General features: G+C 29.3%; 5 protein-coding genes and 1 non-coding gene across 8 annotated transcripts; 3 read left to right on the plus strand and 3 right to left on the minus strand.

Moving 5' to 3' along the window:
* Positions 1-13,886: 13,886 nt before the first annotated feature.
* LOC133807375 (uncharacterized) lies at positions 13,887-18,196 on the plus strand. 3 transcript variants are annotated; one of them, XM_062245669.1, is made up of 10 exons: positions 13,887-14,326; positions 15,057-15,096; positions 15,204-15,282; positions 15,370-15,415; positions 15,504-15,602; positions 16,185-16,253; positions 16,344-16,677; positions 16,792-16,940; positions 17,239-17,455; positions 17,583-17,722. In XM_062245669.1, the coding sequence occupies exons 1-10, from the start codon at positions 13,982-13,984 to the stop codon at positions 17,585-17,587; spliced, it is 1,383 nt and encodes a 460-aa protein (XP_062101653.1). In that variant the 5' UTR covers positions 13,887-13,981; the 3' UTR covers positions 17,588-17,722. The 3 variants fall into 3 exon arrangements, with proteins under 3 accessions (XP_062101653.1, XP_062101651.1, XP_062101652.1); XM_062245667.1 differs by having other exon boundaries at positions 17,239-18,196; XM_062245668.1 differs by lacking the exon at positions 13,887-14,326 and adding an exon at positions 14,735-14,870 and having other exon boundaries at positions 17,239-18,196.
* Positions 18,197-18,287: 91 nt separating this feature from the next.
* Positions 18,288-18,360, minus strand: TRNAA-AGC (transfer RNA alanine (anticodon AGC)). Its single transcript has one exon. It is a non-coding gene; the product is annotated as a tRNA-Ala (tRNA).
* A 1,036-nt stretch (positions 18,361-19,396) lies between these two features.
* Positions 19,397-20,165, minus strand: LOC133806506 (L10-interacting MYB domain-containing protein-like). Its single transcript, XM_062244598.1, has 2 exons — positions 19,827-20,165; positions 19,397-19,735 (listed from the first exon to the last, which is right to left on the minus strand). The coding sequence occupies exons 1-2, from the start codon at positions 20,163-20,165 to the stop codon at positions 19,397-19,399; spliced, it is 678 nt and encodes a 225-aa protein (XP_062100582.1).
* A 1,598-nt stretch (positions 20,166-21,763) lies between these two features.
* Positions 21,764-23,985, minus strand: LOC133804531 (glycosyltransferase family 92 protein RCOM_0530710-like). Its single transcript, XM_062242686.1, has one exon. It carries the CDS (start codon positions 23,829-23,831, stop codon positions 22,098-22,100), a length of 1,734 nt encoding a protein of 577 aa, XP_062098670.1. The 5' UTR covers positions 23,832-23,985; the 3' UTR covers positions 21,764-22,097.
* An 8,919-nt stretch (positions 23,986-32,904) lies between these two features.
* Positions 32,905-36,734, plus strand: LOC133807039 (probable serine/threonine-protein kinase PBL21). The gene is made up of 8 exons (XM_062245168.1): positions 32,905-33,035; positions 33,148-33,373; positions 33,477-33,512; positions 33,631-33,782; positions 34,357-34,546; positions 34,952-35,343; positions 35,447-35,792; positions 36,365-36,734. Exons 2-7 carry the CDS (start codon positions 33,295-33,297, stop codon positions 35,756-35,758), a joined length of 1,161 nt encoding a protein of 386 aa, XP_062101152.1. The 5' UTR covers positions 32,905-33,035; positions 33,148-33,294; the 3' UTR covers positions 35,759-35,792; positions 36,365-36,734.
* An 8,594-nt stretch (positions 36,735-45,328) lies between these two features.
* Positions 45,329-49,511, plus strand: LOC133807220 (probable serine/threonine-protein kinase PBL11). The gene is made up of 6 exons (XM_062245405.1): positions 45,329-45,615; positions 45,709-46,076; positions 46,912-47,047; positions 47,396-47,532; positions 47,943-48,066; positions 48,805-49,511. The coding sequence occupies exons 1-6, from the start codon at positions 45,534-45,536 to the stop codon at positions 49,245-49,247; spliced, it is 1,290 nt and encodes a 429-aa protein (XP_062101389.1). The 5' UTR covers positions 45,329-45,533; the 3' UTR covers positions 49,248-49,511.
* The last annotated feature ends 22,578 nt before the right edge of the window (positions 49,512-72,089 follow it).

Here is a 72,089-nt window from a genome sequence, read left to right on the forward strand (position 1 = left end):
AGAAGAAGAAACAAAAGAAGTAAAATAATAAGATAAAAGCAAGAACAATAATATAAACAACTCTATCACTCACATCACCAATGTGAAGAGTATTGAGGATCACCAACTTTAACAAGGTTTACAACCTTTATCCAAAAACTTATTTTGCAATATCTCAAGCACCAAGGGAACTCTCACAATTAAAAATAACTCTTTGGAATAAGCAAGTCTCTAGGTGAATTTTTAGCCCAGTGCTATAGTGGATAGAGATTAGTGTGCCTTACAAGTGAGCAATATGTTCCTATTTATAGAGTTTTGAAATACCATTTGAATTTCAAATTCCACCAACCCCTATGACAATTACTAATGTTTAATTGAATGTTTATGGAATTAAAATAGAGATTTGGGAATGACTTGGTTGTTGGAAACGTTCAAAATTTGATAAAACCAAAGTAGGAAAAAGGTTGCCAGCAATCTAGGCCGCGCCCTGGGACAATCAGTGATCGTGGCCACAGTGCATTTCAGCCACCCAATTTTCCAAACTTTTTCAAAACCTTTCAAACTTATTCTCACTTGATTTTGTAACTTCCATATACATAATTATGGGAGTTAAAATCACATCTCCAACAACCATATCACTTAGGGGTCGTTTAGTATGAGAAGTTTGTAGTTTTCATATTACTGGGAAAGTTGAAGAGGGTAATTTGATAGTCTGGCAACTTACATCATTGTGTTTGGTTGTGCACTGTAATCTTATATATGATTCCTGAGAATATCACTTTCTGTGTTTGGTTGTGCATAGGAATCTGTTAAGTTTTCATATTTTCATAAAATTAATATAATAATATATTTCATCAAAATAATTTAAAAACAATTTTACTCATGAAATATTTTTTAACAGAATTAAAAAAATACATCTATTGAATACTAGAATCAAGTATAATTTTTAAAATTACAAAAATACCCTTATTTTATTTTTAATAATATTTTATTTGTTATTTTAAACTAAAGTAATGATATAAAGACTTTACAAATCAATTTCTTTAAATAAACAAATATTATTTATTATTTTATACTTTGATATATGTATATTTGTTTTTATATTATAAGCTTCAAAAATAAAATAAGTCATTAACTAAAAAATTATTGGTTTAAGATTTTTTTTTAAAAATAATAATAATAATTTTGAAGTGTTTCACATTCCTGGGTATCTGAAAACCACTTGTCAGATAAGTTTCACTTAAACCTAGAATCAGGAAAAGTTAAAACCCCTGGAGTACAGATTCTCAGGTTAGAAAAACTCAACCCAGTACCAAACATGGGAAAGTATTCAGATTCTCATTCCCGTGTCCAGATTCCTGCATACCAAACGACCCCTTATGGATTTGTTAAATTCAAACTCAAAATGTGTAACATATAATCTACACATTATTAGGTAATATTTGTGAATTACAAATTTGTAACTGATTTTGTAACCTCAAATATGTTACACATTTGGATATTCACACTATCAAAAAAAAAATGTAACTCTTATATATATATATATATTATGTTACAATAACTTCTTCTAATTTTTAACTATTTGCAGTAACACAATTCATCCATTCCCCTTTGTTTTTGGACGTATATCAATTCTTGGTTCAACCATGAAATTTTTTGTTGTTATTTGTCACACATTAAATAAAACAAAAATTGAGTGAATATTCATGATAATAAAATGGGATTTTCTTTCATTTATATATATATATATAACATAAATTAATTAAAAAATCACCTACAAGTTTTTGTTTACAAAAATATACTGCCATGTCGTCAAAAAATACTAGATTATAAAAATAATATATCTGAAATGGAAAAATTCACAGAATCTCGAATTTATTGTTTTTGTTTTTTTTTTCTGAGTTTTCAAAAGTAACATTTTGGATACTTACAATGCTAAAACTTATTTGTAGACAATTTATTATTATTCAAGATATATTTATGTTTCCTTCAAACTTATTTTAGAAACTAATGAATTACAATAAAGTATAACAAATATTTTTTTTAATTTTGTTGACAAAAATTAATGTTAAGAGAGCAAAATGTGTATTTTTTATTATAATTCGAAAGTAACTTTTAAGTTTTCTTTTTATCTTTGTTTAATTAATAAAAAAACTAATATTACTCACATGTAAATTATATGAGTGACCAAAAAATATATTGAAACTTTCCATTAAATAGTTACTATGTAGTATATTAAAAGTAAATTTTGCTAATAAGCTATATGCTAACTTGTTATATTTTATTGTAACTAATTAGTTTCATAAAAAATATTTTTTGTGAAAAAAGTAACGTATCAATATCTTGTCGCCATCATAAGTAATTTTTTAGGTTATTTTTGGAAACCCAAAAAAATGAGAAATCTGAGTTTCTGTATATTTTCTATTTCAGGTATATTATTTTTAAAAATTAGTATTTTTTTATAATGTGACCAGACATTTTTATAAATTAAAAATTGTAGATGATTTTTGGAATTAAAATGCAAAATCCCACATGAATTAAAAATTTCTCTAATAAAAATGTAAAAGTTGTTACCTAATTTAATTTTTTTTACCTCATTTGTTTACATTTGTAAAAATAATCCTATGTATAGTGAAAATAAAGAGAATACTTTATTACAAGTACTATATAACCGCAAAATTATTTGTAACTTCTGATTTGATTTGATTTTGGGTTGGAAGTTGGAACTTGAAAGGGTTGCTAATATGCCTAATAAAAAGATTTGTTTACAATTATATCACATTTATTTGAAATGAAATCTCATAATTATTAAAATTAAATTATATTAAAACTGTTATACGTACGGTTTCGATAGCATATGAAATTAATGGAAGATAATAGATATTTTTTTAAGGAAAAATACTAGTTTCGACTTTGTGTTTTTTTTTAATAAGAAATTGGCTTATTCGTTTTGTTAAATAACAATATGAATTTTGTGTTTTACAAAATTAATCAAAATAATTTATTTTTAGTTCATCAATTATATTCTTTGCTACTATAAATACATATTATATTCAACGACCCAAAAATCAATTTTATAATTAAAAATATTTTAACAAAAATCAGATTTAGAGGACTATTTTGATCTATTTTGTAAAACACATAGTTCGAATTGTCTTTTGATAAAACATAAAGAACGATCGCGTATTTGAGAAAAACATACTATTTTTAATTATATGATTTGGGGAGTGTGGGTGAGAAATTTAACACATCTTATTGTTATTATTCACTCCAATAAAAAAATAATTAAACTATGGGCTTCTTGGCAAAATGGCCTATTTTTTTAAGTCATTTTGCACTCTAGCATAGTTTTAATAATTATTTGTAAAATGACCTCTCATAATTTAGACAGGTAGTCGAAAATTTAGACAGGTGGTCGAAAAATTTAGACAGGTAGTCGAAAATTTTGACAGCTGGTCGAAAAATTTAGACAACTGGTCGAAAATTTTTGACAACTGGTCGAATTTTAGACAGATGCAATTTTGTAAAAAATTATCAAACGTAGGCCAGAGTGCAAAATCACTTAAAAAAAGAGGCTATTTTCACCAATTTCCCTTAAACTATCTACATTATAATTTATAAGTATAGCTTCTCCAAAATATGGGAATAATGAAATACTCATTCAAACTAACTAAAAAATTCTAATATATTAATCGTTTCATACAAAGAATAATATATTTGGGGATGAATTTGGATATATATTTTTTATTTTTATAATAATAATAATATATTACTTTACCCTAATGGGATGAATTTGCGGATGAAATATTTTTTAATAATATTATATTATATAGACATTTATATTTTTAAATAATATTACATAAAATATTAAAGAGTTCATAGTATAGTGGTCCTCAAATTTATTGCCATTGAACAAATGGTTCTTAAATTTTGTTTCGTGACAATCAAGTGCTTAAATTTAAAAATATTGATGATTAAATTGATACTGCATTGACTTTGTAACTATTTTCCTTAAATATATATATTTTATCATTTGAACTTGTCACGAATTTACAACGTATTTTTTTAAATTTGTCATTAATTAACAAATATATATTCTCCAAAAGGATACAATTGGTGATTTTTTTTTTTTTTTTATATTGGGGAGGGCGACCAAAAATATAATTTTATTGTCTGTCAATAATTAAATTTTATTTAATAACTTAATTGATAGAAAAAATAATTCAATAATTATTTTGCATATTCGTCAAAAATTCAAACACTCAAGCCTAATCCAACTTTGAAAAGATTCATTGTCTACTAAAATAAAAGTAAAAAAAAAAAAACTTTAGAAACTTAAATTATCTAATTTGTTAAATTAAACTAGATATTATTCTATCTACAACCCTACTAATCCTACTTCAACAAATACAAATAAAGGTGCACACGGGTCGGATTTTCGAGTTTTGGGTTCATCGGGTTCGGGTTTTACGGGTTTCGGGTTAATAAAAATGGTACCGAAACCGATCCAAAATTTTTGGATTTTTTCGAGTTCGGGTTTCATTTCGGGTTGGCTGGGCCATTTGTGTTTTGGGCCGAAAAGCCAAAATTTGCAAAAATATCATTTTTTTCAAAAATACCCCACAATAAACAAAGCATCTAAAATGGAATAAGAAACGTGATTCGAAGACAGTTCATTCGTCCAAGCAATAAGAGTTAACATTTCTATAGTACTTTGAATATTAGCAATTGATGACATATTTCTCATTAGGTGAACCCATAGTTATACCATTGTTTATGTCAGCTTTATCACTTGGGTGAGCTTGAAACGACAATACCCATTCAGCAACTACGTCCTTGTCGATCTAATAAATCATTAACAACATAAAAATCAAAATTTCAACTCTAAATTCTTGATAACTAGTTCATACAAAAAAAAAAAAAGAGAGCAACCACTGACTAGTCTAAGAGTTCCTAGACTCCAACTTTTCTCGTATGATCCTATGTATTGATCGGAGGCGAGCTGGCTGGCGAGGCAAGGCGTGCCGCTGCCGCGTGAGTGAGGGAGAGGGAGGGAGGGAGGCGATCTGGTGGTGCCGCTGCGTGAGTGCTAAGGGTGAGGGAGGCTCTCGGTGGATCGGCACTCGGCAGCCGTGCTTGAGGAGGCTGCTAAAGCCTGAATGAAAGAGAATAAGAAGAAAAAAAAAGGTCGGGTCGTGCTTGAGGAGGCTACTGAAGCTTGAATGAAAGAGAAGAAGAAAAAAAAGGGTTGGGGTCGGGCCGTGCGTGTTAGAGTTGTTTAGCTTTAGGGTTTAGTTTATGATTTTATTTAGTATTAGTTTTTTTTTTAAATTTTCGGTCGGGTTTCGGGTTACACCCAACCCGAAGGTGTACAATTTTTAAACTCGAACCCGACCCGATATGTTTCGGGTTCGGGTCGGGCTAAACCCAAATTTGACGAGTTTTTTGAAAAAACGGGTTTTCGGGGTTCGGGTTGGGCGGGTTTTGCAGGTTTTCGGGTTTTGCGGGTCCCGTGTGCACCCCTAAATACAAATACATAACCATAATTATTTATTAATTAACTATTGAGTGTAGTTATTGACATATCATTTTAATAACTCATCTATAACATGGTATAATTAAAATATATATATACATTATAAATTAAAATTTTGGAATGTAAATTTAATGTTTTCTATTTTCATAATTATTATTCAAGTATGAACAAGCTTTCATCTCACTATTAGATACTAATATACAAGTTATGACCTTTTTTTTTTAAGGAGAGAGCAGAGTCAATTTAGGAGATATTTATTTTATTTTGAGATATTTGTAGTGAAAATACTAACATTATTATATTTGCAGCACTTAAGTATTAAAATTATTTTTTTAGCGACGAAAATACATTAGGTTTATGTTTTTGTACAGTTTGGTACAATCGTTTATTCCCACCGTTAAGTTAGTTTGCAAAAATACAAAATTAAATGATCTTTACAGCGAAAGTACTCAATTTAATAAATATTTGCGACGAAAGTATCAAAGTTATAAGTAAATTCGACAACACGCAGGCATATTCATGGCAGAATAAACGACTATACCAAATTGTATCAAAATATAAACGAAATGTCATTTCGCCACAAAAAAAAATAATTTAGTTACTTAAGTGCTACAAAACGTTATAATCTAAGTATTTTTGCCTCAAATATTCCTATTATTTTTAATTCTAAAACAATTATTACAAAGCCAAAGTGGTACATAGTTTTACTAGGAAATATTGCCATAAAAACGTGTGGAAATTGAATTTACATTAATTTCACACCACGTTTTAATTTGTGCTTTTCCAAAATAATAATAATAATGAAAATATGAAAATTCATTTTTAAAATAAAAATTCATTTAACAAATTCTTTTCATTAAACACTAATTGATAGCAAAACTAATATTTTTGATTTATTTATTTTACATTTTATAACCTGTTAAGACTAAATTATAATGAATGTAAATTTTGGATATCTTAATTTTAACTAAATTTAACAAATTGTTCAAATTATGTTATTTAAAAATATTAATGTCACAAGTTTCATAGGAGTATTACCATGTTAATGGTATAATTTATAATACAAAATTACTCTAATATATTACTTTCTATCACGATTGAAGTTTATAGCATAATCCATGTGGTATTTTAATGTTTTATTATCAATAATAATTTGTGCACAATAAAAATGTTGAGAAGTGAAATGCAAATTAATTATCATAACTTTGAAGTTTGTAAAAATCAATACATGGATGAAACTTGTTTTCATGATTATGATACTATAGGATAAAACTTCATCATGAAACATTAATAAACATATCAAAACCTAAGCATGTATAAGACATTTAACATACATAACATGAGATAACACAATTACATTAACTAATTTTTTTTAGAGTAAATTGAGTAATTACATTAACTAAATCTAAAAAACACATGTAAACATTTATAAAATTAGTTGAAATTAAATTACCTCACAAAAAAATAAAAATAAAGATATAAATATATATGCCATGCATATTAGGCTGACTAACAAATATTGGGCTACAATAAAATTGTAATATTTGGGTTGTTGATTTTATAAATTTTGTTAAAATTATACAGTGTTAATATATATATTTTTATTATCATCATTAAGTTTGGGCCTGACCCACATTAACTACGAGAAAACGACTTAGATAATAACACGGCTCGAAACTTGCACGAAATAAACAGAATTAGGTCATTGTCGAGTTAACTTGCGTATCTTGTTTAATTATTTTATTTATTTTGTAATCACTATTATTTTCTTGTGTGTTCTTTCAAAACTATTTTAGAAATACTCATACTTTTGGAAGAAATTTATACCCATATTCTCTTACTCTCTTCAACCTTCAACCAAGTAAAAAAATTCATAATCAAACATGAACCAATCAAATCATGCTACACATCATGGTATTTTTCAAATCAATTTAAATTAATTAATTACTGAGGACAATTTAGTCACGTTAAAAAACTTATTGTCTAAATTTGAGTTTTGGGTACCATTTATACTAATTTTGTAAATACAAGGTACCTGATGATAATTATTGATAGGGTTTATACATTTTTAGACCCTGTATTTTGACAAATTATTTTTTGGATCCTGTGTTTTGTAAAATTGTTCAAATAGGCCCCTAAACGTGATTTTGATTAATAAAAAATTGAATATAATAACACAGTTCTTAGGCAGAATGATTATATTTTTGTTCTGAGCTGTTAGTTTTATGAATTATTTGTGAATTTAGTTAAAAAAACTTTGATCAAATCAGGTTTAGAGGTCTATTTGAACTATTTTAGAAAATACATGGTCCAAAAAGTAATTTGTCAAAACACAGGGTCCAAACAGGTAATGAGGCAAAACACATGGTCTAAAAATACATAACCCTTATTGATAATAGAAGGTACTAAAGTTATACTTTGCAAAAATACAACAAATGAGTATCTACCATTTATTTAATAGTGTTTCATATTTGTTTATTTTTATTTGTGTGATTTTGTAGTATATTAGTACTTTTTTATATATATAGATTTTAATTGTATTTGGGATAATAATTAGTATTTTAAATCTAAATAAATGAGTCTATGTGGTAATTCCCTGCCCCATTAGGGGATCCCCATTAGACAATAACACAGTTCGAAACTCGAACGAAATAAACAGAATTAGGTCATTTTCGGGTTAACTTGCCTATCTTGTTTAATTATTTCATTTATTTTGTAATCACTATTATTTTCTTATGTGTTCTTTCAAAACTATTTTAGAAATACTCATACTTTGGAAGAAATTTATAGAGTTTTATCGGGCGCGTTGGATGGGTTGTATATCCCACCTAACTCAAAAGTTAGGTTGGCATGTACCGACTTGCCACCCACTCAAATAGTAGTGCTCATCTGGATTGGCTGGTCCGACCAAATTAAAAAAAATAAGTGAGACTTTTTTTAGGATAAATAGATCAAGAATTCATCGTTGTAGGGTCATATGTGTAGCAATCTGCGGCGACGACAAAACGCAGTCGTCGCATTAGGGTTTTACTACAGCGACAATATGTCGGTCGCTGTAGAAAATATTTTTTTTCGGTTGGACTGAGATATTGCGACGACATGTCGTTGCTGTTGGTGGTGCAAAGATTTGAAATTTTGAATTTCAAAATACTTCTACAGCGGTGACATGTGGTCGCTGTAGGTATACAATTTAAAAAATATATATTTAATTATTTATATTGATTAAAACTTATTTAATAAATTATTAAATAAATAAATAAAACCAATTTATTAATTAAATAATAAATCCAATTTACAATATTCATAATCTCCAAAATGTAATATAACAAAACCTAAGTAGTATTGTCTCTAGTTGTTTCAATTAACTTATGATATCTTATTGAATTTTATGAATACATCAGTAAATTTTATGAATATATTATCAAATTTTAAAATTACTTTGTTAAAATTTTTATTACTTATTTTTAATTATATATTTATTAATTTACTATTTAATATTATTATTTTAATTTACACTTTATAATTTTTTAATTAATTAATTTAAAATTTACAATTATAAAAATTCTAATAACACTAATTTTAAAATTACATTGTTAAAATTTATACTTTTTATTTTTAATTATATATTTATAATTTCCTATTTAATATTATTATTTTTATTTACACTTTATAATTTTTTAATTAATTGATTTAAAATCATAAAAATTATAATAAACTAATTTTATAATTACATTGTTAAAATTTGTACTTTTTATTTTTTATTATATATTTATAATTTTCTATTTAGTATTATTAGTTTGATTTACACTTTATAATTTTTTAATTAATTGATTTAAAATTTACAATCGTAACAATTCTAATAACACTAATTTTAAAATTACATCGTTAAAATTTGTACTTTTTATTTTTAATTAATTATTTTAAAATTAATTAAAAATAAAATTGTAATGTTTAATATTTTTAAAACTACTAAAATTTCAGCAGCATAACGACTATAATCTAACCTATCCCAAAATTTAAAACCTGCATAAAAACTACAAAAACCAGTCCCATAACATACATATAATTGATTTTGTAGATTTATATCTCATATCACCAACATAAATCCTATTATAAACATTTAATTATATTTATTTAACATAATAATCTAATTTTTATTTAAATTCTAATATTGACATCCACAATAAATCATAAAAACATATTCACATTTTTTATACATGTATTCATATACACATAAAAAATAAACATACATATATTAATAAATAAAATTATATCATCTAATATCTAAACCTATCATATGCATTTTTTATAACATCTAATATTTTATATCATCTAATATTTAATTGAAAACAAAAAAATTATAATAAACATCTAATCATATTAATCTAACCTACCACACAATTTAAAAATATATTTCACATTCACATTTATATACATATAAACATATCCATATTTATATACATATATTTAACCTATCATACATTTTTTTATTACATAACATTTAATTAAATTAAATTAACACAAAACAAAATTAAAAATCACAAATTTAATTAAATTAACTCTACAAATTCCTAAAATGAAAAAAAAAATTCAACACTATCTAAAATAGCCAATTACACAATTAAAAACATAATTTAACCATTAATAAATCACAAAATATTTTTAAAAAAAATTACCCAAGGCTCGGGATAGGAGATTATCCAAAGACAAAGGCTCGGGATGATGATCCAATATCCAAATCTAAAAAAGAAAAAAAAAAAAAAAGTCAAAACTCATTTCCACCAAATACATAGTCACACATATATTAAGAAAAAAATACATATTAAGGGATATAATAGCAAGATAATGGGTTTAGACTACCGAAACTTGGGAGAAATTAGTCAAAACGGGGTTAGGCAGTGTTGGGCGGTGGAGAAAACCAAAGAAGCTTCTGTTTTTCTTTTAAAGAAAATAGAGCAGAATGAGGAAGAAGGCTTTGTCTGGGGGTTATATCACTTTGACCTGTCGTCGCTATAGGTCATCGTAAGTTGTCGCTGATATCAAATGCACCGTTTTACTCAAACGGTGAGACCCTACAGCAACGACATATCGTCGCTATAAGATAGTGAATAGTACATGAATCCCACCGTGTGCTCTTTGTACTCTATAGCGATGACATGTCGTTGCTGTAGGAAGTAAAATTTGACTTAAATTTTTTGGCGGTTCACGTCCCCATGTTTTATTTTGAACCCTATTGCGACGACATGTCGTCGCTGTAGATAACAAAATAATTGATTAGTGGATTATATTGGACTCTACAGCGACGACATGTCATCGCTATAGGGTGTGCAAAATAGGCAACCAACTCTGGACGGTTGAGTTCCCTGAGCATCCTATAGCGACGACATGAGACAAACACCCTACAGCGACGACATGTCGTGGCTTTATAGTCAGTTCCCGCCTCCTGTTCCCTCCAAATTCCTGGAAGTCATCGCTGTAGTATATCAAGAATTTTGAAGGCCAAATCGTGTGTTGTCGTCGCTGTAGCTTATTTTTTAATAAATTAAGAGAAAATAAAATTTCGAGGTTTTTGCCTACATCCAGCTGATAGAAGGCTGATTTAGAAGTTTGGGCACTCACGTCAGTGCCACGTGTAAATTAATTAAAAAATATAATTTTTCCTTTTTTTTCCTTTTTCTTATAAAAATATTATTTTACTTAGTTTTATTTAAATATTTAAATATTAAAAAATTAAAAAATCATATAAAATAATAACTTTAATAGTACTTTAGTTGTATTATTTGCTTTGGTTTTATTTGCATGCACAATAAATTTATTGTTTGATTAATTATGCTTCAATTTTTTTCCTCAACTAATAAAAGTCTCATATTCGAAGGAAATTTTTAACAACGTAAACAATTCGGAGGGCACGAATTGCAAGTGTTAATAGTTCAGAGGGAAAAAGTCTTATTTATTCTTGTTTTATTAGCTATTACAATTCAACATATTAAAATTTTAAAATTAAGCATTCAAAAAATAAAAATTAATATATAAATATTAAAAAATGTGTTAATCTTTTAATTGGGTGGTTCGTGTTGTACTGGGTGTGTTGGCATCGACTATCAACTCGCTTGAATAGTTTAATGGTAAGTTTGGAAAGATACTAGAAGATAGTGTAAAATTTAAGGAAATTTACGCATTAAGTATCTTGTATTTTTACAAAGTATAGTTTTAATATCCTCTATTATCAACAATACTCATTTAGTATCTAAATTTTGAAAATAAGTTAAAATTGATACATTTTGCTCAAATTTGATCAACAAAATTTTCATAGTGACTATATTACCCTCTATTACAAAGAATGAATTTGTTTTAATTTGTTTTTGTTATTTATGAATTATATTAATTAATAAAAAACAAAAAACTTAGATTTACACAACAATTTTTTTAAATAGATTTTTTTTCTCTTTCTTTATTGTGAAAAATATAAAAACTCAAACCCATATTCTCTTACTCTCTTCAACCTAGTAAAAAAATTCATAATCAAACATGAACTAATTAAATCATGCTACACATCATGATATTTTTCAAATCAATTTTAATTAATTAATTACTAAGGAAAATTTAGTCATGTTAACAAACTTATTGACTAAATTTGAGTTTAGGGTACAATTTAATACTAATTTTGTAAATGCAATGCACTTGATGATAATTATTGATAATAGAGAGTACTAAAGTTATACTTTGTAAAAATACAACTAATGAGTATCTACCATTTATTTAATAGTGTTTCATATTTGTTTATCTTTATTTATGTGATTTTGTAGTATATTAGTATTTTTTTTAATATATATATATAGAGATTTTAATTGTATTTGAGATAGTAATTAGTGTTTACTGAGTTTTTCAGAAATTATAATTATAAAAGATAAGAGAGCTTAAGAAGAAAGGATTAGAGATAATCACACAAGAGATTATACATGGTTGGGACGTTAAAGAGCATTAGTCCACGAGTTAATTGTATTAGAGCTTAAGGAGCTTTAGTAATGGAGTTTTTATCTGAATTTGAGCAGAGTATGCTTACAAGAGAAAAATCGAATCCTTTCCACAGTGCACAACTTTTCATATTTATAGGCAGTTGAGTGCTCTAGGTTTGGGCCGAACTAATCCGGGCCCAATAAGGGTGTAAACACTATTTGCTCATTGATGGAGACTTAATACAAAGGATTTTAATAAATAAAATGCACTAATCAGGGCCCATTGGGCTGGCCTGAGTGTAACCATGCTATAAGACTGACAACAGTACACAACTTCAGTCTGAATCGCGTGGGCTTCTAAGGAGATCCGAGGGACAGGATCTGTCAGAGTGGTGGCAATTTGGTTCTGAAATTACGGCGTACATTCCGTATGTAACCTCTTCTGCAGGTTAGTTATGGGGAGAAAACTCTGTGTTTCTCAGGGTGATGTCAGCATCGAGGACAACTTATCACGCTCAACCTGGTTGCCCGGTTCAGGTTCGTTTACTAACATCCCTCTTTATTTACCAAGGCTCTGGTTTGTTTACCAGAGCCCAGGTTCATCTGCTACCGTCCCGATCCATTTTTAGATTTGGAGGAAACAATATCCTTATCGCACCCCGGACAACACCATACGAGGGGTCTGGGAAGATGAATCATGCCAACTTCATGGTCCCGACTTTCATTCTGGGATAACGTTTGGGCTTTGCTGATATTTGAGCCGTCGGGACTCACTCCTTCCTCGCCTATTGGGCCTGATCTAGGCCTTAAGTCCCTTCAGTGTGGCCCATAGACTCAATGTGCAGAGCCACGAATGGAGGGAGGAAACGGGGATAACAATTAGTATTTTAAATCTAAATAAATGAGTTCCTGTGGGAGTTCCCTGCCCCATTAATGGGGAGCAATGCCTTATCCCCAATAGAGAATATGTGGGGATAAAAATGAAGACAAGAATTAAAATTCTTAACGAGGACGGGGATGGAGAGAGCACTCCCTGCCCCGTATGCATCCCTACTTATGTCTTCATTCAATTGTATTTTAGTTTCATCACTATTAGTTCTTAAAAATCTTATTTCATTAGTTGAAACAAAAAATTAAATATGATCTCAAATAATATTAACAACATTTGTATTGGAAATGGACTCACTAAAGAGGAAAATAAATTAATACCTATTTTTTGTGGTATAATACTAATAATATTCAAAAGGAAGGACTAAATTGTAAATAGAAAAGACTTGGAGCCCAATTAAATTATAATAGAATTAAACCCTGTGTTACATTGGATAATTTCAAATAATGGTAAAAAAAAGATTTATTAAAAAAGCCAAATAAAAAAAATATTTTAAAAAAATAATAAAAAAATAAAGCACTAGTGATTTGTAGAGAATAGAGAAAAAGTAGATAGAACAAAGGGCTGAGAAGGAGGAGGAGGAGAAGGCATCATCCACCGGAGGCGGCGACGGCGGCGACGATGACGACGGTGGCGAAGAAGAAGAAAAAGGGCCGTCCTTCTCTCATAGATCTACAAAAACGGTTTCTCAGAGAACAACAACAACAAAAAGAAGAAGAGCTACATCTACAGAGACAAAAACCTAACTCTAACCCTAGCCAACGATCTTCTCGCCGGACCTCTAACACTGACTCGCCGGAATTTATTGCCGGTGACGACGACGACGACGAGCGTAAGGAGAAGAAGCATAAGCTGGTACTCGGCCTTAACTCGAATTCCGATTGCTACAACCAGCCGCTAAATTCGAATGCGGATGATGAGGATGATCTCAATGTTGATTCCAAGAGGCGTAGATCTAATCCAATGGTGATTATCAATATTTACTCGCTTTTTTTCCGAGAGTAATTTCCGTTGCATTTTCAAAATTGAAAAAACTGAAAAAGAAAAACTCAGAATCGGAACTGTTCTTATCGGTTATGTATTTATAAATTTAAAACTTCAGAAAGATTGAAGCTCAAAGATTCGTCCCTTTTCAGAGAATGTGTTTAATTTTGTAAAACAAAGGGATTTGGATTTTTGGGATTTCGCGCGTAGTATGAAATTATTGATTATTCTGTGGTACTTGTTGGATTTGGGGTGAGTGGACATCAGGACATGTGTGTACTTGACTAGGTCATGTTTGGATAACAATATTTAAATTTATATAAATCTTAAATTGAAATCTGGAGCCTCTTTCCAGGTTTTATTTTTATATATATACTTCCTATTTTAATTCTTCATTATTTATAAAATATATTATATGTATTATTATCTTGTAGTCTTTATTGAATACCAGACCTTTTTTGGTTTTGGGTCCGAAAAGCTTCAATTTGTCTTTTCTTTAATTATTTCTCTATTCCTTTTTTTACCTGTATGTACTTCCTCCTCTGCTTCTGGTGGCTTTTTTTACTGATTACTTTCCCCGTTTCCCCTTTGAATTATTGTTTGTTTATTAGAAATTTCTTCTCTTGGCCATAGACAACAGTATTTATGTTTGATTATATTAATTGGGTACTCTTTTTTCTCCACTGATATTGATTTAATCTTAATTTTGCAGGATGATGATGTTTTGAAAGCGACAGGCAATAGCATACATGGTATGGTATCATCGAATTTTCTCTAGTTCCCAATCTCGTGGGGAATGTATGTTCCTTTGTATAGTGACTGAGTTTAAGGATTTCCAATTATATGTGGACATGGACAGGGTTGCAGGTGGAGTCCGGTCCCACGACACCTTTGCCAGACAAAAAGTTGTTGGTGTTCATCCTTGACAGGCTTCAAAAGTGTGTGTTTTAAGTTCCATTTCTGTCTTTTGATTTAAGAACTTAACTGGGGTTTGAATTTGATTGCTTATTTGAATTTTTCTGCAGAAAGGACACTTATGGGGTATTCTCTGAGCCTGTGGATCCGGAAGAGGTGCTTTTTGTTCAATCCTTGTATTTTTGTATCATAAAATTTGTACTACATTTTGCTTGAGTTGATCTTTATATTATTTATTGTACAGCTTCCTGATTATCATGAAATCATTGACAACCCAATGGACTTTGCAACTGTGAGGCAGAAACTTGATGCTGGACTTTATACTTATTTGGAACTGTTCGAGGTTGGTAACCATTTGGTTATCGTTTGTTGGCATAATCTGTCTTTTTCTATTGCCTTTCATTGTTGCTTTCATCAAATTATCTGTGATCTCCTTCTATAAATTTTGGTTTGTTTAGTTTCTGTAATGAAGTGTTTGCAATTCAATCAAATTCTATATCAGTTTTTCTTTCATTTGGTGTAGAACGTGGGAATAATACTCTACCACTAGATAATAGAATGGACTAGAACATGAATAATCTTGGTAGCTCGTTTTGTTTCTCTCTTTCTCCTAATGTTTGGAGTAGTATTTGAATGCGTATGGAAACGGAGCGGGGAACGAAACTGAATGAATTGCAAACTAAAGATGGACTCATTTGATTTTGCTCATCACGTTTGTAATAACAGTGAAAAAATAAAAAAAATTAATACTTTTTAGCAGAGAATCAATCAACTGATTAAGCGTGAAGTTGTGACTTTGTTAGTAACTTACTGGATATCCTTCAATTTTCTACATAGGGGGGTGTTGGTTCTCTAAGTACTGTTATTAGATATTTTTTGGCTGTGTGACTGAAATTTGAAACCTTTACCATTTCAATTTTTGCAGAAAGACGTCTTTCTAATATGTTCAAATGCAATGGAGTATAATTCATCTGATACAATATACTTTCGACAGGTTTTCTCTTGGTTCATCTTATGTTTTGGTTCTCATTTGGTATTTGATCATATATCTGAAGGTTGACTTTTTTTTTTCTTTTCTTTTCAGGCAAGATCTATCCAAGAGCTTGCACGAAAGGACTTTGAGAATCTGAAGCAAGAGAGCGATGAATCTGAACCGCAGCCAAAAATCGTGAGGAGAGGCAGGCCACCGGGCAAAAAACATAAAAAGTCAATCGACAGTTATGTTGAAAATATTGCTCCTGAATTGATTTTAGATACAACAGCTCCTTCAGTAGGGGAGAATACCAATGGGTCCAGTGCTTACAATTTAAGAAAAGGCCCACATTTTAACAAATTATATTCTGCTGAGGCTTTCCATGGGTCTTTGAGTGGTGAGACATGTAATAACTTGGTGTACGACTGGGAGAACGAATTTCCAGGTCGCTTTTGCAATAGCTTTATGTTTTTACTCCATATCTGCTGCTCAGTTTTCCATTGTAATTGTTTCGTTCTATTCTTCTATTAACAGTGGATTGTTATATCTTGATTTTCAGCTTCGGTATTGAAAAGTGTGGCAAAGTATGGAAAGAAACATTTTGCAGTTGATGAGAATAAGCGAGATACTTATAGTTTTCCTTTGGCTTCTGCTAGTGGGCCATTTACCTTGGCTGCCCCTGAAGGAGAACAAAAGCAATTAGTTGAGGTATGTAAATGGCAAAACTTCCACATTTTTTTTCTTCTTCCAATTGTCTGCCCTTTGAATGGTAAGCTGAGCCTGGTGATCCTGACTATTGTGCTGAGAGAAGGAGCGATTTAGAAATGGTTGAAATTACTTGGTCTTTAGGCCAAATTTCTTTGCTAAATTTGTAGAATATTCATAGTGAAATGGACGTTTATTACTTTGTCTTAAGGCTGGATGTCTAAGATTCTTTAAAAAGAAAAAATTATGTATGTCTATAGTGTGACCATTTTTTCTTCTTTTAATCTCAAAATATTAATAGGTAGAGGATGCTTACATAGGGCGTAGTTATGCAAGAAGCTTAGCTCAATTTGCGGCAGATCTCGGGCCTGTTGCTTGGAAGATTGCTTTAAAGAAAATTGAAGCTATTATTCCTCTTGAAGTCAAGTTCAGTCCTGGATGGAACACAGCATCAGATGCCGAAAGATCTTTATACTGTGAGAAGTGGTTGCTAAATCGTGAGGCTGGTGACCTTACAAGTAGGCCTTCTCTACCTCAAACTATTTCTGGCTCAAATTCAATTGCTGCAGAAGGGTGCTTTCCGCGAGGTGATTTGACTATAAACACCCAAAGTGAATTGACTTCACTCAACTCTAACTGTGGCAGGATGAGACCAGCGGCTACTTATTTTCAGCTTGACCAGAATTCGTCAAGTCAATTTCTCATCAACGGTTCAAATTACGGGGCTGTCTTGTACACTCCGCAAACAGGGATGTTAAGAACCCCCACAGAAATGGGGAGTTTAACTCCGCTGAAAACTTCAGAAGCTTCTCAGATTCTTGGCACGGCCTCAACTAGCGACACTGCTATCAGTCCAACGTTTATAACCGGTAACAATTCAAATGAAGCCAATTTTAGAGCAGCTGAATTGGGATTTGCAGGGTATGCATCTTTCCAGGGGTTGTCAAGGCACCAAAATCAGAATTCTCATCCTTTTTCGACCGAGCTGAATTTCGGTTTTGGTGTGCCAAGTTCATCTAGTTCAGTTGCGCAGGTTGGTTTACACCAACAACCAGATTTAGCTTTGCAACTAAGGATGGGACGCGAGTAAATCCTTTTTAGCTTGAGCTTTTCCGAGTAGAAAAATAGTACTTAGTTTTATCATTCTTTTTATTTCATCTTGTAGTGTAAAAAGAGGAATTAGAAGAAGAAATTATCGAACAATGATGATATTTGCAAGTGTAGTAAAAAAAAAATTGTATTTGTACAGATTAGATTAATTTCAATCAATCATGGCAGTTTGCAATATTTAAAAAAAAAAAAAAAAATTCCAATTCACTTGATGAGAAAAAAAAAGAGTTCATGAAAAAATGGAGATGCGGGGTATCGATCCCCGCACCTCTCGCATGCTAAGCGAGCGCTCTACCATCTGAGCTACATCCCCATATTGGAATGAGATCTTCAAATAATGAGCTTTTTAAGTTAGTGTTTCTTCATATACTAACTACTAAAATAAAAAATATGATTTTGCAATTATTGTAGAGTATTAAATCTTCACATGTCACACAATGAACATTGACAGTACTCAAGTGGTATCTAAACTAATTAATATGTACTAAGTAGTCGATAACAAGGCCAACACACAATGAAAGTATCTTATTTATTTCGGTGTGATCCATTTATCCTTCATAAAAAGGACTAATAATTTTATATATTAAGAATTTAGCTTAATCACTCCATTAATATATTTAGGGCCAGTTTGGTACAGCTGTGCTGTGGGAAAAAGCAGCTGCAGCTGTGCTGTGAGAAAAAGCTGCTGAGTGTTTGATAAATTATAACTTTAGAAATACTGTGAGTTGGAAAAGTTGTATATAAGTGTTTGGTAAACTAGATTATTAGATAGCTGTTAAATACAGAATGACCAAAATAGGTATCATATGTATTTAACTAATTTTGTTTGAATAAATTTATACATATTAACATATTTATAATTATTTTTTATTTTATTAAAGAGTATATAAAATACATGCCAAATAGCCATAAAGTCTTCATAACAAATGCAAGTGAAAAACATAATAAAGCATATTTATGTTAAATAGTGACAACACCAAGTCTTGAGAGCAATTTAAAAAAAAGTCTGTAAAGAAATAACATAATAAACATATATTAACGTCATAACACAAAGTTTAGAAAATAAATACTACTACTACTACTATAAGTCATAGTATTATAATTATCCCAGAGTATGCTCATTCTTGAGCCAAGTAAGCATAAACTCAGGTTCTTCCAATGAAGCAAACATCTCTCTCTTCTCTTTCATGATAAACAAGCGAGTTGCAAATAAATACAAGCTGCTCCCTTTCACAATTCCAGGCAAAGAATTTAAAATTTTCATAACTTCGGTAATACTATTCTCCTTTCTAGTTGTTTCAATATTTCTACTCCTTGTCTCCACAGCATCAGCAAGGCGACCAATTTGTTCAAATATCATTAAAGGCCCTGTCTTCTTCATTTTTCCTTTTCCATGTGTTCATTGCTTTATTTTGTTTCTCAAGTGGCTCGGCTAATCTCTTGTTATTTTTCTCTCTAAGAAATCTATTAGCATTAGGCATCTCCAGATCATTGTCACTACTCTCAAGTTGTTCATGTAAGGTTTCAATATTGTTAAAAGGTTTTTCAGACTCAGATGGAATTATTCCAGATGAAGGTGTCCAAGCATACTCTCCTGTAGCAACAGTGTTCATGAAAATCCTATCTAATTTTTCCTCTACCTCTGGTTCAATTCCCCGAATGCGAAACTTTGCAGCATCTGGATGACTCTACAAAAAAATTTTGTTAATTAAATGTAACATTTATGAAAAAAAAAAGTCTTTTAGTTTCATATAAATATTTAACAAGATTATAATGTACCTGTAATTTACTATTCCACCAATCTTCAGTTGCATCAATTGTATTCTTTTTTATATTCCATCCTAAGCCAGTTTCTTTTCCCTTGAGTTGCTTCCATTCATTTTTTAATCCATCCCACTTATTTTTCAATTGTGGTCTAGTGTAATCTCTTCCAGTTGCTTTCTTCATATTTGTAATCAAGTTTGCATATCCAACTTTATCTAAATAAGTAGTAGGATGATGCCCATTATCAACCTCTTTGATACAGAAATCTAAGAAAAAATTCAAACTCTCTGAATTCCATATTGTTTTACTTCTTGGTACGTCACTCTTGGTGCAAATATTATTTTCATTTTCCATCTAATAAAAGTGAAATGATAAGTATAAAAAAAATACAAAAGTAAAATGATGTATCCATATATGTCCACTTCTCGGCTGAGAGAGCAGACAACCATAAATGAAATTATTTTAATTATAGATATTGTTAGACAAAATATATCTCCTTTATATTGTTTATTTCACTCAAAACAAAAAGATAGAAATCTAATCTAGTTTTTGTATTAAAAAAGCATATCTATTCTTTCATGGTAATTCTTATTCTTTATTATTAAAGTTTATTTAGAAAAAAGATTTAAAAAAAAAAGGTTGTGTACTCTCTTTCTGTGTTGTACTCTATTGGCACCCATCACTCTGTATTTTTCTTGGTCAATCGCAAAGGCTCCTTTTTCAGTCAGTGTTGAATATTCAACTCTACATATGACTTTAATTCTCTCAGTGTTGAATATAACTCTATATACGACTTTAATTCTCTCTCTCTCTCTCTCTCCTCTGCGTCCTACTCTATATATCCATTAGAAACAAAAAAAATCTCTCTCCTCTGCATCGTACTCTATATATCCATTAGAAACAAAAAAAACCAAATGCACTCTATATATCCATTAGAAACAAAAAAAGAAATGCATCAAAATAAACCATTAAACAAGTCCAACCCATATATATATATACACACAAATATACTGGTATGAAGAAGATCGAATAACCCAGTATCACAAAAACAATAATCAAACCACTGTACAAATATATATATATATATAAAATGCCCTTTAATAAATCTGTGTTTAATATAGCATTAAAAAAAAAAGTTAGAGAAATACCTTGACTTGATTGTGCTGGAGTTTTTGACAGAGAAGTGTAGTCCGTGAGGAAGAAGGAAAAAGAAATGGTGAGGCAAGGTGAAGAAGATTTAACGAGTGAAAAAGAAGACCTAATAATTCTAATTTAAACGAGGGTATTTTAGTCCAAAAAAAATATCATTAAACCACAATTTCAGCTTCAAAATCTCAAAGTTGGTGTGGGCCAACTTTGATAAAAAGCTATAATTATAACCTAAATTCCTAAAAAAGCTATTTTTTTTATTTTACCAAACATTTTTTAGTCAATAGTTTTTTTAAAAAATGTTTTGGGCTTTTCAAAAAGCCATTCCAAACGGGGCCTTAATCATGTATGTATTTTACTACTCTATAAAATCATTTGGTTATTGGTTTCAATTGAAGTTATTTCGAGACAAAGTGATAAATGTTGAATTAACATTACTAACAGCTTTAACTCAATTTTCCTTGACATTTGTGTACATGTATGGAATGTTTTTTGAGATGGAGAGGAATGAGAGTCGACAATTTTCTTAATCTTTTTTATTATTTATTTTAAAGTATTGTTATTTGGCATCTTAAGGTACCCAACACCACATGAAATGACTACCAATAATTAGTTAGTCATACTCTATATTAATTATAAATTCAAATTGTGTTAGTCCTTATATTGTATTGCACTAATAACATTATGCTATTTAATTGAATTAATGTATGTATTTGATTGGTTTCACTGTAGATATAACAAAATCAAAACTTAAGTAAAGTGACATTCACACATTATTTAATAATAATATCATCTCAAACTCATAACAAAGAGAAATATATTGAGAACTCAACTCATCATGTGGTGTGACAAATTAAATATTAACATTTATGAAGTTTAGGACATTAACAAAAAAATAATAATTGAATAATGCCAATTGAAAATTACTTTATCTCTACACAAAAGAAAGAATATATTATAAATATTTCTAGTTATTCTAACTCCCCATCATAGAATATACCAACTAACCCTATACAAGCAATCAAAATCTAAAATTAAGCAAATCCCATTTCAAACTTTCCAAATTTTTTTAATCCTAATCCCAATTCAATTTAAATAATAAAAACTTTCCTACGTAAAAATCATAATCATATAGTTTCATGTCTGCCAAGCTAATTTATAATAACCATCCGACGTTGGAGATCCAAACCATCTCCGAACAATCATCTTCAACCTCTCATCTCTAACCTCACAGAACTTCTGGTCCCAACCATTCGGCTCGATGTCCTCGAACCCCAACCCAGGTGTTCGATCATTGGACCCAATATTAGCCTTCTCCTTCCAATCAACGACGTATGTCGAAACCCTTCTTCGAAACTTGTTCCGAAACTCACTCCAAGCCTGGTACTTGTAGTGGTTCACCACCGCTTTGTCCATGTTCACCGTCACCGTCTTGTACTGGTCTTTAATCCGAAAATGGTGAATCACATTGAGCAACGATGAATCCACTGCATCCAGTAGCAGAATAGACTTGTGTCTCTGCTCCACAATTCTTCGACACGTGTACCCCTGAGTCACACCCTCTATTGGGTGGGACCGTTGACTAGAAGGACCGAATTCGTTGCATCTGATCGAGATTTGACCAATGTGATTAGGATGATCAAACGGTGGGAGAGGGAGTAAAGACTTTAGCATTGATTTTGATGGGGTTGGGGAATTAGTCCATGATGGGGAGTAAACGAACTCGTCCACATCGACGTACATCATCCAAGTGCACGAATCCTTACTGTGGACCACGCTGTGGGAGAACCCAGCTTCTTGAGATTTGGGCCAAATCCAGAATACTGTCGTTACGTCGAATCCTTCGTCGTTTAACTCTTCAACGACGTTTTTAATATCGTCGTTACTGTCGTTGTCGTATAATATAAACTTGTCCACTCCGACTTTCGAATGGTACATAACCCACTCTTTCAAAAACTTACCTGCGTTGAAGACCATGGTGGACGCGCAAAGTTGAGACTTTGACTTTGACTGTGGAATCTGACGTGGCACGTAATAAGCTACAGACGGAACCACCAAATTATTCTCGCTGATTATTTCAATAGAGACTTTGATTTTGTGCTGTCCTCCGCTGTCGGAGTCGTTAGAGATAAACGGCACCGTTATGTTCGGGTGAGGGCATCTGAAAACTTCTTGGGCGGAGCTCGTAACGGAGGTTTTAACGGAGTTGATATTGACGGAGTCATGATAGAACACGCAATTGAACTCGCTCGGAGAACGGTTGATCCATTGTCGATTGTTAAGTCCCTTAGCGAATAAAACGACGTCGTTTTCTGTTGAAACCGATTCGTAAACGAGAAAAGTCCACCTATCAAGCACCGGCATCGGGCCAGGCGGCGGCGGAAGCTCCTTCTCCGATGACTGTGTCATAACAGGCTGAAGGAAAGGGCGGAGACGTCGAACGCTATTAGGCATAGTGCACTTGAAAGCGAATCTATCGCTCGACAATGCTCCGGCAATGGTGACCGGCGAGATGGCGTTGTTCTGAAATAGACAAACATAATCTGCGAAAAAATCAAAGCTTTTGTTATTGGCTGGGACGATGAGCAAAACCTCCCAATCAGGTAGAAGAACGGAGTGGTGGTGGTGGTGAAGCGATGATGAGACGTAACGGAGGATGGGTCGAGAGTCATCATCATCGGTGACGGCGCTGTTGTATTGGAGGGTGGTGGCGGCGGTGAGGTTTGAGGTGGGAATACGTGGAATATCGAGGTGGCGAGAGAGATGGAGAGAGAAGAAGGCGACGAGAAAGAGAGCGGTTAAGCTCAGTAGAAACTTATTGGTTGTTGGGATGATGAAGCTCTTCCCGCCCATGGAGGTGGTGGAGGTCATAACAATGGAGGTCGAAGAAGGTGACGCTTCACGAGAGTAATCTTTTTCTATATTTATATGGTCGAACTAGGGCTCTGATCAAAAGACGTGGCTTAATCTGATCCGTTTATTTTTTTTAATTATTATTATATATGGTTCTTTGAGATTTCTTTTTAAGATTTGAAAAAATTAAGTGTATTTGGAGGTAATCGGAGATAATTATTACTCTTTTTAATTTTAAATATAATATTATTTTATTGTGTAATTCTTTCCAATTTTGTCAAAATGATAATAAAAATTTATACATCACAAATTTTTTTAAAAAAGAAATTTATATTTTATTTTAAAATAAAGTATAATTACACAGTTTAATAATTACATAATAATTTTCAAACACACCCATGAAGTCACACTCGTAATTAATCATATAGGTTAATAAAGTTTTTTTATTATCTATTTAAATGAGTAACAAAAAGATCGAGTAATTACTAGTATTTTTATTATATTGTATAATTACTACTTACATTTTGTTGATATTATTTATTTAATCAATACAAATTGTGCTGTTAAATTCTGTTGGGTCGGTTTAGAACAGAGTCTGATTAATAATTAGATTCGTCGGAAAATTATGAGCAATAATTTAATTATATATTTATTTAAAATATATAGTATATATTATGATAATATTTAATTTACAGATTTGAAAAAAAGAATGGTTTAATTTTCATAGAAAATAAAAGGTATATGGTAATGAGAAAAACAACCATGGTCAACCCCAGCTGATGTACAGTTAATTTGACAGAAAGATTATACAGATATATTCCACTTTTTCACAGCTTGAATTTTTTTCTAGACATTTCTATTTTTGGTTTGTAAAAAAGAAAGGAATAATAATAATAATAAAAAAAAGAGGTTCACGTTCATGTATTTAATTAATTGTTTCATTCTGAATATATATATATATATATATGTTTTTTTTTTGTTGGTTAAATTCGTTAAATTGGCCAGCTTTCATACGCGTTGATTATCAATTCATCTCTTTCAATTATTTAACTTTATCTATTAATATTTTTAACAATAGTAAATAAAATAATTTTATGTTATTCACACATATATGAACACTAGACACAATTAATTTGCAAGACAAGTTTAATTAGTTTTATTTATAGAATTTATTAATTATTTTTATTAAATTTATATTAATGTTATATAAATTTTAAATAAATATTTTATTTTAATTAAATAATTTATTTATTTTTGTTTAAGTTAATGTTTGTTCTAATTTTTGAATTTGGGAGTGACAACAAGAGATTATATATTATATGTTTAATGTAATATTAAATATTATAAGTGAATTTAAATTTAAGTTTTTTGTTAGTTTTTTTAAAAAGTAATTTGTTGCTAATTGGCAGCAGATTATATTATATGTTTAATATGATATTATTCTATTAAATAAGTTTAAGTTTAATTAAATTTTATTTAAGTTAAAAAAAGTATAATTTTATTATTTTAAAATAATTATCATTGTAAAATATCTGAAAAATATCATATTTTAATTTGTTTAATTATTTATTATTTTTAAATAGTTATTATTATAAAATATCTCAAAAATATCTAATTTTAATTTTTCTAATTATTTATTTTATTTCATTTAAGTTTAAGTGTTTACAAACTACAGTTAAGTATAAGAATATTATGTTAAAGTTAACATTAAAAAAATAAAAACTGTTAAAACCAAGAATTTCCGTTATCTGCACACTTATTATATAGAAGAGATATAACTCATATATTTTGAATAATTTAAGATCATGAGCTTGTGTACTGTTTGCACGCGTGCTTCTTTCAATATTTATACGCGCGCTTGCAATATGTTACTTAAATTCAAATTTCAACATATAAATCTTCTGGAATTTCCTAAAAATTTGATAGAGTTCTCATGTATTAATATTATGCACCATTATACCGAAAATACTAAAAATACCCAAAAAAATTTCAAACACTTTAAGCCCTATCAGTGGGGCTTTTAGTGTTCTCGACCTTTGAACTGCTTTCGACGCGATTTTTTTTATGATTGTGTATATTGTGGTTATTTAGAGCGTCTTACAGATTTTCACAAAATTACGAATAGTTTACAGTACTGAAAACTAGGTTCAAACATGTTGCGCGCGTGAAAAATAACATGTTTGAACTTAATTTTCATTACTGTAAACTATTTGGAATTTTCTGAAAAATTTGCAGATACTCTAAATAGCTATAATATACATGGTCATTAAAAAAAATTGCGCCAAAAATTATTCACAGGTCGAGAACACTGAAGAATCCTACCGGTAAAGCTTAAAGTAAAGCCCATATTATTATATAAATATTTATATATATATATGTATATGTGTATAGAAGAGTAAGAGTAGAGATTAGAGAACTTTTTTCCAGCTAAAACGCACAAAAATGTTGTCCTTACTTATTAATTCTTTTGTACACAAAGTTTATTCATTCCTTTAACATAACTTTATATTCAAATAAGTGACTACTTCAGCATATTCATATAAATATATATATATATATATATATATCCTTTAATTGCTCCTAAAGTAAACTCACTCAGCCAACTCTAAATATATTCTCTTTTTCTTTTTCTTCAACATTTTTGCAGAGATTATTCTTCTCTCTCTCTCTCTCTCTATATATATATATATATATATATGTGAAATATAGAACTAGTACTAGCAAAATAAATTGTAAAGGGACAAAAATATATATACAATGATATATTGAAGTAATACACCATTTGCCAATTCATCATACATGTGTATATTTTTGGACGCCAATACCAAACTGAAATTTATATAGTATATATATGTATATTTATATTATAGAGAAATTCCCATATTTATATATATATATATAAATTAGTTTGTTTGGATTAGGGGATTTCAAACCGTGACGTGAAAGATTTTGTTTTTCCACATAATGCATGAATATATATATAGATAGCCCCTTGACTCGTTATTTTGTATAAAATTAATTATGATAAAGTTGGTCAAAAAGATAATATATATATGAACATAATATATATATATATATTGCTTTCAATTATTATTGTATAAAAATGGTATGTATTATTCCTTACACCTAGAAAGTGACCTGTAACAGTTTGCTTTCTTGGCTTGGTTTGGTATTTAATTTGGACTCATTCTATTTCTATTACGTGCAAAACACTACAATTCTGCTTAAATTGCCAATCTATGAACGCCAAGAATCATATCATTTCATAAATATTTATATATATATATATGTATATTATAAGGTGCAGCAAAAGCCTGAACCTTTTAGATTGAATTTTGGATCAAGTCAAGCCCAATAGAATTGGTCGTTGGGCTATGGCCTTGGGCTGATAACTGGATCTGGCCCAATTCGATTGATTGGTCATTGATCTTGGGCCTCTATCATTGTCAGGCCTATTTTGAGATTGTGTAAATTACACTTCTTCTTGTTTTGCCATTTAACTATGTTTATGGGAATTTCAATTTGTTAATATTTCTATTATTATAAAACTAATAAGAATACTTAAATATAAAATATAAAGAAAAAAAATAGAGAGTGATGTAAAAAAAGACTAAACTCATGTGTTTTATTTCAATGGAGATTAAATTCTATATATACAAATAAATATGATCTAGAAAAATTAAGTAAGTATTGCATGACGTAAAAAAAGAAAGTGTTGAAGAACCTAGGAAAAATATCATTGGGTTTTCAAATTAACTCTCCAAGTGGAAAGATTTTTGCCCTAATGTCTCAACTGGAGCTGAAACTTTCTTATCATTCTTCTCTTCAATCTCACTGTCTTCAATAGCGAGAAAAATCTCTTGTTAACGTTGAGGCCATGGTAGCGTAATGGAGAAAGAGAAAGAAAAAAAGTGTTTTAAAAAATTTTGAAAGTAAAAGAAAATCAATTTGATAAAATAATAGTTACTGAACGGCCTCTATATTTTAAAAAAATTATCATTTTGATTACTTGATAATTCGCTCATCTCTTTCTTATCAAACATAGCCTAAAGTTTTAGGTGGTTAGGCTAATTGGTATTGTAGTAAAATGAGTTTGCAAATCAAGGACAAATAGTGCTTATTTGACACAACTTATTTGATATTTTAACATAATATGTCACATTCTCAAATACTCATTGAAAATAATTTTCAAAGCCCACCAATACTAATGAATTTTGAGTTAAAAAAAAAGAAAGAAACTATTGTGTTATGTAATATTTCTCATTGAAAGACCCTAGCCAAAACATTCTTTTTCAAAGTAGTAGGTGTCTAAGGACAGCCCATTACCACTTACATGGTTTGTTTTCTTCATGAACTGTTATTGATTGTGCTTGGAAACTTGGATTGTAATGTGATGCAACTCTCTTTATTTTGTTTTATTTATTATAATTATATAAATGTATTATGTATGATTATATTGAGTAGGTGATGTGGAATTTGGACCACTGATAATGAAAAAAAAAAAAAAAAAACTCTTATTGGAGCAAAGCTCATGATCATGATGCATTATGAACAGTGGTCCATGTGTATACATAGCTGGACAACCAATACTAAGACCCCATGGACTCCACAACATTTATAATATTTATCTCTATGTTGTAAGTAACTTTTATTAAGATAACCATTGAATTTTACCAAGTAAATAGTTAATGAAAATTTAATCATTTTTAAATGTATAACACTTTCAATTTTTTTTTATCTTTAATTTTCTATTTTGAAATATTCCAATAATAAAACATATTTTACAAAAATTAACTCTATATTTACTGTTGGAGAAAAATATCCAACATGGAAAGTGTGTGGGTACATTCAATAATACATAATCACCAATTGATTTTGGGATGGAACCTTACCATGCACCTCATTTTACTTCTAAACTCATATTCCATATTCTAACATGGTATCAAGAGTAAAAAAGAACTCTAATGAGTAAGTATCCGATCCAAATCCAAAACCGGCCCAAAAAGAGAGCCAAAAGAGTCACTTGTGATTCAGAGATAGTGAGCTAAAAAAAATCAAAGAGCCACTTGTGATTGAGCCGTCCAAGATTTGTGAGCAAAAATAACCACCATCGCGAGGGGGTGTTAGAGAAAAATATCCCACATGGAAAGTGCGTGGGTACATTCAACAATACATAAGAGCCAAAGAAAACTCTAACAAGTAAGTATCCGATCCAAATCCAAAACCAGTCAAAAAAGAGAGCCAAAAGAGCTACTTGTGATTTGGGGATAGTGAGCTAAAAGAGTTACTCTATTCATCACCAATTGATTTTGAGATAAAATCTCACATTTCTTACCATGCACCACATTCTACTTTTAAACTCATATTACATATTCTAACATTTACACATTATTTTATATTTATATTTTAAAATAAAGAGTGAGATTTGATATTTAGTTAAAATTCAAAGGACTTTTTATTTTTGTTTATGAAATACGATTGAATTTTATTCTTTTAAGTATATGATGCCAAATATATGCTTAGTTTATGATATTTTGAATATTTAGTGACGAAAACAAATAAATCAAAAGCACAATATAACTGATTCTGTTTCGAAAATAGTACAAACAAGTAAATTTTTCTTTATGAAACAATAAAAATACATTAAATTTTAAAGTACATTTTGTGCAATAAATAGAATAGATAAATATTAGAGATAGGGAAAGAAAGAGTCCACCGCTTTTGTTGGTATTCATTTAGTATGTCTTGCATCCCAAAATTGGGGCAGTGACGTGATATTGTTTTAGAGGAGTATTGATCAAGCTATGTGGGCCAGATTAGGCCCAGTCCTCGTTCTGTTCATATTTATCCACTTTTTTGGGCCCACCATGGGCCCCATTTGGAGCTCACTGGCCCAACGATTGGACCACAATTTAGGTGATCTGAACGGTTATTTTCAACAGCCACCTTTCGTTTAAAGTCGACACTTGAATTTTAACGTCTAATAAATGACACTACTGCTGAAGAAGAAAAGTAATATATATATTCAATTTCTTAATTTTTAGCAAACAAAAAGGTTGACCAATTAAAAATACTTTTAAAAAAATAAAATGATTGGTTATGGATGGTCACGGGTTTATTTATTGAATGTGGGGATATGTGTTCTTTATAAGAAATTAAAGCAGAATTTGCTTTATTATTGTTTATTGATGCCACCAATTACTCTCACAATACTTATTTAATGTCATCGTATAAAATAATCATTATTTAAATATCATTTTAAAAAATAATATTATTTTTAAATGATTTATAAAGTAATTTTTCCAACATGCTCGTTAAGGTGCACAAAAAAACCACTAAGCTGTATTATTACCCGCCAAACTCATCAAAATTCACTCGCTTTGAACTCGACCATTAAAAAACTATCGAAATTGGGTTGGGTTGAAATTAACCTGCCACAAGATGGGTTAAAGGTGGGTTGCAATAATATAAGGAGGGTCCAACTTGCACCGACTACTTTATTCTTTTTTGTATATACATTTATAGTAATAATTTAAATATGAAAATACGACCTATATAAAAAGGTTCATTAAAAATTATAAAATTCATTAAAAATTATATATTTAATATGTTTGATGGAGATATTGGATTTTGGAATGTAAATCATGTTATTCTTTATATTTATACATATATATATATATTTATGAATGAAATTTTTTGTTGCTATGAGATTAATGACGCTAACTTAACAACCGTACATAAAAACTTATTTAAGAAAAATAGATGAATAAAGAAATAGTGTTACTTGTATGGATGGTTTAATATTAGTAAAAAAAAATTCATAACAAAACTCAAATTGTTGAAATTATTAATGTGTGGACTGATGAGTTTAATACAATTTATAATTTATATAATTATTATATTTTTTTTTGGTAAAGTTTAAGATTCAAGTTTGAGATACGATAATATTTTATCAAGTTATTATTTATGATGACATTGATGTGTAAATATGATATAAATTTGAATTTTATATTCTACAATTTTCTGTTTTTTTATATATCATAAGTTGATAATTTTGAATTTTAAATCAACCCAACCCACTTATAAAATCATATAAATATGCCCAAACCGCACAATTATTGGGCAGTTATGAGTTGTATTTTTCTAAAACCGCCCAAAACCTGCCAAATCTGCCCGTTGTGCTAGGGCTAAGCATAAATCCGAAAAACCGAAAAAACCGTATACACCGACCTTCCGAACACCAAAGAAACTGAAACTGATTAAATCGAACATTGAAAAAACCGCCAACGGCGCAAACCGCTACTGTTCGGTCGGTTTGAAAATTTTGTCCGGACCGACCGGCGGAACCGAAACCGACCGAACAATATAATATTATATAATTATTAATTATTAAAATTATTAAATAAAAATAAAAAAATATGAAATTATGTTATATATATTTATGTTTTAAAAATGTTCAAAAATGAATTCCAAAAATAAAAAAAATTTAGTTTTTTAACTAAAACTTTCAAAATTAAAAATTAAAAAAATAAGAAATTCGGTTTGGTTAGTCCAAAACGCAGTCCAAAACGGTCGGTTTTTTCTTTTAACTGGTTTGGTCGATCGGTTTTTGGATTGCACCAATCCGGACTGAAAACCGAATTCTGAATTTTATGTTATGAAAAAACCGCCCAAACCGACCCATGCTCACCCCTACGCTATGCACCCCTAATGCTCATTATGTCAAATTTACTCTAAAATTATAAAAAGAAAAAAAATATATTTTATAAGGTGATATTAAAAAATTTATATATTCACCATTACTCTAAAATAAAATTATTAGTGATATAATTTCATAATCACACATAAAGATGAAAGAGTTTTGTCACTTAGTAATGATGTGACTAATACCAAACTTTTAAAAAAAAAAAATACTAATAGCAAATATAACAATGAAAATTAATATTTTCAATCAAACATTTAACAAAGTGTACAAAACACAATATTTAATGAGTTATGTTAGCACTTAAAAGCAAAAACATGTTATTAAACAAATTTAGGAATATGAGTGAGACAATAATAACATATTTTGTCTTGAAATATGCTAAAATAGTTAATAATCCACTTAGAGATCAGTCATTTAATGCTTTCAAATCATCTAAAAAAGCCTGCCATATATTTATTATACACAATTTTTTCCAAACTAATTCATTTCACACTGATTTATTATTAAATAAGACCATAAAAAATATTTTTTTTTTGAACAAAATCAATTAAATATTTGTATACTTATTTAATTTTTAAAATTTGATCAAATTTACTTTGATTGAATAATCAATCTGATTCGCAAATCAATGAAATAAATTAGTACAAAATTCGACTACAGTTAATTAAGTAACCATATTAATTTAATCATGCAAATTTATCGGAAAAATACTAGTTTAAAACAAGATCTTCCACATATTTTGTCTTAAAAATATTTAATTTTAGAGAGTAATAATATTTTTTTTTCCTCAACCATGGAAAAAAAATTATTTTGAAGTCAATATTCAACTAAGTATATTGATTTTCATAAAGTATATTGATTGCATTATATAAATTTAAGGAAATAAAATAATATAAACCATAAAAATAACAATACAGTTAAAATTTCCATTAAAATCTTAAAATTAATGGGAACTTAAACTCCGAACGTCTTTGATCATAGATCAACTTCCTCAAAAAAAAAAATTTATTGTCAATTATACAATTAATTTGGCTAAAATATATATTTATTTATTTAAAAAAAAAAAAAAGAAAAGTTGGTCGAAAAAGCAGTTAGTCTCATCTCATCCTACGGTCGTTGCTGACGTGTACATTCCGAATCCAATGCGGATCGAAGAAAGAAGAAAAGTGTGAATCTGATTCGAATCAGTGTCAAATCTTCGTAAAACCAACTCGGGACCAAGGGTATTTTAGTAATTACGCCACCAACTTCCCACCGGAACATTTAAATGCAGATGTATAGAGAGAGAGAGAGAGAGAGAGAGAGAGAGAGAGCCCACAGTAATAAAAACTCTAAATTATTTATTTATTTTATTAAAAAAAATAACTTAATTTATTTCTTTTTCTTTTATTACATAAACAAAAAGAAAAAAAAAAAAGAAAAAAAAAACCAGCTAGCTAAGCTATAATATCAATCCACCGCTACCTGTGGCGTTGAATCAGTTTCTCTCAAAATTGCCATTTTTTTCTAAATTCAGCGTAATAACACATTTTCTTTCTGTACGCGTTATATATTTTTAATTTCAAATTATTATTTATTTTTTTTATAAAAAAGATGAATATTTATTGGTTAATTTGTTGATTTATTTAGTCTTTGGAACTGGGAGCTTTGAGACTACTGGGAAGGGAAGTGGTTTGGTTTGGTTTGTTTGGGGTTGGCTAGGGCTTTTGGTTCTTCTTCTTCTTCTGCTTATTTGGAATTGGGGATTTAAGGTTCATTCTCTATGAATTTTGGAAGATGAGTTGCTTTTCTTGCTTTACTCGTCGCCGAAACGATTCCAGCAGGGTTGAGATTGATACTGGTACTCGATCTTCAGGTTTGTTCCTTGCTAACTTTTGAATCTCACCCTTTTGGCTGTTTTATGGATAATTTTCTCAATGTGAATGCTTTCTGTGTTGAAATGATGCGTTGAGTTGCAGGTAGTGGAAGAGGAAAATCAAATTCTGATGGTTTTGGTACGAGTTTCGAGCAAAACCTTACAAATTTCAAAACTATATATATATTTTTGCTTATGGGTTGATCTTGGTACGACCGCCATTGTTATTATTGTTTGAATTTTGTGTCTCTTTTCAGGGCGAAAGGGTGTTGGCAGCCCGAATAAATGTGCGGCGCGTAGCTTCACGTTCCGGGAACTTGCTTCGGCCACTAGGGGCTTTAAAGATGTGAATTTGATCGGTGAAGGAGGTTTTGGTAGAGTTTTCAAAGGCCGCTTGGAATCAAACCAGGTATATACTTGTAATATAAGAATAATATCTGGGCTTTTCCCAACATTTGTATTGGATTGTTTGTACCTTTTAATCTTTGGTTTCTGTAGAGTGTGTTTCAAAGATTCGATTCGCTTTAGAAAAGTGCATTGTAGTTTGTGAAGTGATTATATTAACTAAACTGTGTGTGCGTGTGTGGTGTGGTGTGGTGTGTACTAGTAAGATTTCTCATGTTTATTATTCCAAAAAAGGTTGTTTCAATGGAAGTAACTCAATGCATTATTGTTATATTTGGTAAATAGAATTAGATTGAATATGATTGGATTAAGGAATATAAGAGAAAAAACTTAAAAGCATGGATGTGTTGATCATTTTCCACCAAAAAATTATGAGAAAACAAATTTGATATAAAGTAATTTTTTTTTTCTTACCATAATATGTGGATTAACTAACTACGTTGTTGGATTATTTTTTTCAACCTCCTCTTTAAATTACATTATTTAATTACATGATAAAAGTTATACAATTATACAAGTTGAATTCTAAGTATGTGCGATGTTGTATTATTTACTAATTTATGTTTTATAATGAGCAGGTTGTTGCCATCAAGCAACTTAATCATGACGGCCTCCAGGGGTTTCAGGAATTTATTGTTGAGGTTCTTATGTTAAGCTTGCTACACCATTCTAATCTCGTTACTTTAATTGGCTACTGCACTGATGGAGATCAAAGGCTATTGGTCTACGAGTACATGCCGATGGGTAGCTTGGAAGACCATCTTTTTGGTGAATGTTCCCAACTTTTCACCCGATTAGATTTCTTTGTAGATTAAATTTCCTTGAAAAGTAAGTGGGGTGTAAACTAACCACATCTAGGGAAGATTTGTGTATTAAAAAAAGTTTGGGAAATTTACGCTTGCAACCTTTTTTTTAAGGTGTGATCCCTCGGTTTTCGTATGCTTATCTGAGGATGCGTTGACTAAATTCAGTCTTAATAACTTTGATGAGCTGGGATGTATTGGTTTGTTTCAATTATTCTACATGTTAGAGTCAGACCCAATTTTGTGATTGACCCAAATTTTATAATAGAGTGGCATATGTATGTGAACATTGCTTATGGAGTCACTGTAATGTTAAGTTAGTTCTGTTCTGTGGAGGTTTTATTTAACTTCGTTTACTTTATTTGGTCAGATCTCGATCCTGAAAAGAAGCCACTGAGTTGGAAAACTCGAATTAAAATTGCTGTTGGTGCAGCACGTGGTATTGAATATCTCCATTGCAAAGCTAACCCACCGGTTATCTACCGTGACTTGAAATCAGCAAATATCTTGCTAGATAATGACTTTAACCCAAAGCTCTCGGACTTTGGACTTGCCAAACTCGGCCCTGTTGGTGACAATACTCATGTTTCCACCAGAGTTATGGGCACATACGGATACTGTGCACCGGAGTATGCCATGAGTGGCAAATTGACTCTGAAATCAGATATTTATAGCTTTGGTGTAGTCTTGTTGGAGCTCATTACTGGACGAAAGGCAATAGACATCACAAAGAGACAAGGAGAACAAAACCTTGTTTCTTGGGTTGGTTAACTATTCTCTCTGTATCAGTTATAACCATTTTTCTACCGAAGATACTTTAGAATCCGGTACTAATTATTTTTTTTTAATGGGAAAAAAAATACAGTCTCGTCCATATTTGAAGGACCGGAGGAAGTTTGCTCTACTTGTCGATCCAATCCTACAAGGGCACTACCCTGTTCGTTGTTTGCATCATGCAATTGCTATTACAGCAATGTGTCTTCAAGAACAGCCAACATATCGTCCTCACATTAGCGACATTGTTGTGGCTCTCGAGTACTTGGCTTCCGAAAAGGACATATCAGAGCGTAAAAGGGATGAGTTTCATAATTCTCCTTTGGCATCGTCACCTCCAATCCAGGGCAGGAATGGTTTTACGCAGAGATCAGACTCCAGAATGAGTTCATCCTCAATTTAGTCTTTGTTTTGGTGCAGTTGCTGACTTTGATCAAGTAAGACTTCAAAACACTTGATTCCACTTTATCACTATTTAGTCTAATGTGGGTGTGTAATATATTTAACATTTTAATTCCCCGAGAGCACCACTAGAGTTACTTTATTTGAATAGTAGAAACAAAATAAGGATGTCAGGAGTGTAAGGTGCAGCCCCATTTTTCAAATTGGAGGTGGCGAGGCGAGGGCCGGGGTTCGTTGTGGGGAACCATCCCAGGCCAGCGAAGGAAGAAAAAAAAATTGACATTTCATCCGAACTAAAATATCTATTCTGTAATAACGAATAGACAATAAAAAACTAATCAGGCGGTGATCGTCATCCATTCCTGTATCGGATTTGAAGTTTCCTCCCCAGTGCCGCCCTGACGACCCCCATTAAGGGCAGGACCTGTCTTTGCTGATTTGTTTTTTGCTATCCCTAGAGAAGGGTCTGGTTGTGAATGGTCAATTTTAGCGTTCTTCAAAAGCAAAGACTACATAGTTATTATTCTGTTATGAAAACTTTAGAATTAGATTACTACTTTGACGCATAACTGCTAACTAATGGATCTTGTTTGTCGTGCTCTTGCAGGTTTATAGCCACTCCCAAGAGAATAAATTCTTAATACCAGTGTCATATATATATATATATATATCTGTATCTAAGAATGATTATGGTTTATATATAAAATATGTTTTCTCTTGTAAATATGTTATTGGGGTTCTGATAGTGTGGCGTTTTGATGAAGCATAAATTAAGCATATCTCTCAGGTAACATGATATCATAAAGAGAAGAAGAAGAAGTTGAAGAAGAAGAAGAAGAAGAAGACGACGATGATGATGAAAATCATGCTTTCTTGTATGAAAGATTATTTAGTTTTTTCTATATAGATTGTTTAACGTAAGTACTAGGAAGGACTTATTATATACAAAAATGAAATAACACCAATATTTATTTTCATATTCTTTTACTTTATTATTATTATTATTATTAATCTTGGTAACTTCCTTAAATTACATACTGGTTGTATTTTTAAGTTATTTTTAGGCAGTCTTTTTCGTTGACAAATATGAAGCAAAGTGTAATTTGAATTATGTAGTGAACTGCTGGGAAATTTCAACTGTGAAATGTTAGCAATTGGGGCTCTAACTTGGAAGAACATGAATCGAAGATAAGGTCATACTAATTCTGGAAGAAATGTGTTACTCGTGGGCTTTTTTTTAAGACTTGTCTTCGTACAAGACAAAAGATAACCTTTATTAGGAAAAATAAAATAAAATGTTAGATGGTAGTGGAACTTGGCCGACCAACTTCATAGACTTGAACCATATTTATGGAGATTAAAGCACACATTCCACTTGGGTTTTTACATTCTAAATTGAATTATCTACTCACTATCACTTAACTAAAAAATATTGTTGTGTTAGCTGTTGTACTTCGTTTAAAGTTATGATCACTATCAATGTGTTTTGATTTCTTTTTACGTTTCTAGTGCTAATTATATTGTAGTGAAATGGAATGTCTAATTGTCTAAATGTGATTAGGTTTTTAGTTGGAAAGTTTGTAATATTTGTTTTTAAGAGTTTTTGATCTCATTAACGACTTGATTTGTTTATATAGGTCGTCTCTTTTCAGAGAATGATATTTTTATTTTGACTAATTTTGATCTTTCTCCACATATTAGTGTTTGAACTTTGAGCAATTGTTGTGTTACCTATACTTTGTTTAAAGTTATGATCTTTATCATCAATGTGTTTTGTTTGCTTTCATTTTAGTGTTAGTTATATTGTAGAGAAATAGAGTTTTTTTTTTTTTACCTTACAAGAAATATTAATTGTCTAAATGTGATTAAAATTTTAATCGGAAAGTCCATAATATTTTTTTAGCAGTCTATTTATACCATTAACGATTTGATATGTTTATATCGATCTTCGGTCATTTCTTCTGCTCAAAATATTTTTTTTTTGACTAATTTTTCAAAGTTAATATTCTATTTAAGATCCAATGAAATCTTTTTTTCTATATTTTAACATTCAATGAAATTTCCATGGTGGAATGTATATTGTTATAAAAGAGAATAAAACTCACTTATTTTACACAACTAAGATAACTAAAGAAAGTATTGTCTAGTAGTAAGACTATCTATGTCCTATGTCGGCAGTTTATTTTTATATTATTATTCATTTTTGTGTTCAAATGTAAGGAGTCTAAAGTCCTTCAATCACACTATATTTACTAGTTTTCAGTTTTGAGTTAAAAAGGGTTCATATTGAAATTTTCTTCTTAATATTTTCAATCTCAGACAGCTCATATAAGGGGGTCCAGACTCTAAAAGTCCAAAAGTAATATGGAACGATAAAGTTTCGGCTATGCTCATAAGATGACAAATCTACAACTGTTGTTGCACTAATACAATCAATTTTGACCACATTTTTTGATGAGTTGGATTGGATCAAGGTTCGTCACGTAGGACCTATATAAAGGTTCATAAGTTTTTAGCTATTTTTATAGAACAAAATTCTAATTTTTTTTAATATTATATTACAGACTCTACAAAAAATTTTCACACAAATTTCACTCAAATATTAAAAAATTTGTGAAAAAAAGCAATAAAGCTTGTGAAACTAATAAAAGACTTGAGTCTCTCTTTTTTTTTTTTGGATTGATAAAAGACATGAGTCTTCATTTCTAACTAATCCTATTATCTTAAAATCTGAATCGCTAAACAAGGAAAAAAAATCATGAATATCTATACTAAAAAAATTATTGAAAACACATTTAGTGAAAAAATTATAAAAGTATAGTAAAATGTATATTATTAGTCACTTTATTGGATAGAAGCTGTAAATATGGGTTGGACTTTTTGGCACGACATAAAAAAATATAAGTTTGTGCTAGGTACAACACAATGTTGCAGATTGGCACGCACGACCCCTAAAATTTGGACTTGTGCACGAGACGACACAACAAGCTCGAAGGCATGCCGCGTAATCACGAATCAACTAGCCCAAAAACACAACACGTTAAAAATCGTGAATTAAGCTAGATAATTTGGCATTAATAATAAATATTTTTTTATTTTATATATAAATTAAAATGCCAATAAAAATTTGATATAACTTTGAGTATATATAATCCAATAATTAAAATAATTGTTGTTTAACCCAAAGTTTGACATGGTGATGTAACGTAGGAAAGGGACACGTGGCAACAAAACGTATTAAGTTTGACTGAACTGGTCAGTTATACTCGATCAGCATGGAGGGAGCTATCCACCTTGGAACCAAAAAAGAGAATGAAGCTATTACACAAAGGTTGCTGGTCGAGCAGATTAGGCTTGGTCGATACCTGCTCGGAAGATTGAGCTGCTCGAAGGACGCTTCAATCAACCAGAATGACCCAGATTTTAGCGGATATTTATATAATTGATATTTGAATGTATTTTTCATATTCTTTTATTATGTATTCAGTTGTAACAAGCTCACATTATGCGTGTAAGGTCTATTTCATGCTCATAAGACCCGTGACACACCAAGAGACTATAAATAGAGATCACTCACAATAATTATTCTCTCATGCGCACTTTACATACAAAATCCTTATCGAATTGTATTTTCTCTTAGACTTAGGAAACTCAGTTGATTCTTATTCTTCTTGATCTTGAGTTTGAGACCCTTTTAATTAATAAAAGTGTAAGTGGACGTAGGTTATTACCACTTCTTGGGATCGAACCACTATAAATTTTTGTGTGTCGTTTACTTGAATTCAACTCTTTAAATTTTTAATTGTTGTTTAATTTGACTCAGTGTCGCTGATCAAAACGCTGATCAACAATTGTAAAATATAAAATTATTAATTTATTTGAAGATTTTTGAGTTAAAAAATCGAGTACTTATTAGTAACAGTATTCAAATTCTAATAATTATAATTATCTTTAATATAATTGTGTGTAAATTATTGTTGAAAAATATATAAAATAACTTAAACAATAACTTATATAAAGAAATGCATTTAGCTTAGTAGTTAGCCTATTAATTGGTAAAGAGAAAGAGTTTAAATCTCTATTTCATCTTTTGTTGGCAATACTAATATGAACTTAAATATGAGCTTAAAAGTGGGTCCGAACGAGAAAAACGAGCTGCCTGAATTTGAACCCAATACAACAAAGCCACCATCTGTATAAGACCCAATTCTATTTTTTTGGAGGCTCTAAAATATGAGTTGTATCTACCCAAATTTACACCTTTAGATAGGCTTTCTTCTAGTTTCAATTATCATTTATAGAAATATATATGGTTATATTCACTAGGAGTATGAAAATGTGTCAAAAAAAAAAAAAAAAAGCATAAAAACAAAATTTTAGCTCTTGTCTCAATTGGCTGAACATAGTCGTGACAAATCTTTGTCAGTCATTATTAAGAAAGAATTATTTATTTAAAAAATGTAACTCATATGATACATAATATGGTAGAAAGAGAAGAAATTATTCAATTAGTTCATTTATTCAAAATTTCAAAGATCCTATTAACGTGAATATCACTTCAAAATTAAAAGATAAGTTTGGATAGCTTTGATAGTCAAATAATTCATAATTAAGTGTCTCTATGTCAACCTATTTTTTTTAAATTTTTTTGTTGTAAAATTATTAAACTAGTATATAGTAATACTAATAATTACCCATGATGGAAAATTGTTTTTTTTAAAAAATATTTTTATTATTTATAATAAGTTAATTCATGGAAAGAGAACAAGGTGGATTTAATTCTCTCTGCAAATATGAAAAGTCCCCAAAAAAAAGTCTAGATTGACTCACTCTATATCCCTTTCAATTAGTTGAGGCCATTTTCTTTTTAATGTTTTGAGAGAGAATTGAGAATTGAGAATTGAAAATTTTATATTATTATTATTATTTATTCATCTACTCGACTACTTTTTTCAACACAATTTAAATATATATATATGATCAAGTAAATTAATTGACTTATTCTCTTCTCTCATTTTTTGTGTGTTCTCGAAAAAAGTAGTATTACTATATATGTATATATAATATCTACACTTCTTCTGAGATATTTATAAAAATATATTAAATGTAAGTATGAAATAATGTATAAGTTGACTAATTCCCAACATTTTGCTTTTATTAATTTATTTCTTTTTTGAATGAATTTCTATGTATACTATACACACTATTTCAACTTAAGATCCGGATTTTGTCACGTGAAGAATCGAACTAATTTGTTTAATTCATAATTTCTATAATTAAATTGATCAGTTATTAATTATTTAAATAATAAAAAAAAGTATATCAAATTTAAAGTAAGAATTTGTCCATACAAAGAAGAAAATCCAATACCTCCCAACCAAACTTTTCCTAATTTTTCTTCCTCCTAAGAAAATTAATCTGTCTCTACACTAATATTATATGCATTCAAATAAATCACAAACTACTTATTTATCTCCACAAACTCCGTTTAGTTTAGTTTTTCTTTTTCTAGAATGAAGATTAGGGTTTATAATTTTTTAGATCTTGTGTTTTATTTCATTATTTGTTTGGACTTTGTGTTTTGACTAATCATTTTTTGGATCCTATATTTTGTATAATAGTTCAAATAGAACTCTAAACTCGATTTTCATCAAAGTTTTTTCAACTGAAATCACAAATAATTTACCAAACTAACAATTTAGAACAAAAATAAAATCATTCTGGTTAATAACTGTATTGTTATATTCAATTTTTTATTAATCGAAATTGAGTTTAAGAGTCTATTTGAATTATTTTACAAAATATAGAATCCAAAATAAATTTATTAAATCACATAGTCCAAACAAATAATTAGAAAAAATTCAAGGTGTAAAAATATATAAATACTAAATATTATTATTATATTATTTTATAATACATATCCCATGTGCTCATATGACTGGTAACTAGTACACTATTTATTTATTAGTTATATATATAATAATAATATATTGTTATTATTATAACAATTGTATATAACGTATATGTGATTTTATGTATATACACGTAATAAGGTCAAAAGTTAAGTCATTATTACATTGATATGAAATATTATGCTTTAATAAAATAAAATAATTTAAGAAAATATCATGAGGATATCCATTCCCCTAAGCTAAATATTTATAGAAGATTTTTTGTTGGTTATTATCTATATATGGTTACCAATAATTATGTTGATGTATCAAGTAATGATTTTTTTTTTGGCTAATATTATTTTTTCTTTGCATTAAATTCAGTTTTTTTTTTTTTTTTGCCTTAAGCAATGATGATTTCAACTCATATATTTAGAAATTGACATGATTTTAAAATTTAAAGTATATATTAATAACAATTGAGAATCTCAATTACAAAATATAAATGAAATTTGTAATAAAATTTTTATAATTATGACAATTTTTTTTTTGTCCACGTTTTCTGATTTAATATATTGTTTGAATAATAATCAAGTCCCTTTACACATCAATTCAATTGCATTAGAATTTGAAACAAAAAATGATGAGTTGCAATTTCTTTTAATATGAGTCTAATCATATTATAAATAATTTTGTTGGTTGCTCCTAGGAGTTGTGCTCACAATATAGCTAGGGTGATGAAAATATATAAAATTAAAATATAAAACCGATTAATTCTATTCTTTTGTTTGGTATTGATGAATTTCAAAATTTTAATGTATTAAAACAATGATACTAAATAGGCAAGTTATAAAGATGATAAAAATTAATAAAAATAAAATAAAGACAATGAATTTTAAAATTTAGTTTAATCAGGAAATAAATATTAGTTGGAAATATAATGATCATAATAATTATTCCTATAAATTTCAAAATGATTTTTTTTTTATATGGAGTGGCTAAATAAATAATGAAGAATGAATGGAGAATGAATCTTGGAATGAATTTTAAATAATAATTTTTTTATTTGATTAATTAAATGAATATATGATTGTTATGTCATAAGGTAGTCATTCTAAATGTTTGAAAAAGTCAAAATTAATTTTGAGACATATTAATTAACAACTATAAATATGGATCATTATATCTTAATCCAGTGATTAATATTAAAGTAACTATCAATGGGTAAAAAAAATTAATAACCATTAAGAGTGTCCACATATATATCTTTATATATAAAAAATGTGTATTTAACGGTTTTTCTTGGTTTTGACCGTTTTTTTAAAATTTAACAGAATATTCTAAATATTTAACATAGTATTCATTTAAAACCAATTCAAATAAGATGTTTGGAATTTCAAATAGAGTGTCGAAAGGTGTCGAAAGGTGTCAAAAGTGTCTAAAAAGTTATTTTATTTTATTTTTTTAAAAAATAATGTAAATGAATTTGGTCACTTGTGTTTTATCGAAGTACATGTTTTGTACCCTATGTTTTCAATAATACTCATATAGTACCCTGTAATTTGAAATCGTATATATTTGGTACCATAAATTCAAATTTGATCGATAAAATTTAATCAATATGACCAAACTGCTCTAAACTATATGAGTTTCAAATTCAAATTTAATTACTTAATTACATATACCTGATGTTAGTTTGATCATACTAATAAAACTTGAGTCTAAGATACTAAATATGTACGATTTCAAATTATAGAGTATCAAATAAAAATTATTGAAAATATAAGGTACTAAATTTGTATTTCGATAAAATACAAAGTACCAAATAGTTATTTATCCTAAAAAAATTCAAAATAAAATTATTATGTTAAATGACTATAAAAGAATTTTATTTAGTTATAAATGAAAGTATATATATTTATATAGGGTTTATACCTTTTTGGATCATATGTTTTGTCTAATTACTTGTTTGGACTCTGTATTTTGTAAAATGGTTCAAATAGAACCTCTAAACTTGATTTTGGTCAAAGTTTTCTGAGTTAAAATTACAAATAATTCACCACACTAACAATTTAAAAAAAAAATCATTTTACCTAACAACTGTATTATTATATTTAATTTTTTTTCTTCATCAAAATTAAGTTTATGGATCTATTTGAACCATTTTACAAAATACATAGTCCAAAAATGAATTTATCAAAACACAGGGTTCAAACAAGTAATGGGACAAAACACATGGTCCAAAAAATTATAAACTCATTTATATATATATAATTGTGTATAGTAGGAATAGAAAATAAAGGAAAAATGTGTTTTTCATTCTATCAAAAAAAAATTCCATATTATTTTTGTTGTTTTATGTTTGCATGAGTGTGAATTGGATTGCTTTATTCTCTGCCCTAATATGGGTTAAAACTCAAAAAAATCAATTGGTGCGGTAGTAATCATTATAATCACTATTTATATATTATATGCTATTCGTACATACAAGATAAGATAAAATTATCATATGTTTAACAAATTAGACTATAATGATGGAAAATATCTATCTAGTATCTATATATATATATAAAATAATATTGTTTAATTCAAAAATTTATTTGAAATTTTGTTCAACTCAATCTCAATTTACAAATAGACTCACAATGAAAGAATGAGAACATTAATCTTTGTATAAAAATATGGACCACATTTCTTCTTTCATCATTAATTAATTTTTAAATTAAACCCTACCATTTTTTTTAATTTTCTTTTCCTTTATGAATCCCATCACTCTCACAAACTGGTCTAATTTGCTTAGAGTAGCTTCCTAAGTGGTAATAAATATTTTGGAATATAGAAATATATTTATATATAAATGTTTTTGGACAGTCAATTATAATTATATTTATACATTTTTTTTATTTTTCCACAAGAAAAACTAACCTTTTCAAAAAAACACATTAATCAACCAAGTCCCATCCCACCATATTAGTTAGTTAATTTCCTTATCATAAAGTTGAATGAAGAAGTTTTATTATCACAAACCAATCATTATATATATAATATATATATAATTAAAAAACAAAAGGTGAATTTAATTTTAAAAAAACCTACATTTTTTCTCCATAACGAAAATTATATAGTATATGTGTCAGTTTAGCTCCTACGTTAGGACATTTCTGTTTTTGGTATGTAGAGAAATTATCATAATTTTTTTATTTGACAATGTATATTGTAGTTATAGCAGATATCCCACCAATTTTCGAGAAATTTCGAATAATTTTTCAATACCGAAAACTAAATTTCAAAATTAACTAAGACTTTCCTTACTACATTAAGTTAGTACTATCATTTTTTTTCTTTCTTTCTAGTAAACCTAGTAAGAGTATATACTGTCCTTCTTTCTTTGTTTTTTAATAAATTAAATTTGACCCTTAATTTAAGGGGTTTAGTTGAATTGAATTTGTCTACACAAAAAATTGTCAAAACCATAGAAGAATTTGTCTCCACGCGTGGACCCACTTGCCACACCTGTATATATACACATATATATGTACGTGGCAATTAATAGTTGGTGTTAGTACTATTGACTTATTAATTTATAACCCAAGACCTTTCTTCTATCATTAATACTTTGATCATCATAATAATATACATAATAATATTTTTTTATATATATATTTATACATAAGCTTGATAATTCTCTCTCTCTCCCAAATTTTAAGAAGAAGAAGAAAAAAAGTGCCACAACTCTCAATATTGGGATCTTTCTTGGTTCTTTCCAGGAACTTGGTACTCCATATATATATACATATCATCAGATTGGAATATATATATATATATATAGATATATATAAACATATAACATAGTTGGAACTACTCATAATCATCATCATCATCATCATGGGAAATTGTTTTGGAACTACTCCAGTCAATAATCATACCCCAGGCAATACTAGCAAGATTCTCAATAATCCTACTCGTGGTATGTTCCTCATAACTTTCTTTTATTAATTTTCTCACCAACCAAACACATGGATCTGATCTTTCAATCTATATATATATACATATGTTGCAGAAACAAAGAAAAACCAACCTGAGAAAATTGGATTAGGAGGCAAATTTGGTGGTGGTGGTGGTGTACTGGAGATTGGTAGTAGTAGTAGTAGTAATGGCGGTGAGTATCAAAACGACGAGATTAAAGTCGAAACGACATCTATTGGGAAAGTGATAACACCAAACTTGAAACTGTTCACTTTGGCTGAGCTGAAGAAGGCGACCAGAGATTTTCGACCCGACACCGTTTTGGGAGAAGGTGGCTTCGGAAGAGTTTTCAAAGGCTGGTTAGATGAAAAGACCTATGCACCCTCCAAGGTCGGCGTCGGCGTAGCTGTGGCCGTCAAGAAGTCCAACCCCGATAGCGCTCAAGGCCTTAGGGAGTGGCAGGTACGTAATTTCACATTTTATGTTTTATTATTATTATTATTATTTGCTTGGTGGGAAATTGATTATTAAAATGTTGTATGATAAATATAAATTTGGCCGTACCCTTGTGTGAATAGAAAAACAAAAGTCATCAACACCAATAATTATGTGGAAAGAAAAATAAAAATAAAATTAAAATTAAAAAAAAAGTTATTTACTTGACATTGACAAGTGAAAACCACAAAACCAGCTAAGAAACCACCATACTATACAATATTATATATGGCTTTCTTAGAAAATTCACAATGCCTATATGAATTTATATATAAATGTATATTTAGGGTAAGAATTTTAATCCTTCTTCTTTCTAGAGGGCTATTTAAAATTTTAATATTTTAGGAGGGCTTAAATGTAAATATTAGAATATTTTTTTAAAGATTTTATTTTTAATTAAAGTAAAAAATTGAGCAGGGGTTGAAGCTTCATTCATTGTCTAATATACTTGAAAAAAAATTAGAATGCACATATGATGATATATATTAATCACATTTATATTCTTATATACATATATATATTTTTAATTATCTTCTCTCACTATAGTATAATATTGTTTAAGTTGTTAAAATGTTGGGTCAAACATGAATTATAGAGCTAATAAATTAATGAAACCAAATCAATATTATATATTAAATTTTTGCATATTTTTAACTTCTTATGTTTTTCTTTCTGTCTATATTTAAATTCTCCATTATTGAATGAGTTTATATTAAACATATATATTATATATAACATGCAAAATTATAATTATTTAATAAAATGATGATTTTTAGAGTTTTGAATATATTATTAATTGCAGGCCGAAGTAAAATTCTTGGGGAAGTTTAGTCACCCAAACCTTGTCAAGCTCTTAGGATATTGTTGGGAAGAAAATCAATTTCTTCTTGTGTATGAATACATGCAAAAAGGAAGCTTGGAAAATCACCTTTTTAGAAGTAAGATTTCTTTTTCTTTTTATGTGGAGTGTTTCACAATTTTTTTTTAACAAAGATTATTTTATAATATTAACCTTTTTTTTTTTAAATTAACCTTACCGACACACTCGCGATATTTTGTTCGTACACACTTGATACTATCTCGAGAAGGCTATTTTATAAATATAAAAGGGTTTCTTGGCCAAATGATCTATTTTTTGAAATCATTTTACAGTCTGATTTAATTTTAATAATTTTTTTATAAAATAGACTCATTATTTATTAGAAAATGATTAGAAAGAATAAAGATATTAGTAGTTGAAATTAATGTGGATTGGATTGGATTTGGTTTGGTTTGGATAATAACAGAAGGTGCAGAACCACTATCATGGAGCACAAGGCTTCACATAGCAATAGGTGCAGCAAGAGGCCTTGCCTTCTTGCACAACTCTGAGAAGTCTGTCATTTACAGAGACTTTAAAACATCCAACATTTTATTGGATGCAGTAAGTTTATTCTTTCTCTATTTTTCTTAATTTTTTTTTTGTGAGGATTTATACTTTTTTAAACTTTGTGTTTTGTCCTATTACCTATTTGAACCCTGTGTTTTGATAAATTCTTTTTTGGACTATGTGTTTTGTAAAATGGTTTAAATAAACTCCTAAACCCAATTTTGATGAAGAAAAAATTGAATATAACAACACATTTGTTAAGCAAAATAATTTTGTTTTTGTTTTAAATTATTAGTTTGGTAAATTATTTATAATTTTAGTTTAAAATTTTTTTTGGACCAAAATGAGTCTAGGTTTCTATCCAAAAAGATATAAACATTTTTTAATATTTATTATTATTATTATTATTATTATATTAAGATGAAATAATTAAACATTTTTTTTGTTATATATGCTTTTGGTAGGCCTATAATGCAAAGCTTTCAGATTTTGGGCTTGCAAAAGCGGGCCCAGTAAATGGCAACTCGCACGTGACAACTCGTATCATGGGCACGTATGGTTATGCGGCTCCTGAATACGTAGCAACTGGTAATATATATATCTATACATATACATATAAATACGTATATATACAGTCAAACTTGACAAAATATTTTTATAACTTAATGGAATTATTTTTATAAAATATTAGAAATATACACATTTAAATTTAAATTAAATAATAATTGATAAAATATGTCTAATTTAATGTATAAACAAAATTAATATAAATGTATAACTACAAGATTTATATAATGTTTGAAATATACAAAATTATTTTAAAAGTCTAAAGTGATAATTAATTTTATCTTGAATATTCAGTATGTAAGTATATTTAATATTAACATAATTATTATTATATGGAGGCATATTTTCTAAATATGAAACCAAAAAATATTATATTTTATTACAATGTAAAATTTACTCATATTTATAACTCTTACCAAATTCAGACTAAAACATTTGACACTTTAGGCAGATTTTATTTTATATATATATATATATATATATTATCCTCGTAAAACGAGAAGTGCATAAAAGAAAATTATTGAGATCTATATGAACCAAAATATGTGGTAAAGAAGACTGATTATAACAATTCAATTCAGTCGTGATGACAAAAATAGTGACTTAAATAATTTAAGTAATCATACAAAAATATATTAATTGTAAACTTAGATTTAAAGAATGACCAATAATAATTATAATTTTTAATTTTTGCATAAATTGATAATTTTTTACAAAATAATCTTTCGAACATTATTATTCATTTTATATATGAAACAGGTCATCTATACTTGAAAAGTGACGTGTTTGGCTTCGGCGTAGTGTTGCTGGAGCTAATGACGGGGTTTCGTGCCCTCGACACGAATAGGCCGTCAGGAGAGCACGTTTTGGTGGATTGGGCAAAACCTTCTCTCACAGATAGGAAGAAACTAAAAAAGATAATGGATAAAGGGCTCGGAGACGAGTACCCGTTAAAGGGTGCATTCCAAGCTGCTGGGCTCATACTAGAATGCCTTGAATCAGACCCTAAATCCAGGCCTTCCATGGATGAAGTCTTGGATAAGTTGGAGAAAATCAATGACTTTAAAGTCGTCATAAAAGAGAAGAAACCTAATCGTCAAGAACAGCCTTCTACTTCTACATTTAATTATCGTCATAATAAATCCCCAATTTCTCATAGGCATGGGGCCAATGGCACTACTTCTTCTGCTTATCGACATTAGTTTGATTCCTATAAAAAAAAAAAAAAAAGGTAAATAAAAACAATTTTATCATATCTTTTGTTGTGTCATTGAGTTTGACAATTTTTTTTTTTTTTTTTTGTTCTTCTTTTTGCCCACTTTCTTCTTGTAACTTATGATAAGAGTTGTAAGTAATGCCAACTTAAGTTTCTTCTTTTTCTCTTTATACTATAAATTGGCTATTGATGACAGTACTTGAGCTCCATATGAAATTCATTACATACATTGGTGTTGTTCCCACCTAAATCATCGGTTTTCTTTTTACTATTTTTTTTTTTTTATAGAATTTTGTAATTCACTTTGTCTATCTTAATAACCTTATATTTACTATATTTTAACTTGGTATTTTTTTCTTCATTCCAAATGTGTTATGTTATTATAGGGTATTTTTACCCAGTGCGCGATTACGACTTCGTCTTATAATTACGTGATTCAATTCGCCAATTTACATCTCTAAGAACACGAGACATGTTTTGGACAGCTTGCGTTATATTGTTATGCGATTTTACTTATCCTTTATGTCATCAAATACGCGAGACACGTTTAAGACAACTCGAGATATTTTCTTTGCGAGAAACATGCAGAAGCAAGTTGGCCATCCTTTCTTGCGAGATGCGCACACATTGTTAGGGCACCTTGCAAGTTTTATAATTTTTATGCGCAAACTTGTTTATCTGAAGATATGAGCTTGCACGATGAATCTTATATTGTGTGAATGCGCGACTACTTCAATAAATAGACATCGCACAATTTTTGTACGAAACTCAAACGACTCTTAAGTCTAGGCCAACGTTAAAAAACGCTCGAGTAGCCTTAAAGAGTGTAGTTAATGCATGTTTCAAATATAGTATAAATTATTGTATTTAATGTAATTAATGATTTAATTATCTGGTTTAACAATCAGATGATGACCGCATATTTTAAGGGACACCTTCTTTTCTAATAAATAAGTGATCCAAATATCAAGATAAATCAAATCACAATTCAGACTCAAGTAGACGACGTAGAAATTTTGTTTGCTGAATCACTATAATTCTTAGTATTTTTACTTCATTTTTTTAAGTATTTGAATATTTCTATTGAGTACCCAAATTTTTTTTTTTTGAGTACTCACAATATTTATATTGTTACTAAAATCATATCATTTTATTGCAAAAACTTTGATAATAAAATATAGTGTTCATCTAATATTTTGTATAAAAGGTTGGAGATGAAGAATAAAAATTAAAACCTGAATCCGGATTTATGAAGAGGCAATTTTTTTATTTTTTTATTTTTCCAAACAAAAATTATTCTAACGCATATATGTAATTATGTATAACAATTTTTTTTTACTAAATTTATGATATATTGATATATGAACACATAAATATTATATCTAAATAAAATATATATGTATACATATAACATAGTACGGTATGCTACATATAGTTAGAATACAAATAATACAAGAAAAAAAATCTTATATATAGAAGTTCTTTTTTTTTTTTTAGTTTGGGGACAATACCAATTAATACAAATATATATTTTTCAAATTTTACAAAAATTCATTATACTATTTTTTTTTTTAAAGTCAGGGGGCCATGGCCTTCCTACTCCCCAGTTCTATCATTTGATGATATTGTTTCTTTTATACACATTATATTCTTTTGGTAGTTTCTTAATTAGTGTATATTTAATGTGAAAACACATTAAACAAAAGGGAAATAAAACCAAATAGTAGTAATACTCTACACTAAAGTGAACTACTTAATTATATATATACATGTATATGTATACAGGACAATTCTCCCATAGGAGCTTCATTTTAAGCCATACCAGTAGGGCTCTTAATGTTATCGATTCGTGAACAGTTTTTGGCATGATGTTTTGTATGATCGTGTATATTGTAGCTATTTAGAGCATCCTGCAAATTTTCAGAAAATTTCGAATAGTTTACAGTACCGAAAACTAAGTTCAAACATGTTGTTCCACGCATGACTAATTTTTTTTATGCGCGTGGAAAACAAATGTTTGAACCTAGTTTTCGGTATTGTAAACTATTCGGAATTTTCTGAAAATTTGCAGGATGCTCTAAATAGCTACAATATAGAGGGTCAAAAAAAAATTGCATTGAATATTATTTACGGGTCGAGAACACTGAGAGCCCCACCGATAAAGCTTAAAGTGAAGCCTCTACAGTCTATATATATTTAGATAATTTCTTATATAAAAGGTGGGGATGTTATGAAAGACTGGTCAATCCCAACACCTATCCTCCCTTTACTAATGTCTTTGGAATACCGCTCTGGTCATTAAAAGGTTTAATAAGTCCTCTTATACCTATCAAGACTTTCAGGTATAATTGTTAATGGTTATTTATATTTTGCTTTCTATTTAATTGTTATTGATCTTAAATCCTAGTAGAATCATACAAGTTATTTATATTTTATAAAGAGATTTATACAAAGTTCTAACTTCTACATAGAGAAATTTACATTCCGTTCAAGTAAATAAAAAAATCTTATTTACAGTTTATGTAATAAATATTTGACAGATTTTTATTATATATGTTAATTAGACTACTCCAAAGTTGTTTTGGCGTTAGTTCATGAGTGACGTTAAAGATTTTAAGCGTTAGCCAAGTGACTGATGCTTTTACTGGTAACACCTAGAGTCCTTGCATTAGCGTCAATCTACGATAACATCGTCAGTTAAATATCGAAAAGATGAGACATGTAACTGTTAGTGATTAACTAATACCTTTAGTTCTCGTCAATAAAAACGTCAATTAACACTATATATTTACAAAATTAGGGGAGACTGCTAGTGATGCACACAAGGCGGGGAATTGGCGGGGAGTGCTCCCCCGTTCCCATCCCCGTTTATATTTCTAATCCCCGTCCTCGCCCCATTCCCGCATTCCCCGTCGGGGACGGGGTAGGGAATCCCTTATTGGGACGGGGAACCCATTTATTTAAAAAATATATTTTTAATTAAAATGTTAAAATAAAAATCGTAAATTATATGTAAATTAAAATATTGCACAATATTTATTATTTAAAATATTAAACACTATCCTAAATAAAATTTAAAATATTGAAAAATTTACTACTATACCACAAAAACACATAAAGAAATATGTAAAATACATATAAAATATTACAAAAATATATAAAAATTTAAACGGGCCCCGTCAGGGCGGGGAGTACTATCTCCGTCCCCGTCCCATTTAACATTCGAGGATTGAAAAGTATCATTGTCCCGGCTCCGTTCCTCATTTAGACGGGGATTCCCCGCCCCATTAGAAGCGGGTCCCCGCAGGGCCCCTTCCCAATAGGAAAAATGTGTATCCATAGAGATCGCAGTGGTGGCCATATCCAAAGGAAGCTTGGAAAACCACATTTTCAAGAGAGCAAGTCTAACTAAGACTATCATGTCATGTTGAAACTTTACAAAACTACACATTTTTTGTGTTTACTTTGTTATATATTATTTTTGTCAGTTTGTAATTATTCTTGGATTCATACATACCATGATGGAACTAAGGAGACCGGGGTGGCGATGACCTCCCAACTTTTTTATTTATATTTTTTAAAATATATATAAAAATACATATTAACCCCTCTAAAATTTAAAAGAAAATTATTCATTTATATATTAGAATAATTTTTGTTGATTTTTTTTGTCCCTTCTATTTTTAGTCTTGCTCCATTGGTTCATACATAACTCGGAAAACTCAGTCATTTAGGACGATTTCAAATCTCTCATATTTTACTTAATGAAGTAATTATTTATTTATTACTTAGTATATAATTAAGTTGATATTTGTTTATTGATAATTAACTGTTAGATCTTTTGTTTAGTTTTATTAACTATTAAAAAAATTATATACATAGGTTAATTAATGGATATTATATATATATATATATACATATATTTAATGGCATTGTCCAAATATTGTTTGGATATGGGTTGATGAGTAATTAATTTATAATTAAAAGAAGACCTCGAGTCATTAATGTATAGTAGTTAGGATGATATTATTTCTTTTATATACATTATTTTCTTTTTATTGCTTTTTAATGTATATATTCAATGTGAAAACACATATAACAAAAGGAAAATAAGAAAAAAAAGTAGTTTTCCCTTAAATAAATATAGACCAAAGTAAGACTTTATATTCTACTGGGGCGGTAACCGTTGACCGTTGACCATTGACCAATTAAAATTGATTAGGAATTGTCTCTTTCACAACTCAAAAATATGCCTACTTCTAATCTGATTTAATTTCCTTTGCTATAATTTTCACTTGATCTTTCTAAATTTTCTTCTCAATAAAGCTCAGAAAAATTCAGAAAGCCCTGCTCATAATATCCCAGGTAAGTAATACTACTACTAATAATAAACTGAATTATATATACATTTTTATTTATAGAGAAGAGACTTTCTTCCTTATGTTTTACAGCATGTTTAATTACAAGTTAGATTCATTAGTAAGGTGTTTTTTTTTTTCCATAATCACCATAAATGGTTTGCAACATAATAACTATTTGTGATCATTAGTATGTGTTGAAGTTTATTTAATATTTTTTTGTTCAATGTAACATAGAGTATTGGTTTTGATTGTTTAACTCATAACTTATAAAACATTATATTGATGTTTTCTAAAAATGGATTTTTTTTTAATGTATAATAGGAATTTTCTTAGGTAGGGGATCACTTTTCCCCCTATTACAGGGCGTTTTCTATTTTTGGGACTTGAAAAAATTATAATCTAATTTTTTTTATATGATAGCGTACATAATATAGTTATAACAAGCATTCTATCAATTTTCATAAAATTTTGAATAATTTACGGCGTCGAAATTAGAGTTCAAACAATCAATTGCACGCGTGTTTAATTTTTTTTATACGCGTGGAAAACCGATTGTTTGAACTTTGATTTCGCCATTGTAAATTATTCAGAATTTCTTGAAAATTGGCAAGACACCTACTATAATTATCATGTACGCTATCATATAAAAAAATTTGAGTTATAATTTTTTTAGGTACTGAAAATAGAAAACGCTACTACAGTAAGAGGAAAACTGATGTCCCTCCCTAAGAAGCTCCCAGTATATATTATGTGAACACAACAAGGACATCAAGAAGTGATAATAATGATTGTAAAAAGAGACTGATGAGGGTAGTAGAATTGAAAGTGTTTAGTAATTTGATGAGTTAAAGAGAGCCACCACATAGTTTAGGGCTCAATTATTTTTTGATGAGTTAATAAATGTGTACATTGTAGTTATTTATAATATCCTACAAATTTAAATAAAATTAAAAATAATTTATTATGTCGAAAACATAGTTCAATAGTCTGTTTCTACAAAATTTGAAATATGTTTTAAATAATTATAATATGCACCCTCATATATAAAAAACCTAAAATTAAAACTATTCACATGCCAAAAAAAAAAAAAGAGTTACACCAATGTACCCCTTTTTGTTGGGTGTGCTACAGAAGTAAATCTATAGTAATAAAATTTAACAACTCAATTTATGAAATTAATAAGGTAAATACTTATTTTGTGTCATTTGTTTTATCAAAATACAAACTTGATATCCTATATTTTTAATAATGCTCATCTGCTACTCTGTAATTTAAAATCATATATATTTTGGTACTCTGAATTTAAATTTGATCAATATGACCAAATTACCCTCAATTATATAGGTCAGTTTGATCATATTGATAAAATTTAATGATATGTGCACAAAAAATATGCATCAAAATATTACACACAGTGACGTGTAACTGTTTTTTAAAACAGTGGGAGCCAATTTTAATAAATATGATTAGCTCAACTAAACTAGCATATCACCGTATGTAATATTTGAGTGTATATTTTAGATGTATATATCATTACATCTAATAATAATAATAATAATAATAATAATAATAATAGACATTTTGAACACCACCGGAGATTTAAACACGAGTACTGACGTGTACAGCTTTGGTGTTTTTCTTCCCGATATGTTAACGGGCCGAAAGGCAATGGACCAGCCTCATCCACTATCGGAGAGGCTTTTGATAAAATGGGCCGGGCCTCTACTCAACCACAAAAGTAAAGTTAAGGTTGTGGTGTTTTTGTAAAATTTTGTCAAAGATTTGTATTTTTGGAACAAATCATTTTTCTTATCTTATGGTTCGAAATGTGAATTTTATTTTCATTTTATGTTTCGGTATATTTTTTTAAGAGTATGTTCGTTGCACCGTATATGAATTTCGGTAGAGCTTTTGTATTGTCTTGTATTATATGATACAATATAAATTGTATTATGTAATACCAAAAGAATAGCTTGTAAAATTTTATTTGTTTTATTATATTACATAATTTTGATTTTAATTTTCTTTCATATTCTCATATATCATCTTCTCGCATTGCTTTCTTTGAGCACATTAATATATCATCTCCTCACTTTCATATATTGATATATGAGCACATTAATACAATGTCTAATATATATATATATATATATATATGACATAATGCAAGAAAAAATCTTAAATATAGAAAAGTTTTTTTAGTTTGAGGACAATACCAATTAATACAAATATATTTTTTTTAAATTTTACAAAAATGCATTATACTTTTTTTTGGCCATGGCCTTCCTTCCTACTCCCCAGCTCTGTCATTAAATGTTAATATAAAACCAATACTATTTTAGAGTTATTAATAACTAAAAGATGACCTCAACTCATTGTATATCATAGTAGTTGGGATGATATTGTTTCTTTTATATAACTTATTTTCGTTTGATTGTGTTTTTTTAGTGTATATTCAATGTGAAGCACACATTAAACAAATGGGAATTAAGACTGAAGGCAGAGTAGTGCTTATGATAGCCCAACCCACTACAAGAGCCCAATAGAGTTAGACTATGAAACAATTCAAAAAGGAAGGGAAAATTACACCTAATACCCAATTCAAGTTAACCTCTTTAATTTTTACCCACTTTTTAAAACTCTTAGATTAATACTCAAACTATTAATGACTCTACCCATTATACAGTGGTCTACTGGAACTGACTGTGGAATATTATTTAAAGAGGGAAGTAAATGACACGACAGTGGCAAAGATTGAGATTTTTACATTGGACTTCTAGTAGTGTTTTAAGGGTAATATGGGAAATGTGCTTTAAAAAGTGGGTAATATTCAACTAAATATTATTAGTAGCTATTTTTAGTTAACTAATCCTAAAACTGGGTATTTTTCAAGTTATCCCAAAAAGGAATCAAAGGCTAGATAGAGTCCTCAGCCCAAGAGAGTGACCCGAACCGCGAAGAAGGTAGAAAGGAAAGAAACCAAACCGAAAGAAGAGAGGGAAGAGGAAGGTGCGCGTGGACGGCGAACTCGCGTGAGACCCCGATGGCTAACTGACTTCGTGAGGATGGAGAGACGCTAGGGAGAGTAACTGATTTTGTTATTTCTGTTGAAATGTTTAGCTTGGTAGTTTGGACATATAAATACTATTGTGTAATTTCTGTTATGGGTATGTGGAATGAAAAGCTGAAAGGCAATTGGAGTTTTGTATTGACTCGAAGAATACTTGTACCCTGTTTGGGGTATCAGCTTGTGTTCCCTCAAATAAATAAAGACCAGAGTAAGACTTATCACTAATGGAGCGGTTCAACCATTGACCACCGACCAAAGTTTTAAATAGTATGTTTTATTCCATTACTTGTTTGATCTTTTTTTATCATTTTCAGTGCAAGATGTAAATTTTATATAAAAAATAAATTTTGTATCAAATTTGCTATAAAAAATGAGTCAATGTTATATTTGACTCAATATTTGCAATAGTGCTCCAATACACAAAATACAAATTAAAAATCAGTTATTCATTTAATATTTATTGATAATATACAAAAAAAAAATTCATTTTAAAAAAAAAATATGGTTAGTCATTAATTATTAACTAATAAATTAGTGGCAATACAGTAAATAAAAAAAAATTCATTTATTGTTGGGCTAAATTTGACCCATTATGCTAAATTTGACATACTTTTAACATGTGCCAAATTTGACACACTTTTTAGAACATCATTAGAGTGATATTTTTAGAACATCATTAGAGTGATATTTTTGTTAAAATATGCTAAATATAACAATGCACTACATTTTTGTCACTCCATTGAAGATACTCACATACCACTTACTTGTTTTTATTTCTTAGTAGTAAAAATTGTCTCCAAATGAAACAATACAAGAAACACGGTTTTTATATATAAGAAAAAGAAATTGTTATTCTATTAAGCATATTATGCTGATTGATTATAAGTAAGATTGTAATCCTAGTTCTATTTTAAAAATTATATCTTTCAAATTAAACTTATACATTTCTGTACTTTTTTTACATATATCTAGAAATACTTACCTTATACTTATAGCATCAATTAATTTTAAGTCTAAACCTGTCATTATTTAAAAAGTTGTATCTATTATAATTTATAATACTCTATTCTTTACAATTTAAATTGATTTCTCTACATTTTCTTTATATTATTTTATTGTTTTATTATTATTTTATTCATTTCAAATATAAAATAAGGAGGAGAAAGGAGAAAGATATTATTAAAATAAATTATAAGATAAATAGTAATCTCTAGGAGTATTCAATAAAAATCACCAACCCGCAAAACTGTCCACACCGCACCGCACGGTTGTAAACCTTTTGTGGTGCGGTGTGGGTTGTATTTTTCCCAAACAACATGGTGAGATGCTATTTGTGGTTTGAGATTTTTTGTTTGTAGTTCAAGCTGCACCATATCTTTATAAATATATCAACTTATATTTAAATTTTATCATTTTAAAATTTGAATTTAAGATTTAATTTTTTCATGTGTTTTTAAACTTTGGTTGTATTGTTAGTTTTGAAACTTTGGTAGTATTATTTAAGTTTAGTATTAAACTATTTATGTTTAAATGTCATGGATATAGAATATTACTAAAAAAAATTAATGTTAAATTATAGACCGCACCACACACATTGTGATGCAGTGCAGTTTAAAGTCATATACAATGTGAGTATGATTTGAATAATTACTGAAACTACATACTGAATACGTAATATGTGTACCTAAAATATCCACACAAACATTAACCACAGTGACGGATCACTGTTTTTAAAAACAGTGGTTCTGAGTTTTGATAAAAGTAATTGGCTAGACTAAACTGCTACGTCACTGTGTATAATGTTTGTGTACATATTTTGGGTGCACGTATCATTACTCTAATTAAAATAGTCTCAAACCACACTACTCACATGGCCAAAACCCTAATCTCTAAACCTAAAGAATACATTATAACAATGGGTAAAGAAAATAAAATAGAGAACCCATAGTTCATTATTTTACAATTTTTTTTTTCTTTTATATATTTTTCTAAAAAAAATGTCTATTTTTACATATTTTGGAGTGCTCTAATAATACTATACATCTTGATAACAGGTGATTTAAACATGAGTAGTGATGTGTATAGTTTCGGTATTTTTCTTCTCGAAATGATAACGGGCCGAAAGTCAATGGGCCAGTTTCGTCCATTATCCGAAAGAGTATTGATCAAATGGGCCGGGCCTTTACTGAACAACAAAAATAAAGTTAAGGAAATAATGGGCCCAATGTTAGACAATCACTACCCACTAAACGGTGCGTTGCAAGTGGTTGGTCTCATCACAAAATGCATTCAATATGATCATAATCATAGACCATTGATATATGATCATATTGAATACATTTTGTGATTACAACTGATATATCACTACCTAATTTTGTTTCAATTTTACCCTTTTTATGATAATTTTTGTATATGTTACCAACCAATTATTTTATAATGATTTTTTTGCTGGTATTGTAGTAATAAAAATCCTATATTAAAACAAAATCGTTCTTTCAAAGATTATGGTATTTTTGTAAACATGATATTTTGTATTACAAAAACCACTTTTTTTTTTTTTTAATGGTCCACGGTTTTTGTTCAAAATGGAAATAGAATTAGTTTCTTGAGATCAAAGTGGTAGTTCTAAACAATTTGGGTATACTTGAATTTTTTGCTATTTTAAATTAATTTTGTAATTCAATTTGTTTATCATTGTTAAGTCATCTCCAACATTTGGACCGTAGTTTTGGACCCTAATAAAATTATATTTATGGAATTCATAATTTTATAATTTTAACTATTTTATTTTTAATTTTAATCAATTTTTTTATTATTTAGGTGCTCAAAGGGTTAGAGTGTGTTAGCTTTATTTTTTATTTTTTATTTTTTTTTAAAAGCAACAATAACAAATAGAGTAAAATAACATCTCCAACCCAACAACAAAACATCATGTGACAATTCAAAATATTATTAGACACCTCATGTTAAATATATTTTTATGCACATCCTTACCTTTTTTTTCAAATAAATAAATTAATATGCGTGGTTTAATTCTTTATTGTAATCATTAAGTTAAGTGAAATTTTTTTTAAAAAATAAAATAAAATGTAAAATATTTAAAAATATATATATATATATGTATATACATGTTAATATGTTATCATTGAGCAACCTAGAGGGTAGGGGAAAAAAGAGGGTGTGAAATTAATATGATAAATTTGAATAAGTGGAGAAAAAATGCAACAATTTAATGATTTTTATCTTTTTAGTACGATTTATTATAATCCATAACGAAAACAAGAGTTATGACACGAGAGCGTGTCTCTCAAATCATAGTATATCGTAGTAGTTAGAATGTTATAGGTCTTGGTTGACTAAACTTTTGTTGTTCTTATGGCCCAATAATACTACTTTTACTTGTCAACGTTAGTCCACTCTTATCGACATTACATTTTAATTTCGTTTTTCAAATTTTCCTTATCATTTTATGATTGTTTTTCAGCATCATTATTTATAATTAAATGTATTTTCCTACTTGTTGACTGCGTTTTTAGCCAACGACGTGAGAACGTCAAATACGACAAGCCTTCAAGAAAAATAAAAACGACACAGACGGTTTAAACAGGAAAAGTAAATAACACATGAGATTTTTATAGTGGTTCAGCCCCGATTGTCGGTAATAGCCTAATCCACTTATTTATAGACTCGTACTCAAGATCAGATGGACTAAGCCAACTGAGTTTCTTCAGTACAGATTGCAAAAATACAAGAATTCTCTCTTATTTCAGCACTTTCTCTCCCTAGAATACTCAGACCCAAATTTCTCTCTCTAGAAAGAAGAAGCAGAAGAAGCCACTCTCTCATCCCATAAGCCCTCTATTTATAGGCTTAGGGTCATACATACGGTATCCCTTAGAACCGGGATATTTTATTATATTTATTACATTTAAATTACAAAGAAACATTCAAAATTCAAAATTTAACAAACCCCCTATTTGTGGGAAGAATGAGAGATTCCCGGGTGCCTAGACCAATTCTTGACGTAGTCTCACATGCATGTTGGTTACTCCTTCAAGCTTTCCTTGGTTCAAAGTGATGTATGCATGGCTCTCCTCGGACCAAAGCCATGCGTGCTTGGCTCTCCTCGGACCAAGGTGGTCCGAGCCAACCTCCTCCAATCAAGGTCCGATCGGACCTTGTGGCCTTCTCCTCGGACCAAGGTGGTCCGAGGCATCCTCCTTGGCATCTCACCTTGGACAAGTCTGAGGCATCCTCCTTGGACTTCTCCTCGGTCCAAGGTCCCTTGGTCTCTCTTCGGACCACATCCTTGGGGTCTCCTACGACCACTCTCTTGGGGTCTCCTCGGATGCACTCTCCTTAGCTCTCCTAGGAGGCAGTCTCCATAGCTCTCCTAGGATGCATTCTCCTTAGCCTCCTAGGATGCACTCTTATTAGCCTCCTATCATGCACTCTCCTTAGCCTCCTAGGACGTACTTGGCTTGGTTATGACATCTTTCAAGCAGTCCAAATTCTTCGTCAGTTTACCGGGTCACTTTATCACAACTCTGAGGAGTCATTGTATTTATTGACTATTAATGTGTCTTTTACTGATCATGCACTGCCACTTGTCACATTTATTGTCACGTTATTGATCTCCAATTTTTGGGTATAACACTATTTTTTTAATAAATCAAGTACTTTTATAAAATGAGATAAATATGGTATTTTTGAAAACTAGTTTTTTTTTTTTCATATTTCACAGTTCAAAAATGTAAAATTATAGTTTGATGTAATGTCTCCGCATATTTAGAAAAAGGTTATGAGTTGAAATAGTGAATAAAATAGAAATAATGATTGTGTAAATTGACAACTTCCAGTGCATAATTACTGACAAAGACATTCTCTTTTTGACCATTACATTGCCCTAAAATATCATTTTTCATATCATCTTGAAAAACTATATATAATGTTACTCAAAACGACGCAGTCTCCAATACAAACTTTGTAATGATGAGTTGAATATATTCGAAAAGCAAAAAAAAAAAAAAAATTGATTCATCTAGTTAATAATAACTTGTTCTCTTTCAAAAAAAAAAGAAGTTAATAACTTGTTTCTTTGTAGTTGCACCCAATATATTTTCAAATTATTTGGAAGATATCAAGACAGAGAGACACATCAACTATGCCATTTTCAATGATTTTTGATATTTTACTTTTGCTAATTTAAAGCCATGTCAATGAAGCATGTTGTGATTTGTTGGTGCCCAACATTACATAGAGTTGGTATATCGTTATTGAAGCAATCTAATATCGAGTCTCGTATATTTGAATTTAATAAGTATTATGAGATAAGATATCGCTAAACAACTATAAAGTATCACCTCAGGTGTTGTTGGACATCTTAAAATATCAAATAGCAACAATTTTCTTTAAGAGTTAATTACATCTTCCACCGTAATCTAAAAAAAAAATCATTTCATACGGTACAGTTAACAAATTACAAAAATACGGCATTCGCTACATACCACCCGTGTATATATATATATATATATATATATTAACCCTTTGTTTTTCTTTTTTGTTTTAATTTTTAATAAGAATTAGGCATATCAAATAATATAATAATAAAAGTAATAATAATTATAGTTACTACCTTCAATAAAATAAAATAAAATAGAGTAATTTATTTTATTTAAAATAAATATATTTATTAATATTTATACAATTACTCAAAAAAAAAATATTTATACAAATTACAATATACTGTTAATTAAAATTAACATTAATAACTATATGTTACAATATATAGATAAAGATAATCACAATATTATTATTCTTTATAAAAATATTATATATATTTTTTAAATCATAGCTAGTCAAGTCTCAACACTTCATGTTAAACCAAAATCATAATCTAATCCAAGTTTCAAGTTTTGTTACAAAAATATATTTAAAGTTAAAAAATTAGTTTTGTAAATCTTTGTAATAATCATGTTAAATAAATTTATAAATATTTATGTAAATGTGAGTTACAAAAATAAAATTTTTAGTTGTGAAATTAGTTTTGTAAATTGTTGTTACAAAAATGTAAAACTTGTTTAAAGAAAAATATTGTATTTCACCACTATGTTCAATAAAGTGTTTTATAAATAATGAATATCTTAAATTTATATTTTAAGTTGTATAGCATAAATATGATGGTTCATGTAATTTTTTGGTACAATATTGTAACAATATGAAAAAGTATAATAATTTTATGTATATTTTGTTTATGATTTCTTAACTATAAAATATTTTCGTAAATATTAGTTACAAAAATATCTTTCTTAGTTGTAAAACTAGATTTGTAAATTATTGTTACAAAAATAAAAAATTTAGTTACGAATTTGTTTATAAGTTTTATCTAAAAAAAAAAAAAAAATCAACAATTCTATAACTGATTTTGTAAATATTATTTACAAACACGTAACAGATATTTATAAGTTCGTAACATATATTTACTAGTTTGTAAACGTTGATCACAAGAAATTATATTTATTTATGATTTTGCCACTCTGTATTTACAATTTTGCAATTCCGTGTTTTTATCCAAAAATTCTGTATTTTTGTAATGTACCGTATTTTTCAGATTTTTTTAAACTTTTAGTGCATTTTTGTAAATTTTCCTTTCTTTAAAAGTTAAAATAGAAAAGAAAGTAAAAGGCCCAAAATGCCCCCATCTTCCACTAATCATGCTTGTTGGAGCCCTCAACACATGTCATTGTTCATTGACTTGCATGCTTCATCATCATCATCATCATCATCATACATGTTTAACCTTCACTATTATGAATTTTTTAACGTCTAATTTATTATTATTATTTTTTTACTTTAATTTAATAATAATATACACATATATAGGGGCCTATAACAACACATGCCATAGACATAACTGAGCTTTGGCACGAAATAAAAGTATACAGCTAAATTTAATATAGTGGCGTGATAGCAAAAGAGATAATTGACTTTTTTTTTTATATATAAAAAAAAAAAAAAAAAAAAATTTGAGAAAGAAAAGAGATAATTCACTTACCATATAACTCTTTTGTTAGTTATTTAAAAATCAACTTTCATTGATTGTTGTAAAATTGAAATATGACAGAGTAATGGGCAAATAGATAAATAATGTTATTATTATTAGGAAAGTTATTTTGTATATAATTATCAAAAAAGAAGATTATTTTACAAAATAATTGAAGAAATTATATATTTTGCTGAGTATTACAATATTATGAGTTTTGTTCGATTATTTTTATACTTTTGTTTATAGAGTTTAGAAATAAAAACTTGTAATACTATCAGAAGCACCTTTATAAAACTCTGGCAAACTGTCATCTTACGATTGGATTCTTCGTCAATGAGCCATTAGACAAATTGGTGCATGCTTTTTCTCCGATGCTCGAAACAGTTGAAAAGAATTAGATGTTTTCAAAAATATTAAAATTTTTATTAAAATTTAAAAAAGTAAAAAACAATAATCAAGTTACCAAATAATTTTTTTTGGTCTTTTGTTTCCAATTTTTAATTAAATAAAAATTAAAAAAAACTTTTTTGAATGTTAGCGAATATCCTCTGTATTTTAAAAAAATATACTTATTGGACTAGGTTTTGATGCTAACAGATTCCATAAACATAAATGTCTATCAGAAAACACACGAGATAAATCCTAAGGGTGTTCATCAAACCGCCCACATCGCAATAAGTATGTGGTTTGGAACATTTCAAGGTGCGGTTGTGAATTGCATTTTCCTCAAACCGTGTTGTGTGGTGCGGTTTGTGGTTTTGAATTTTATAATTTTGATTCAAACCGCACCACACCACACCACATTGTTTTATATATAATTTTTTTTTGTATGTTTTTATTTTATTTTTATCACATTTAAACTTAATGTATCCAATTAAGAATAAGACTCAATTTGTTTGTTCCAATCCACATTTGATTAGGGTAACATGTTAAATGAAACTTTATTATAATGTTTAATTATTAAATTTTTAGCGATAAGTGTAAATTGTCCATACTGCATCGCATTTTTGTAGTGCAGTTTTGATGTTTATGCGGTGTGGGTGCGGTCTGAAAAATTGTTTATACCGAATATGTGGTGCGGTCCAATAAATTAACACCCCAAATAAGATATATTTTTAAAATGAGGCCAGGTTAGAAGTGTAAAGATACTACTAATTTATTTTTTATGTATAAAAAAATAAAAATAGACCATAGAACGTGGACTAGTACAAAATATTCCCAACTAATTGAAATTAATAAATCTTCATGCATGCTCCTCCATTTAATGTATATAGCTCAAAGTTGGTCAAGAATTTAAGAAAGTGATAACCTTTAATTTAATTTTTAAAAAGACAATAATATTAGTGATGATTTCACATGCTACACACAAAACTTTTTGCTGGAGTGGAAGGAGAGCCTCTTCCTATAATGATTGAGATTGGCTACCAAAGTTCTAAAAAGCTATAAATAAACAAATAAAAAGGTCATCTTAAATTTTTTTTAATGGTAAAATTCTAAAATATATGAAAATGTTGGACCACTTGGTTTGGTGGTGGTGCCTAATAATTCCAATCATTTTCATATGATGGCTTAAAAATTTTCTTTTATGAATGGCTAGTTTGAAGGGCTTATTTATGGACATTGGAGTTGGGGGCATATGTCAATTTTGGCAAAGTTTTTTTATTTTTTATTTTGTTATTAAATAAAAAGAAGAAAAAAAAGTGGTTTTGATGGGGTTCAAACTTCTATGTATTCTAGTTCCATAATCAGTTTCATTTGGTGCCAAATAATGAAGAGAAGTGATCACGGGTTATAATTTATAGTTTTTTTTTTTAATCTTTTGTATGGCTAGATGTGACAAAAGACACATAAAATTTAAACAAACAAAACAAAAAAAGTTACATTTTTAACATTATTCTATAATGATAGTTTGTGTTAAGGGGTGTCTAAAATCCCAATATATGGAGCAAGTTTGCGAGTTTTAATGGCATTATTTTCATACTAGATAAGATCACATCACAACACTCGAGATTGTTCATATTCATATATATATATATATATATATTAATGTTGGTTTGAGTAACCCCAAAACAAGGTAACTTTTAAGGAGCACTGGATCCAAGTCTGATTTCTTTCTCACTCTTTAATCTTTATAAATATTAATTGTAAATAAAATAAAATTAGAAACCCAATAGAATAAAATGACTAATCCTATATTTATTTGGTACTAAGAAAAGAAAATTGGATGAAGGAAAATATATGAGAGAGAAAGAAAGTTAAAAAAAAAAATGAAAATATATTTCTTTGGTAATTGTTTGGTATATAAAGATGAAAGATAATTTATATATTGTAAAATTATTATATTGTTTTTAAAATTATTAATATAATTTTTTTGGTTACTTCCTAGGGTACACTCCCTAAAAATGAGTATACTGGTGCACATCCTCCTGTTTTTTAATACCAGGATGATTTTCGGCGAATTTTATTTTATGACCATGTATATTATAATTATTTAGAGTATTTTGTAAATTTTTTAGAAATTTCGAATAGTTTACAATGCCGAAAACAATACTCAAATAGTCTGTTGCACGCGTAACTGTTTTTTCTTATGAGGGTGGAAGATAACTTGTTTAAATTATATTTTTTATATTGTAAATTATTCAGAATTTCTTAAAAATTTGTAGGATGCTCTAAATAACTACAATGTACACGATCGTAAAAAAAAATTACGCTGAAAATCATTCTAGTACTGAAAACAAAAAAGGGGTGCACTGGTGCTCCAAAAAACGTGGGATGCACTCTAGAATTTTCCAATATTTTTTTGTAAAAATATTTTAGTCTTTTTTATTTTATTTATTTGTAGGATACTTTTCTTCCCATTTTTTTTTTTTTTTAAATTAGAGATGAAAAAAATTAATAGGACCACTCCATATTTTTTCTCTCACTATTCTATTTTACCCCTTTTTGTTTTTTACTAAACAACATAATTTTATCTTTTCTTTTCATTTTTCTCTAATCTATTTTCTTTTGTCTTACTTTTCTTCCCTACCAAACATAGAGTTAAATCACAGTTATGAAGCCTTTCACGTGACAGACAACATAAGAGTTACAAATTATTGATGAAAGTGAGAATCACCACTCACAAACTCTGTGACTTCAAGTACCTATTTATTCTGAAAAATCTTTGGTGGTAATTTTTTTTATTGGATTTTGTGTGTTTTTTCTAATGTTCATCAATATTATTTATGAAATTATAATAGTTTTATTTTATGATGTCAAATTAATGTATATATTCGATTTTCTTGGGACTTTTAAAATTTAATGTGGATATTGTTTTGTTTTCTTCGATAAACTCCATTGATAATAATTGTAACCATAGTTGCCAGCTGAATTATTAGCAATGAGGCAGGCATTAAATTACGTTGAAAATTGAGGTTTTTAATTTCATCTTTGGAAAAGTAATTATACTAAGAGTATTTTTCACATTTTCAACTACATTAGTTAAATTTTTTTTTTTTTAACTAAAATAGTTAAAAAGTAATTTATTTTATTTTATATTTTTTATCACCGCAAGAAATTAGTTATATTTTAGATATCTCTATTTAGAGAGCCTCCGTAGCTAGCTAAATTATATTATTATTATTATTATTACTATTTTATTATTATTTTAATAAAAGATGTATTTATGGAACCAAAGTATATTTCATAAAAATATTAAATCATTCAATAGATAATTATAATAGAAAATGTGACTGAAGTTGTTTAGTTAAAAGCAGCTCTTAAAATAGCTTTTTAGTCATTTTAGCTAAAATTTAACTAAAAAATAAAAAGCATAGTTGACGTTGCTCTAAAAATAACAGGCCCAATCCTAGATAAATGCGAGTTAGCTTTCTGCCTAAAATTTTACAAAAATCCCATTTTAAAAAAAATATATTACCATTATATTTAATTAATATTAAAAATATTAAATTTTATATTTAACCCTTGACTTTTCAATGCTGACCCTACTTAATACTTAATAATGATGCTTGTATATGTGTGTATTGCTACTTAATTAGGTCTTGATATTCATGAATAAATAAGCACATATATATGGTTCTTATTTATGGGTGGTTAAAATCACTAAACATATTTTTGATGAGTAATGATGAAAATAATAATGAAAATAAATAAATAAATAAAATATATAAAATCAATCATTTTTAAAATTTTAGATTAATTAGATAATAAATATTAGTTGGAAAAATAATTGTCATATTAGTTATTCCCATTAATTCTAAAATTATTTTTTTCTCATGAAATAGATAAAAGGAATGAAAAATAAATATTAAATAAGATTTTTTTATTATTTAATTAATAAATATATGACTGTCATGTCAAAAGATAGTCCTTCAAAAAGTTTAAAAAAATCAAAATTTATTTTTAAAAATATTAACAAATAATTATAAATATAAATTATTAATTTTAATATAATAGTTAATATTAAACTAATCATCTATAGTAATAATCATCCATGTGTATTTCCTTTTAGAAAAAAAAAAAAGAATATTCTATAAAAAAATATCGAGAAATTCACAAAATTACAAATCAACCAAATTAGATTAAATTGAACTTGTTTTTATATGGCATAGAAGGAAGGGTGTCCTAAAGATGTGAAAAGGACAACTTTATTGGGCAATTTGTCGTTTACGTCAAGTACATTGAAAATGTGGCATAGTATCAATGGGAATGTGAGGCCTTTAAACTAAATCTTTTTATTGGAAACACACAACATATGGGCCCATTGGCCCAGCTGTGAACAGGATTCGGTTCAGAGAGGGCCCATAAGAGTTAATAGGCAACACTTATAGATTGTATTTTTTTCTTTAAGTTAATTAATGAAAAAGGAAAAATAAAAGTCAAAAAAAAAAAAATCAGGCTTGGCTCAGCAGTTAAGAGGGTCAAAAAAATTAAAATTCATCATTACTCACTCACTCTATAATACATCTAAGAATGATAGAATGGACCCACTTACTACCATAGCAAATATTCATGTAGACAAAGGCTACTTTTTCAAGTTAAAGGATCCTAAGTAAAGTACTAAAGTAGCTTCTGGTGTTTATTAATGTCATGTAAATTTTAGTAATGTGTTTAGGGTGAGGGGTGATGGAATAGCTAGGCTCGAAAAAATATACATATTAGTTAGACATATTAAGAAATGTTTATTGGACAATAAACTTAAATAATAAAATAATACTTAAGAGACTAATTAATTTATGTTTACGCGGTTTTTCACCAATGACAATAGGATAATTAAATGACAGCTAGAGAAATGAATATCATAGTGATTTTTACGTGGTTTAAGTTATCAATTAACCTTATTCCATAAGTCGATTGTGTTAGGGAGAAGAAGTTGCAATGACTCAGGTCCTCTTAGGGTTTTGGCAATAATTTAACATGCACCAAAATTCATATCATTTACAAATGAAACCCTAGCCCTATTTATAGGTGGCTTGGGGAATTAAAAGCTCTAACATTAGAGCAAATTACACTAATCCACTTAATCTATTCGTAATCCTGAAGTTTACATAGGAAATTACGAAGTAAAAGGCCCATGGAGGCCAAATCTGGCGTGCTGGGTACAGAATATCTGTAACGCCCTACTACCTTAGAGTCGTTACTAAGTGAGTTTAAAACGTGCAGTCACTCGCTAATCGAGGTTTTTAAGGCAAAAGTGTAATTAAATCATAATTAGAATGTTAATCTTAAAAAATAATTCCATTTCGTTTAAAACCATCAGCGTTTAACATTTGGGATCCCAAAATACAGTTTTAGAAATATTTACAACTTAAACTGTGAATACAGTCGACTAAACGACAAAATCTAGATTAGTACAAGCATCTTCCAAAAATTCTTCTGACCGTGGCAGTCAGACAGGCCAAACATGTACGCGTCGCTTCAAGCTCTCCGTACTCATGATTGGTTGACTTTCTCCTTGCTCTTACCTGCACCACAGAGCACCCGTGAGCCAAAGCCCAGCAAGAAAACTCACAAGCAGATAACATATGCACATCAAACACTTAACATATAAACAAGCCATCAATAGGCTAAACACATACGGCCATGTCGTCCTAGGCTCTTTACCAGACCCTGGATTAGCGGTCTACACCGTGAGGATATCCCAGGTATCCTTTAGGGTCTCGCCCTGGTAACTCACACTCCACGTGCTCAACGCTGCTTCCGGCCCCTTGCCGCACTTGGCCTTGCACTCCATGTGCCTAACACCGTTCCTGGCCCCTTGCCGTTCCCGGCTTCTGCCGACCTCGGCCTGTGCCGTTCCCGGCTCTTGTCGAACATTTACACAAATTGCATTCATGGCATAACAAAACATATACTGAACATGAACACATTCAATCAAAGGGCTACGCCCTGCAACACAAACACATTGGGCTCTGCCTTGCATACAAGCTCTGTGGAAACAATGGTTTTCTTACCTGCGTCCCGAGCTTTCCAAGTATCGATGTCCTAAGCACAGTCCCCTAAACCAAGCCTCGCCGAAGCCTTAATCACAATGCACTAACATTAACCATCCATCGAATTCCAATTTCATTAAATAGCTTTAAGTCATAGTTCTAATCTCCGAGTCATTGAATTTTATCAATCCGAGTGGTAAAATTCATCCCAAGCCCTAACAATTAGGCTCCCAAGTCAATTCCCACTAAAATCCCTGCACCTTGAACTAGGGTCGCGGCCCAACCCACAAGCGCCGCGGCTAGCCTCAAAACAGAGGCTAACACCTCCCTGGAACCTACACGGGCTGCAGCGCACCTTGAATGCCTTGGCTTCCCAAGGCCCTGCGTGCACACAGGCCGCGGCATGCCCCTCCTAGGGCCGCAGCCCTCGCCTCCAAACCCAGAAAAACTCCATTTTTCCCTGCATATCTTTCGAACCAACACCTCCAACCTCATAATTAAACCCATAATTCATACTTATGCAACCTAAACATGCTAACAAACTCAAGAACCAATTCTCACACCCATCAAACAATCAAAACCTGTCCTAAAATCCAAACCATGCATGTCTAAACTTTAACACCCATTATCAACAGAATTTCAGCTGTAACAACATAGGAAAGCTTACCTTATACAGAGTTGAATCCTTAACTCAATTCCCCAAGCTCTAAACCCTGGCTTTCTGGTTAGAGTCTCCCAAGCTCAGCTTAAATTCCTCAGTTCTTGATCAACTTTCCTTCAGAATTCCTTTGATAAATCTTAGAAAGAAATGGTGAGGGAAAAAGTAAAAGACTACTTCAGCTGAGAGGAAGGAAAAGTCGGTTTTGAGACAAATCTAGGGGTTTCCCCTATTTTGTTTTATTTAATTTAATCCATGTGGTTACCTCAAGGCTCGGGGTGCCAAAAACGTCATCGAGGGCAAAAATGGTAAATTTCCCCAATATTCCCTCCTAGACATTCTAACCTCAAATATATCTCAAAATATGTATTTCCATAACCCGATAACCCCATAACACATCTAATACCCAAAATACCCCTCGACTCGCCCTGAGTCGGATTCTCAATCCCGTTGTGACTTTCTAGCTAACTACTCCCTAGGACTGTCTCAGATCGTGCTACACAGATACATATCACATTTATCGCATTTATACCCTCAACATGCTAAAATCACAAACATACCCCTAATATCCAAACAGGGCCCACATGCATATCTAATTCACCTAAACATACTATTCACATAATCACATAAATTCACATATTATATCCATAATTCACCTATTGGCCTCCAGGCAAGATAATCAAGGCTCTAAGCCTTATTAGCAAATTTAGGTCGTTACAATATCCATTCTCATGTCTTCTCACTAGCTACTCGAAAAGGTCGAAGGGCGTGACGAGCAGACATTGCGTGGAGACTTGCACGAATTTTTCAGACGACTCATCCTTCCTTTTTGAGGGCGATCTTACCTTTCACTAAGAATCTGCTTTGTCGATTGTACGGAGGGGACAACACGTTCTACACAACAACCACTTGTGTCAAAGGTAGGTGGGCATGCGTGTCAGTGGTGTCCATCAACTTTGTATTGCCAACGTGTGGAAATTCTTGCCGAAAGGTGCGTCTTCTCACTGAAGGATATACCTCTAGCTTGAACGGTGTCTCTTAAGTTCCCCTTTGGGCACGAGTCTTCACTGTTCTATTCAGGTCCTTATGGCTGGTCTGGGATTTGGATGCTGGTTTTGCTAAAATTTAGTTTTTTCTTTATAAAATAAAGAAAATAGTAAATATATATATATGTTATTTTCAATTTTTAAGAAAGAATTATGTATAAAATAGATTTTTAGAATTTTTAGAACGGATAAGTAATCAAAACGAATATAATGTGTG

This window comes from Humulus lupulus, chromosome X (genome assembly GCF_963169125.1).
Source record: "Humulus lupulus chromosome X, drHumLupu1.1, whole genome shotgun sequence".
Classification (NCBI taxonomy): domain Eukaryota; kingdom Viridiplantae; phylum Streptophyta; class Magnoliopsida; order Rosales; family Cannabaceae; genus Humulus; species Humulus lupulus.

Bases quoted from the DNA above. Each gene is read 5' to 3' on its own strand.
- LOC133804531 (XM_062242686.1), bottom strand. From the start codon at position 23,831: ATGACCTCCACCACCTCCATGGGCGGGAAGAGCTTCATCATCCCAACA.
- LOC133807039 (XM_062245168.1), top strand. From the start codon at position 33,295: ATGAGTTGCTTTTCTTGCTTTACTCGTCGCCGAAACGATTCCAGCAGG. The intron at 33,513-33,630 runs GTACGAGTTTCG...GTCTCTTTTCAG, and splicing joins ATCAAATTCTGATGGTTTTG to GGCGAAAGGGTGTTGGCAGC. The intron at 33,783-34,356 runs GTATATACTTGT...TATAATGAGCAG, and splicing joins GCCGCTTGGAATCAAACCAG to GTTGTTGCCATCAAGCAACT.
- LOC133807220 (XM_062245405.1), top strand. From the start codon at position 45,534: ATGGGAAATTGTTTTGGAACTACTCCAGTCAATAATCATACCCCAGGC. The intron at 45,616-45,708 runs GTATGTTCCTCA...CATATGTTGCAG, and splicing joins TCTCAATAATCCTACTCGTG to AAACAAAGAAAAACCAACCT. The intron at 47,048-47,395 runs GTAAGATTTCTT...GGATAATAACAG, and splicing joins GGAAAATCACCTTTTTAGAA to AAGGTGCAGAACCACTATCA.
- LOC133806506 (XM_062244598.1), bottom strand. From the start codon at position 20,165: ATGGAAAATGAAAATAATATTTGCACCAAGAGTGACGTACCAAGAAGT. The intron at 19,736-19,826 runs GTACATTATAAT...ATTTTTTTGTAG, and splicing joins GGTGGAATAGTAAATTACAG to AGTCATCCAGATGCTGCAAA.
- LOC133807375 (XM_062245667.1), top strand. From the start codon at position 13,982: ATGACGACGGTGGCGAAGAAGAAGAAAAAGGGCCGTCCTTCTCTCATA. The intron at 15,097-15,203 runs GTATGGTATCAT...GGACATGGACAG, and splicing joins GACAGGCAATAGCATACATG to GGTTGCAGGTGGAGTCCGGT. The intron at 16,254-16,343 runs GTTTTCTCTTGG...TTTTCTTTTCAG, and splicing joins ATACAATATACTTTCGACAG to GCAAGATCTATCCAAGAGCT.